Raw genomic sequence first — 72089 nt, forward strand, 5'->3', positions numbered from 1 at the left:
CTTGCTCTTTCATTTTATTTTGACCTCAACAGACTGGAATCACCTAAGAAAACCTCTCATCTAGAAGTCCTCCAACTGGGTCTCTCAGATGTTGTCTCTCCATGTTGCAACACCCTGCCAGATGAGCCGCGCTGACTGCCGTGGCCAGCAGCTCCCACTTCTGTGAGAACCAGCTGCACATCAACTCCACCTCATCAACCACAGCCCAGCCCCTTGTCATCCATATAATGATTCACCCTAAAAAAAAAGTGGTAAGATAAGAGACATAAAGAGGGCCAGCCAATTTAGGCAAGTGGACCCATATCCAGCCCTGGCTGGGTGAGTGGTTCATATTCAAAGCACATCAGTGGGACACCAGAGTGACTCTCGGTCACACAAGGATTTGCTTGGCCAGGAAGCAGTAGGACTTGCCCCACTGCCAGGGAACGATGCTCAAGGTGTAGGCTATGCCTTGGAATGGGCACTCTGCCACTGCTGCTTCTCTGGATGTGCCAGCCACTAGCTTGCCTGTTGCAGGATGCACCACGTGCTGAAGAAGCTCCCCCTCAGTCAGCTTTGAGTGAGATCAGCTCCCACCAGAGCACTCAGCTACTTCACCTCAACAAGTTTCTGCAAGTGTAGGCTTTAACCTGAATTTGTCCCAAAATTTCTTGCTGTGCTGGGATGTAGCCTAGTTCATGGGAAGTGTGTACCAGCAAGGCAGCTGGCCCACTCCCTGACAACTTGTGCAGAACAGATGTCAAATATGTAATGGCTGTCTCTACCTTGAGACAGGCTATGCAGCATGCAGGGTTGAATGACACACAGATCCTTGCAGTCACTGCCACACAAACACTGACATCTCGGACACTTTTAGGAATGGAGAAAGAAGCCTGGCCTGGAAGAACCCATCACCCACTAAGAAAGCAAGCAGCTTTTGGAATGTCTGAAGAAAAAGGTGTTACCTTAATACACATAGGCATCTGAACCACGTTGTCACTTTTTTCTCAGCATGTGGCTGCACAGCAGCTAGAGCTAATGCTGCCCACCTCCAGGCCCTTGTCCGGGGGGCATCAGAACGCTGACCCAGGGGTGGAGCTGGCTCTACAGCTCAGCTCACCACATGCCAGCACAGGGTGACAGCACAGGTAGCCCCGACGTGGGCTTGACTTTGCTGCTGCCACAGCTTTTCTCCAAAGGCGTGATACAGAGACGGAGGAATTTTGCAGCAGAAACCAGGCACAGGGAAGATAAGGCAGTCTTTAGCCAGGCTAAAGTCTGTGGGTAGCAGCTGCCATCCTGAACTTGCAGCCCGAGCCAGGCACAGAATCGCTCTCTTCCCTGAGCTCCAGGTTTCGGTTATTGGGCGCAACACTTCCCGAGTGCTTTGATTAGGGACGCTTCTTCCAAAGGAACAGCTGCCGCAGGTGAGGAGGCTCTGACGTGCAGAGCGGCTAGCAGAAGAGTCTGCTCTCCATGACCCATCCCCGGTTAACCCGTTCCCAAGGCTCGGCGCTTGCAGGATATGCAGAAGCCGACACGACCCTCGGGCACCCCCAACACCCGCGGTTCTCTAGCGCCGCGCTTTTCAAACAGCCACCCACGGCAAGGGATGCCCGTTAATGCCAAGGGCACGAAACCACCCTCACGCCCAACTCAAAGCCCTGTCCACCAGTCCCGCGTGTTACTTCCACTTTGCTTTAGCAGGGACGCACAAAGCCACCTCCCTGCGCGAGCCTCACCCAAAAAGGTGAGAAGGGAGGGATTCCGGCCATACCCGCGATGCTGCCGGAGGGAAGAGGAAAGTTCCCCCTCGACGCGGAAACTTCTCGGAGGGAAGAGGAAGGTTCCCCCTCGACGCGGAAACTTCTCGGAGGGAAGAGGAAGGTTCCCCCTCGACGCGGAAACTTCCCGGAGGAAAGAGGAAGAGGCACACCTGCACGGCTGCGAAACCGCCGCCTCACCGGAGAGACCCCATCCCCTAGGGCAGCCCGCCCAAGGGATCAGCTCAGCGCGTTTCCCGGTCACAGCACGGCGGCGTCGCCGTCCTCCGCCCCACACGGCGCGGCCGCGCCACCGCCCGCCCGCCCGCCCGCCAGGCGGCGCACAGCGGAGCAGAGGCGAGCGCCTTCCCCGGGGCACCGAATGTGGTGTGTTTGTGTGAGAGGGGGAGTTCAAGCAAGCGGGCAGTACCCGGTGACAGCGGCCCGGCCGCGCCGAAACAAAGCGCCGCCCTCGGCAGCCACCCGCCGCAGGAGGCGGGACGGGGCGGGAGGTCCCTGCGCCTCTCCTACCTGTTACAGGTCATCCCCGCCGCCGCCGCCGCCGCCACCCCCAGCATCCCGCCGGCGGACCTTGCCCTGCCGCGCCGCACCGCACCGCTGCCCGCCGCTCCCGCCGGGGAGGAGCCACGCTGGGCGGCGGTAATGGCGCTGGGCGGCCGCACCGCCGTCACCCGCCTGCCGCCGCTGCCGCCGGAGGGCGCGCTCCGCCCGCGCCGCCGCTACAGCGGCTGTTGCCGGACCCCGCCCAGCCTCGTCCTGTCCCGTCCCGTCCCGTCCCGTCCCAGCGCGGGCAGTACCCGCCCGCCGGCAATGTTTCAGTGGCTCTCAGGGATGTGCCTGGGTGCCGCTCGGCTCCTTCACCATTCTCGCTATCCCTGCGCGGTAAAGGAATGAACGTCTCTGCCAAATGTCGGGGACCCAGGTCCCAGCGCCCACTCCAGTCACTTACCAGTGGGCCGGTGGAAGGGAGTTAACTCAGCACATATCCATGGGATCAGGGTATTGGCACCTTTCGTCAGCCCCTCTAGAAATGCACACGGCTGGAGAGAGGTGACAACGCCCCCGCAGAGGCGCTGCCCTGCCCTGCCCTGCCCTGCAGTAACTCTGCAGAGTTACTTGGGGTAGATGCCGGAGAGCTGGTTTTTTGCTGGTAGTGGTGTTTTGGGTTTTGGTTTCCTTTGAGTTTGGGTTTGTGTTTTTTGGTTTGGTTTGGTTTTGATGGGGGTTTTGTGGGTTTTGTGTGGTTTTGGTTTGTGTTTGGTTTTTTTTTTTTTCTCCCTTCCCAGAACAGAAAACAGCTGTAAAAACAATTCCAAGTATTTTTAATATTTCTCACGTGTTGCATAGTAGGGTATTATTTCTATCAAGAGGGCTGTCTCCTCACCTTAAGCTGCCAGATCCTTTTAGGTGAGTATTTGCTGGAGCAAAATTCCATTTTTAATCGACATTATTTTAAAATGTAACAGTACTAATGTGCAATCAAGTAGGAAAAGGCTAGCACCTTGCTCAGGTTCAGCTATCTTCTTTGTAAAGTAAATATCAACAAGTGCCTTTCACTACCAGAGCTGCCAAACCCAAAGGCCTTGCCTTATTTGGAGAGAATCAATCTCCCTCCAAATCATGCAGTTTTCAGAGATGTGTGGTCAAGTAAAAAAAGTGTTATAGAAAATATAGGATTATTAAGCTATCTATATCACCACTTATTGCCATCCTCATATCAGAACAAGGAAGTGGTGTGATGAAATGAAAAATGCAAATATTTGTCAGCCAGGCTTAAGGCTGTATGACTCCAAGAAGACAATATGCTCAGGGAATATGCTAAACCCGTGAAAATCAGCACAGGCAGCACAAGTGAACATAATCGGAAAGAGTAATTCAAACTGTATGCACATGGAGTACATCTGCTTCAGGACTATACTTGATGGCTGTGTCAAAAGCACGGTTCTGGACAGAATAAGTGTAAAAACACAGAAAGATCAAACTGTCTGTCAGATTTTTGTTTGTTTGTTTTTTTGCTCCTAGGCAGGGTTCAGCTTTGCTTGCCAAGTTCAGGAATCCAAACACAGCAACATTTTATCATCACAGGGAATATGTTTCTGTACAAAGAGGGAAATAAAGTATATGGTTGGAAAAATGAAGGGGTAGTATGTCAGAAAAGGAGGATGTGATCCTTGCCCTCTGCTCAGCACTGGTGAGGCCACACCTGGAATGCTGGGACTAGGTCTTGCCACCCCACTGAGACACACAGCTATGCAAGTCACGAAAAGCAGAGAAGCGAAAAGAGAAAGAATAGTTTATGCAACTGCTTTTTATCCACATTAGCAAGTGAATGGAATGATATATACCTATCTATGTTATTGTTCTGTGTCTAATGGTAATTTATTTACCCTTTTACTGAAAAATGTCCAGAAAGTTCCTATTCTTTTTGCAGTTAGGAACTAGGCAAAAGTTCTACCTTCAAACCATAACAATGACTAAGGGCCTAAAGCATCTCTTCTATTAGGCTGAGAGAGCTGGTACTGTTCAGCCTGGAGAAGGTTTGTCAGAGTCTTATCAATTAATACAAATACCTGAAAAGGGAGGGTACAAAGAGAATCGAGCCAGCCTCCTTTTAGTGGTGCCCAGTGACAGGACCAGAGGCAATGAGCACAAACTGAAACACAGGACGTTCCCTCTGAGCATGAGGAAACACTTTTTCATGGTGAGGATGAGCCAGCGGTGGCACAGATTTCCTAAGAAGACTGGGGAGCCTGGAGCCTCTGTCCTTGTAGATATTCAAAAGATGTCTGGAATGGTCCTGGGCAACTGGCTCTAGGTGGCCCTGCTTGAGGATGGAAGTGGAACAAGTGACGTTCAAAGGTGCCTGCCAGCCTCAACCACTCTGTAATTCTGTTAAAAAGTTGAACAGATCCCCACTCACAGGAAAAAAAAAAGGGAGGGCAGCAAAATCAAAACATCCACTCATTTTAATGACTCTATCGGCATAGCTTCCGTATATCATTTAAATAAGTGCTCCTTTTGTGCCAGTTGAATGTAACAGTACCCTTTTGGATTTTTCTAATCAACTTTGGGCAGTCAGCCATTACTTGTAGGCAGCTTCGTGAATGCCTCTAATTAACCTCAGTTTGTTTACAAGGATTTCAAGGCCTCTCTTATTCCCTGTCCTCCTGGGGAGCTGTAGGAGGCAGTTGCCTCTGGCTGATGAGCCCCACTGGAGAGCAGCACCTCTGACCAGCACAGCCTGAAGTGAGGGAGGTGGCTGGCCAAACGTGTAGCTACCAGAGCAGCAAACTCCAAAAACAGTAAACTCTGGAAATAATTAATAGGCAGCACCAGCCAATAAGCATACCTGTTATGGTCCTTCCTTTAGAGAGCACATTAACAGATTTAATGGAAAGTGAAATGCACCATGTGCACTTTTCCAGTGCTTTTAAACATAACATCCCAGGAGCCTTGTCCGTTTGCAATATAATCTGAAAGTAGCAAAGGAATTCATGAAGAACATGAGAGCCTCCCCTGGATGTGTACTGGATGCCAAACACAAAGTACTAACAGCTTTTGGAAACACTGTACCAAGAAAAGCCAGGAATTCAGTTTCACCAATTGCTTCCCTAGGCTCAGCATGCTTTGCAGCAAGTTTGCCCCTTGCCTTTGGGGTCTGATTGAAATTTTTGTTCTGTCTTGCTGTACAGCAGAAATAGCAATTCTTAATTGTTACTAATTCCCCGTTACATAGTGTTAGAGCATGCTGGCATTCTAATTAACTTGTAAAATTCAGTCCAGAATATTTAGGCAAATAATTTAATAGGCTTCACGAACACACACCACAAACTCAAAAGAAAATAAGGTCACTCCCTCCAGTTCAGTATTATGAAAAGCTATGACTTTCATTTCTGCTTTTGGTGCACTGTTTGTTTTTTTTTTTTGTAATGGTAATCTGCCTACTTTTTTCTGCTTACAAAGCCATCAGCTGCTACATTCCACTGCTAATGTACTTGGCATCAGGAGAAGAAGTGCCATTATCCCCAGCAGACAAGTGAGGAAATGGACAGAGAAATTAAATTCACAAAGGAAGCATGTGGTGGAGCATGACTTTGGACTCCATGTCTCCAGACCAGCATATTTGTCACAAAATTAATGTTTGTTGGGTTTTTTCCCCTTCCATCTCTCCCTGACAGACTAGAGTACAGAGCAGTTTTAAGTAGACACATGATTTTGATGTTGTTTCCAGAGCACTTTAAGTCTTTCATCCCTGTTGAAATGCCAACATAGAGTAGCTGGCAGCGATAGAAGTGGCAGCACAGAACCTTTACCTATTCAGGGCTACGCATATTGCCAGCTTTACTGACACCCAACAAGACCATTATTGTAGGCCTGGGGCAGAAGAGAAAAAGGAAGGATTACTGGGGAGAAGGCAGCTGCTCGATTGCCTGTCTCCATCACAAATATCAGGATCTTTACAGCAACTTCTTTCTCGTTTTCAGAAAAAGTGATTTACAACATTTCATAGTGTTATGAAAAGACTAAGTAACTCCCAGCTGTGGTATTTGCTCTAGCTTTTGCTTTCTCACAGAACTTTATGCAGCCACAGGTGGTACCTTCTTCCTTGTATTGTTGACTCCAAGTGCTTGTTAACACAGCAGACCCGTGGTTGTTTACCTTAATATCATCAGTGGATTTCAGCTGTAAATTGTGTCAGTGTTCTTCACATCATACCTCCAAATCTCTGGAGATAAAGCAAAAGCAAAGGAAACTTGCACTGGTTAAGCACGAATAATTTTTGAACACAGGATGTCCAGTTAAGCTTTCCTAGCGGAACTGCTAATGAATTCACAAGTAACAAATTAGGTAGGTTTCACGTTATTGCTCAGCATTAAGAAATTTTCATGACAGTTGCAGAAACAAATCTCCATATAAATCTTTGCTGTTTTCAAGAGTGTTACAGATTTTTATCAGAGTACTAAAAGACTTGCTTTAGTGATCATTCTGACATCCTTATAAAGGCCGAGTCAAATTTCCATTTCATGCATTTTATACATGCCTAGTATATTTGGCTTCACCTTTGCATGGGAGGTGGAGAGAGATTGTGCAAGAACAGGGATATAACTTCTACAGATCAGTCTCAAAGCTGTAAAAAATGATCATTGAAACTCCACATTTAGCAGCATAAATTTCTGCTTCATGACAAGGTTGGTAATTGGATGGACACAATAATGGTTAAGGAAAATCTTAATGGCAGAACCACAAAACAGGTACTTTAAAAAATAATGACTTCTAGCAGTCATGGTATTGTGTTCACATTTTTTATTTAAGCTTGTATGCCACTTACATATAGCAGAGGAATATGGAGATTTGTCCATAGCAATGCTTATTACTAGTTATGATTTTAAAAAAAGTTGAGGGTATCTGTTCCAAACTAAAAGCCTAGTTTACATCAAGGCTCGAAGAAGAGTTAATACAGAGTCATCCTTTCTGTTCATCAGGATAGTCTCATTATGCTCCACCTATTGTAAAAAACAAACCACTCCCTGAGCCACCCCAAATTCCTAACCCACCCATCAGAAATGGTTTTTCAGAGTCATCACTGTTCAGCTGCAGAAGGCAGAGAACAAATCCAATGGCAAATCCTGCTGACAAACCCTGTCCTTCGCTACCACATATTGACCATATTTTAGCACAAGCATCTCTGCTTATTGCAAGATCAGTGGGATTGCTACTGGGAGGGGGAGGGTGGGTGGAAATCATCGCTGAATGACAGCGATTTGATGTAACCAGTTATAATGACCTATTTATTATTTTGTGTGATTATTTGGATGACTTTGATAGTGCCAGTATTCTGAGGTCCTCCAGCAAGGGGAAATGTAGCTCCAATCAAGCGGCACCAAAGTCGGTCAAATACCTTGGAATAACTAGAGTGGAAACAAACTAGTTCCAACCCAAATTATTTCAGTATGTCATTTTTCTGTTTGAAGATTTTTGTTGCTGCAATTTCCATCATTCACAGAATGTTACAAAATCTATTATTAGCTTTTCTGTATTATCTGAAAATCATGGAATGGTTCAGGTTTAAAGGGACCTCTAGGGATCATCCAGTCCAACTCCTGTAGGCTAACACAGGTTTGCTTAGGTCAGGTTGCACAGGAACGTGCCCAGGCAGGTTTTGAAAGTCTCCAGAGGAGACTCCACTTCTATGGGCAGCCTGTTCCAGTGCTTTGCCACCCTCACAGTAAAGAAGTGTCTCCTTAAGTTGAAGTGAAAAAATCCCCCTCCTGCAAGAAAAGTATGATATACCCACTATTCCCCAGGGCTCTGCAAACAACCGGTTTAACCAGTTTCCAAGAGAAAGGCTAGTGAGGGCAGGGACAGAAAGCCACTACACCAACAACAGGAACTGTTTTTTATTCCTTTTAGCTGCTTCTCCCTCCACTCTTCCAGAGGCTGTAGCCCTCTGCCCATAGAGGAGGGTGACCAACCATGTGTCCTCCTGAAAAGGCTGTCAGCTTCACCTAGGTTGCTGCAGCTGCAAGTTTAAGTAAATGGCATGACTAGTCATGACAGGAACATTAACGAGGCTGTATAGACATAAACATTTAGATACTAAAAGCCAAAACCACCATGGCTAGCCTTCTCCCTTGGCAAAAGTAATGCTGAGTGTCAGCTTAACTCCACAAGAGGGAAAAAAATGTCAGTAAAACAGTACTTAGGTAAAAGCCTACTTCTGAAGCTCTGTAATGATTTATACGTTTTTTAATTTTGAGATGTTTGACATGCTGCCAGGGGCAAGAGACCCAAGAACTAATACCTGCTTCTGCTCTGGAAATGGTCCGAGTGTTCTCAGAGCAAGCTTCGATTTTCAACCAATTAAGCTTCCAGATAAAACAAAAAACCAAAACCCCTTAAATCCTATACTCATGTGCAGCTGCTATCCAGTATCTATCAATTTAGAACACTTTCAAAGGCCATTATAAGAGGACTGGGACTGTGTCCATGCCCAGAATAACACATTTTTACACTGACTACCTTTACCTTGGATTCTTAAGAAGCCTACAGGCATTCAGCTGACAACAAAAAGATTGAATTATTCTCTAATACCAAAGCAGATGGAATTGTTTGAACAATAACTGATGTGCATTTTCTCACTTTGTTTTACTATCCTTGGTCTTCGTTTTTCAGTCCAGCCTTGATTCTCAGGATAAGCCTGAACACAGGAGAGGAAGGAAGCTCTGGAACTCAAGATGCACCTTCTCATGCTTGTAAGACAATATGGCTAGTACTTAAAATTAAAATATGAAGTGAAATCCTTCTAAGAAGCACAGAATTGCGCAATGCATCAAGTTGGAAGGGATCCTTGAAGATCATCTTGTCCAACCCCCTTGTATTAAACAGTGACATCTCCAACTAGATTAGGTTGCTCAGAGCCTCGAATTGACCATGAATGTTCAAGCTTGACCTTGAATGTAAAGCACATTTAATACCTTCTGCATCACTTCTTCATGTCAGATATGGGCAGATTTTGGTGACAAGCTAGTAACACATTTGAAGTAATTGAATGAGCTAATGAGCTTATTTGGGGTTTGTGGGTTTGGTTTTGTTTTTTTTTGTGTGTGTGTTTTGAAATAAAAAAATCATAACAAACTAGTTTCTTTTCCACTCATCCAGAAGTATCTATCACCATTACTGTGTTCCAAAGTAAGAACTGTGGCTACTATACGAGATCCATAAAATCTTCTCTTTCATACTACAGTAAACATCCCCTTGTTTTCTGCCTTACAGCTGAATGGCATTTTCTCAGGTAAGAACAGGCATTCAGGGAAAAACAGAAAGGTACTCTATTGGGTAAAGGTGAATTTTATTGATGTGATGGCCACAGGAAAAGGCCAAAGACATTTTTCCAACCAAAACACTTAGCAGTTATGAAATTACTACAAACAAATATACTTTTATATCTTCATACATTTGGTTTCTCAGCCTGTGAGTAGTAACGGCTATATGCAAGGCTCCTAAGGGAGATATTTTCACAGTACCAATAATAGTGAAACTAGCAAGTAGTTGAAGAAGTATTGGTGCACTGGGTGAAACCATGGCATAAGCCAAACAAAACACAGGTGGTTAAGCTACCTTCAAAACCACTTAGTACAAACTAAAGAAAGTTTTTAAGTGTTCCTCCAGTTTCAGGATATTTTTTGTTATCAAAGTTGTTGGGCAATAGCCAAAGGAAGAACGAAGTTTAGAAAATAGCCTAACCATGTATTCTCTCAATTATACTTTGGAGAAGGGTCATGAAAGAAAAGCAGTTCTACTCCCCCATCTATCACCTCTAACGTGAGTTCTCTGTGGCCATCCTAAACCCTAAATCCATCTGGCCACATCAACAGCATGGCCTGACAAACTTTGGCTTTCCAGTCTTTCAACTGGAACACATCTCACTTGCACAGATGAGTCCCCTTTCTGTGTAAATGGAACATAAAAGACACATAACCCATTTTTAACTCAGCAATATAGTTCAAACTTCAGCCACAGTGCACACACAGGGCTGGGAACTCTGAATCACTCCCATTTTTGGTTTTTAATTAATATATACTCTGCATACGGACAGTAGAGTTTTTTTTGGTTTTCTTTAATTATGCCCTCCTTAGGCTTAGGCTGAAGGCCGACTCTTCTATAGAAGAGTAAAAACTGGTCCTAAGCTCATAAACTCTTCGGGCAGGAGTTACATTTTCTGGGAAACATCCTAAAAAATATGGCAAATATGTAAAGAAAACAAACAAACAAAGACCCAGAAAGCAAAGTCAGCACACTGCTCTTCCAGAAAAGAGCACCACAGCATATCCAGAAGCAGTACTAGTTAAAACATTAAATTGCTTTTTGAAAGCAAATCACAGCTACAATGCTGTACATTACAAATGCAAATATATGACATATAAAAAGCTTTCTATACAAAATTATCCTGCTTTCCACATTCTTCTATGCCATTTTCTGCAAGTGTATATTGAACTTTGATGTATTTGCTGACAGTTTATTGCCACAAAAGTAAGTTCTGGCAATCTTAGCAACAAAACACAGTTTAGTTATTATTAAAATATTTCTACATTAATTAAGATCTTAATCTTCCATTGGAAAAAAAAAAAAAAAGAAAAAAAGTGATGCAAGTGGTCTATTATGTTCCTAAGTATGATACTTGAGCTTTACTAAAACCAGTGAACATGCAACTCTAGACCTGAAAAAAGTCAGTAAGCAACTGGTATTTAATACAGCCAGTAATAGATGTTACTTGCATACATTTATTCACAGTTTACAATGTTAAGTAATCAACAGTTCTGAAATATGTGCATTTTAAGAAAGGAGCCTGTCACAGCTCTTTAGAGATAGAAGAGCAGACATCATGCAGAAGAGACTATATCAAGTCAGCTGCAAACCAAGTTTGAACCAAGTAAGACAAAAGTTGCACGTTTCTACTCGAGCTTCCATTGTTAAAAATCACAGCAGGAGAATGACTTGCACTTATTTTTATGCATATATCAAATCTCTCCTGTCGCTCTGTTCCGACATTGTTTCAGTGCCATTAACCAAATGCAGCTGTGAACAAGATCTGAGATCTGTAGCAAATTGTGAATATTGAAGCTACAGCCATCATAGCAAGCAAGCCTAAGCATAGCCTTGTGTTTCTAATCTATGTTTCCCAGCTACAGATGCCTAGAGACTCATCCCCATACTGCTACTTACCAGTCTGTGATCTGAAAGTTCACAGAGAATATTTTCACTGGTAGCACAAACCATAAAGGTTCCAGTTTAAACACATATTGGAGAGGGGGAAGACAAAACAAAAAAAAAAAAAAAAAAAAAGAAAAAAGAAAAAAAATAGGTGCTTAAGATTGCAAAAATGAATTAAAATATATAAATAAAACCTGTGGCTTTGTTGATTTTAGACTAATACACATGTGAGAAATAAAAAATTAAACCAAAAGCAATCAAATCGAACAATTTATTCTCAATGAGTGCTACCTTTCTGCTGTTATGCCCAGATTCACCTCAGCCCCAAATAAGGCAGTATTAAAGGAATCAGTATCATCTCCTCAGGGCCTCAACTATGACAGATAGGAAAGGAAGTGTACTGCTTGGTATTGGGATGTACATATCAGGGAAGAAGTCTCTGTAAAACAGCACAGAGAACATGAGAATGAGTGAAAAAGACAGAAATACCCCGGTTGAAAGGTAAGCAGGTTTTAAAAACATACATGTGCATTTTAATAAATTACAAATAAATTAAAAGATGGTGAAAGGCCACATGGATTATAAAAGAAAAAAAAAGACTGAAGCTAAACAACAACAAAAAAAGTGCTGTGTTGATAACAGAACTAGTAATTCTGTAACAGAGATCTATTTGTCTTGAAGAAACCCAAACATTCTGTCGATTACCTTGGAACAGAGATTATCTCATCTGTGCACAAGATTTGTGCAAATGATGTATGCAAACACAGAGAATTGAAAGAAGGGTGTCACATCTTGGTTCATTAGAATATTTAAAAGATGCATCTATAGACTAAAGCTCTGTCCTTTTCTCTCAGAAGCTGTTAAGAGCCTGACCTATGAACTCAAGAGTATTCCTTTAGTGTCTTCAGCATGACTAAGTCAGTATGAGTAGTCTTTTTGTGAAAGTACAGTAATGAAACTTTTCTCCCTTGTCTGGAACAAAAACTTCCAAACGCAGGGAAAAATATCATAGCTCAATCCCTTTCTCCCTAAGCTTCAGCTCACTTTATGACCTCTGATTCTTGGTATACTATCCAAAGACTTCCATAGGGACCATTAATCTCTACTGCAATATCATGCCCCACATGTGCCAGGTGTTGTATTTCTTATAGTGTTAAGCACCCTCTACACTATGTGGACTGTTGCCATCATATTTTCAAACCAGCTGTTGGGAAAACAAAACAAAAAAACCAAGACTAATAATTTAGTGAATTAAATCAGAAAAATGCCATTTGTTTCTGAATGATCTCACATTCTGTAAGCATTGACAGAGAGGAAACAACTGAATTTTAATTTCTTCAATCTGCAGAGAATAACACTAACCATATAGATTAGCAGGCTGACAACAATACGTGAAAGAAACCGTAAACACTTTAAAATGCTTTAAAGATTGGTTATTCCAGTTACTCTGTTAGATCAAATTTTTAAATCTCCATCAAAAGAGCCACCACAGGTTTGTCAAATCCTGTTTCCAAGCAACTTGCAGTTAGTCACTTCTCATTATACTTCTGATCATCATCTTCAACAATTACGAGATGAATATACTGTCACAGCATAAAATAGGACAGTCACTCAGAGCTACTGAGGGCTTCTTTCTTAGAAGACCCTAAAAAGCTGAAATAACACACAGAAATAAAAACCTGTAGTTCAGTGCTACAACACCAATAGATTGCTATTCTACATTAAGATGTCTCTTTTTGCAACCATGGAATGTTTAAAGATTCAGCATTTCCACTGTCTCAGCGAAGTCCCGACCAGCTGTGCAGATACGAAGCCCACCCAGAGGGCCGTGAGGTATTCTCTTCCTCACCTGAAAGAGAAAAAAACCCATATTTTATTATGTTAGACACTGCATAATTTGGCTACAAGACCTTGTTTCTTTCCCTGCCTCTGCCCTTTTTCAAATGCTGTCTCTGTAAACTTGTTGAGAAGATAACATTTAATACGCACCCTTGGGCTGCCACAGGTACATGAATGGATTTTATTGCCAAATTCACTTTACTTTGGGTACTTAAGGACATTTTAAAGAGGCCATTTATCACTTTTCTTCAGGAAAGTCCAACCTGTGTTCATCACAGTGCCAGAACACTAAAATGTTATGGAGTTGATTTACATCTCATCTTTTCAAACGCAAAGCCTATCAGGGAATGCAGCATTATACCACCACCCTTATTCAGGTGCTTTTCTCCATGAGTTAAGTGCTACACACATGGTATTTACTCCTTATATTAATTTTTAAACGCAGTATAGGTCAGTTGCTAGTGAAGTATAAGAAGTGTCTTAGTTTAGAGCAAGACAGATTGCTCTCTTACCTATTCCAAAAGGGGCAAAAAAATCCCCCAAAACCACTCACACAAAGAATTGGATATGATTGGAAAGTTTAAATGGGAATGCTATTCATAACTACATAAAACAAAATACACAAAAATCCATAGTCTGGGTTTAACACAGAACCCCATTAAGCCAAAGCTTCACACAAAACCTCCCTTTAAATCAGGCCAACAAACCCAAACCTTCATACCCCCTCCCTGTCGAGCCTCTCTACCCTCCATAACCACACCATTGTGTTGCAGCAAAAATTCAGCTTGGCAGCTCCGGGCCCCAGTTAGAGTGCTCCAGGCCTAGCCGGCAGCATCGCCAAGGCCGACACCAGGCCTCCCCTCCCATAGATAACAACCTGCGAGTCCTTTTTGGACTTGAGGATTGCTGAGGTCTTTTCCAACCTGGCTGATTCTGCGATTCCTTCCCAGAAGGACAGAGAAAGAGAAAAGGGAAGAAAACTGATTCTGCAGCTGGTTCTATAGGGATGCAGGACTTATGGGAAGGAAATACACCTCCTGGTCCACCTCCTGGGCCTCTCTAGACTTGGAAGTCTTTGTGGTTCTTAAAGACACCTAGCCTCTAAACCATCACAAGAAGATATACTGACAATACCTTAAGAAGAGCTTTTAAGAGGACAAACTTTCACAGTATTTGAAGTAGAGCCATTTATTATTATATATATATATATATTAGCATTATACAGTCAGCTCTTGGGCTAACTTCTTGCAGAGGCTTAACTCTTTTTCTTTCCTTCCCTGGATGCTTTATTTCTTAAACAAAAAGCATATTTTCTTCAAAGAAATTTTTAAAGTTCATTTATTGAAACTAGTGTTAGATCTGTAGGTCCTCTGCCTTGAGAGGACCACTTTAATTATCTTTTCAGAACATCTGCCAAGAAAGTAATTTATATTAGCCTGTATTATTATGTCAGTTTGACAGAAATCTTTTCACTCTGCTTAAAACATTAACATACTGAATTTTTACAGCTTACTACTGTCTTCATAATCATGTGAGTTTAAAAAGAAATTACATTTTGTTGTAATTTTATTTATCTTTGTGGACATTTGTCCTGTTTTCTGAAAACTAAGTAGTAACTTCCCAACAGAGCAAGGTGGTTTTATTGCTAGCTCACTGGCGTTACGCTACTATGTTTTCCTTCAAAAGTCTGCATAAAAGAAAGCACAGAACTTCAGCTGCCTTTGCTTCCACTCTTCCTTTTTTTGCAACAATGGTTGAACACCACCTACCTTGGGCAATTGCAACTAGCTTCCCCTTCTCTTCAGGGCTGAGCTGCAACATTGTGTCTATTACTGGGAGCAGCCTTTCTTTCTCACTTCCCGATTTTAGAAATATAAACTGCAATAGAACGTTCTTCAAGTATTCTAGATTAGCCACAGACTTTTCTCTCTCTTGATTCCTTTCCAATCTTCTTATTTCATTCTTAAGAAGCTGCAGATGAGGAAAAAATTACACAATATTGTTTGCTTTACATAATGACCAATAGAACAAAGGTCTTTTGAAAAGATAAAAAGTTAATTGTGCAGCTTGCTTCAAAAACGAAGGCGTGCAAAGCAACATATTCTGGACAGAAATTCAGAGGAAATTGAGCATGTGATAATGTTGTCCAGGAGTAACATTCCATTGATCAAAAAACCAACTTTTTTGATTAAATCAATGCAGTAGTTACAATGATTATATGGCATTAACTATTCGATCTCAGTGATAAAGAGTTGAACTGTAAAATAAGCAATGTGGATCAAATATTTAACAATATTATAACTGATTAAGAAACATTTTATAAAAGAATGCTCAGTATGTCTAGAGAAGATGTGAATTTCAAAAATATGTTCAGAATACTCAGGGAAGTACAATCAAACCAAACCAACTCTGTTAGCACATGTGTCTCTAAACGCACATCTTCTTTTAAATTAAGACATGTAAGAGGGGCTAGAGGAAGAGAAACCAGACACTGCTTCCCTTGGGATTTACTGCTTTTATCTGAGTGAAAATAAAGGCACTTCACTAAACATCCAAACTTTAAGAGATTTGTTTGGTTTGGGGGTGTGTGGTTTGTGGGTTTTTTGAGGGTTTGGTGGGGAGTTTTTTTGGTAGCAATTTTTACTTTTCCCCCACCCCAGCTAGAAACAGTATGGAAGGAAAAGAAAAACAACCAAAACTGAAGTTAAATCTGGTATCACTTAATTAGTCCTGTGAAATAAAAGCCTTTCCAAAATGAAGGTTTGCATCATGAAAATTTTATAGAATGGGATTTTCTGAAACATGTTTGCTGTTGAACATCTGGTCTAAGAAGAAGACCAGAGAAATGAGACCTGTCTCCACATTCCCTGCATATCTGCTAACCTTTATTTGTTCCATTAGGATGGCATTGGTTGCTTCTGATTCACGAAGTAATTCATTCAAGTGATCAGCACTCTTCGCTGTTGTGTTTAGTTTCTGAATGAGTTCATCCTTTGTAATTTCTGCTTGCCATTGAGGTGGTTCTGCAATTAATTGGGAAAGAAAACTCAGAGAAGGAGAAAGCACCTGCATCTGCTTTACACTAACCTGACATTAGGATTTGATTAATGTAATTTCTTAGAAACAAAATCCATGCGAAGTCAGACTGCAAAATTACCAGGCATCATCGCTACTGCATGCTTGTTTTGTGATCTGTTTTTGTGTATCTAAGTCTATTAGGACATTGGCAAATCCAATGTTCCAAGTATGTCAGGATAAATGGTTTTAATTTACCTCGTTTCCTACCCATAGTTGGACATTTTGAACAATTCTACACATAATGTTCGGTAGAGTTTTAAAACATGATTAGATGCTACCACATATTTTTTCTACTTTTTTGAGGGCTTGTAGAGCATTATTCTTCATGCTGGCTTTCCTTTTCCTAGAAAAAAAAAGGCCTATAAATAAGTATCTTTTCTAATAAGCCACACTAAGATGAACAGACACTTTTATCCTTTTATAAATAAGACTTAAACCAGCACTTGTCTGACATATAAACTAGTCTAGAATACAAGAAGTTCTGTAACTATGACTTGCTCATCCATTCTTTTCCCTTTAGAAAGTCACAAATATGACATCTTTAAATCACTAGAACCTTTGGCAACGTTTTATTGTTAGTCCTTACTCAAGGACAAAATTCCTACAGAAATTGACAGTGTAAACTCAGTGGTACTTAAGCAGACTTGTGTCCTGAACCGAAACACATGAAAACACAATGTCCTCAGGTATTTTGAAGGCACAAACTTCTGCAACTTACAGAGGCAAGTGCTTCGAAAAGTTGCATTCTACCTACCCAGTTTTTCTTCTGGGGAGTTCAGAAGTTGTTCCAAGGATGGTACATAGGTGCTGGCTGAAGAGACAGACTCTGTGTCTGTTGTTTCCATACCTTCTCCCTCTTCCCTAGCTACAGTGTGCACATCAAGGACAGGAAGGTCAGTGTTCCGCCGTTCTCTTAAGTTCTTTGTTGCTGGATTTGAAACAGCTGGACCTGAAAGATATTAACTAATGTCTGTCATCAGAATGAAATTGGTAGGGCTACTTCGTAGGTGTGATTTTCAGATTGAAGAGTAATATATAGAAAGCGGAGGAAAGCTGAGGAAAAAGGGAGAAAGCCAGATACACACAACTTCTATAGTAGAAAATATAGACTTTCACCTCCAAATGACCATTCCTATCAAAGTCTGTTTCTAAATCCAAACTTGACAGTCTCTGAAATAAAAATTGCCATTGAAATCTTAATGCAACTCTCCCTGAAGATGTAGCTATGATGAGCATCAACTGTTTTTAATGCACAATAGAATTAGATTTTCTTTTAACCAGTCCTGTAGGAGGTGTACATTGTTCTAATACCCATGTGGACCACGCTGCTGCTTCAGTAACATATGGAAAAAGTAACTTCTTAAACTCTTACTGCTGTTGGACAAATGTCCAACAACATCCTAATTAGTAAGTTCAGATATAAAACCAGCACTTCAGCTTGAACACAGTAAGATCTTAAATTAGAAGAGGGATCAAATAGCAAGTATACCAATTACAAACATTGTTAGGACAGCTTTCAGTACACTTTTCCTTAGCTTTACCCCTCCTAGTGTAGACAGGTGGCCAGTATGCTACAAAATCTGAGACAAACTGATAGGAAAAACAACAAATATTTACAGAGTAATTTCCCTCCCTCTGCATGACAAGGCAGATACTACAGAAGAGGTAACAGTGGTGCAGATTCTAGAACAGAATGGAATACTTCAAGCTGAAAGAGATTTACAACACTCATCTAGTCCAACTGCCTGATCACTTCAGGGCTGGCCAGAAAGTCAAAGCACGCTGCTAAGAGCATTGTCCAAATGCCTCTTAAACACCGACAGGCTTGGGGCATTGAGGACCTCATTAGGAAGCCTGCTCCAGGGTGTGACCACCCTCTTGGTAAAGAATTGCTTCCTAATGCCTAGTCTGAAACTCCCTTGGTACATCTTTGAGCCATTACAATGTGTCCTAACACTGGATCCCAGGGAGAACAGATTGGCACCTCCTTCTCCACTTCCCCATCTCAGGAAAATGTAAGAGAAAAACGAGGTCGCACCTCAGCCTCCTTTTCTCCAAACTAGACATGCACAAAGTCTTTAGCCACCTGTCACAGGAGATTCCTTCCACCAGCGTTGTTGCCTACCTCTGGATGCATTCAAGCACTTTCAAGATTCTGAAGGTGCAGTAACAACAAACATTCCTTATTTGCTATCAGTGGATTGGTACAACATGCTCCAGAAAAGATTTCTGGTGTATTACAGAAGCACACACTATAACCACGTATTAGATTCAGACTCAGGTATGCAAAAATTTTATCAAACCCAAGAAAACCTGACACTAGGACTGAAAGTTACCTCTAGTGCTTGGTTCACTCTTGAGTTGGAAGAGCTGAGCTTCTACTCTAGACAGTTGCTGCTGAAGTGTCTCTACTGTCTTCCTGTGCTCTTCTTGCAGGTTCCTGACTTGATCTCTGAAATTGTTCCGGAGAGCTTCATTCTGGGCTGTCAGCTGACTCAAAGTCTGGGCATGCTCTGTTTTCATGACCATGTTCTCAGACTGTATTGTGCAGAGCCTGCAAACAGCAAATACACAAACTGTAAGAGATGGACAACAAGACACTGTTGTTTATACTTTTCAAAATTTGTTATTTCAAATAGTTTTTAATTTTCATGGGTATGATTACCTAAGAACAACCATGCAATTTTTTTCCACTTAAATTCTTCTTTCTACAGGGAAAATCTAAGACTGAAAAACTTGTACCTACCACATGAATTCAGTCTATATAAACCCTTGATTTTTATTTCAGAACCCAAAATTCAGACGTTTTTGAGAAAAAAATTAAAGTACTGGAGACAATGCCATCCAAACATTCTTAAATTCTAAAACTGCAACATGAGTGTTTATAGTGTCATACATGGCATGTCACTTACCTTATACTCCCTCAAACAGTTATTTACCAAACACACAGGACTTTAAAAAACATGCTTGGAAGAAGCCAAGTTTAATGTTTTCTAAGCTTCAACTTCCAGCACAAAAGAGAGCAGAAGAATGGAGTTGTTAGCAAGAAAATTACCAGTAATGCATCAATTGTACTTGGTTTGGAGATAGTCCAGAAGCACACCAAAATTGTCACAAGCAGTGAAACAAGTGCATGTATGGAAAGTTTAAGCATAGGACTTGCCCTTATAATTGCACACACTTAGATGTAACCAGAGTAGCAAAGAGCTAGACCCTCTCTGGGTATGAAGGGAACCAACTGAGATATGGGCTGTTTCCAGAAAAATGCAAGACACAATTTCATTGATTACAATGAATCATCATGTGGCTATTGGTAACAGACCAAACAGTATGAAGACAGTGACAGCAAGTAAATGGTTCCTAACACGAAGCTGCAATTTCTAATGATTATTTCATGTGAATGTCTTGGTACCCTAAACAGAAGAAAAGGAAAGATCATTTTTTAATAGCTCAAGTATTAGGTACTTGTGATTTTTAAAGAAGTGACACATATTAAACAGATCCTTTAATTCTGAAAGAAATGGCAAATTAAGATTGTGTCAAGCACAGACTTAAACCCCAGTACTTTCTGTAAGGAAGGCCCTTGGTGGATATTTTGTCAGTGAAATCACTTGCACAGGATTTAACTACCCTATTTTTTTAATAGAAAACATCCATAAAATTTAGTTAAGCAGTTGAACACTTACACAGCATTGAGCATTGGATGTAAAAACAGTCAAAAGTGCTTGAAAATGCTAATTTCAGAATCTGACAGATAAGAGGTAGAAAGCTTGCAGAAGTCTCACATTCCCTATCAGCTACATTTTCATTGCTGAAACTTGTGAAGGCTTATAAAAACCAGCAAAACACTCCTTTTGCAAATTCCTTTACGTTTCTCAACAATAATGCCCTTTCTTTGGGGAGTAAAGTTATAGGCTATTATGCACCCAATCCCTGAAGTTCACACAAAATAAAATATCTAACATTTATTCATCATCAGACCATACTTTTCACGGAGTTCAGCCTCTTTTGCAACAGTCTCTTGCAGCATCTTATTGTGTCTTTCCAGCAAGGTGTCATGTTCAGACTGTAGCGCTTGGAGCTCAGATGCATTCATCTGTGAATCATGCTGAGCATCTTGCAGCTTAACTTTAAGCTGATCTATCATCATTTCCAACTGTTCTCTACAAGGGGGACAAAAAAGAAACAAGCAACATACAATCATTATTTCAGAACCTATATGACATCCACAACGTATGGGACAGCTGATCCAACACAGCACCATGACCAAAATAATCCTAGAATGTGACTGCAGAAGAAGCAACTTAGAGAAGTTCTGATCCCGTTGCAGTATAGCTACAAAGAGGTTTATTTGATCCCATCTGAACTGCTGGGAATGTAACTATTGTGATAACCAGTCACACTTTTTATCACTTTCTACTTCAACCTGGTTTGGAGGAAGAAGACAAGGAGGTAATATGTGGGATGCAGATGGAAGAAAATTTCTTCTTCAAAGTGGTGCAGGGGTTTTTTGTTTATTTAGTAAACACACATCAGTTCAATGAGACTGAATCTAGGAGAGAAATGATTGGAGATTATTTTATTTATCAGACTAGAGAGCAGTATCAGTTAACAAAACCAGATAAAGTCTGTTGGTCAGAAATATATCAAAATCAGATACAGTAGAAAGAAAAAAATCGTAAGTCACACACATTCTTGTTTTATGCTTTCTGTATTGTAGACATCTTCATTATATCATGAACTGTATATCTCATTAATCCTTGAAGATGATACTTTTAAACCATTTATTTGAAACCTATTTGTCATCTCTTTATTGCTTGATCACTTGCCCACTTGGTTTCCCAGGTGACCCTCTTTCACCAAAACCTAATGTCAGAACTTGTTAAAATTCTGCAAAAAGGAGAGACAAAGAAATGCAACTATCGCTGTTTCCTTGCTTCAAAGAAAAGATGAGGCAGCAGATGTACTTAAAACCCAAAACAACCGTAGAACTGGTCCTCTAACAAAGCACAAGTCTCCCTCTGGTGGACTTTCAGCCGCAATTGCATGCAGTTTTAAGATATTCTTAAGAAATGGACATCTGACTGATAAACACCAAGGACAGCTATCAGTAACTTACAAAAATAACCTACAGAAACTGATCTACTTCTGCAGTGTGTTCAGACATTTTCTGAAGTAAAAATTAATTTACCTGGCATACAACTATATTTAAACGACTTTCAGGGAACTTTTGTCAGTGTTAACTTTTTTCCAATTCTTTACTCAAGTAACAGCTGATGAGACAACAGCATTTCATAAATTTGCTGGAACTGATGACTTAACTGACAGCCAGAGCTTTACCACACTAAGCCATTCCTTCCTGAGAAAGTTTGAAGTGAACTCAGACAGACTGCTCTTTTCTTCTTAGCTGGAAAAGGCCCTCTGCTATAAATACTTCATGTCAAGAGAACACAATGTGTCAAGTCTACACAGAATAATGCTGGCTAATTTCTGCTCTTAAGAATCACACAAATCTTCCTAACATCTGACAGCTCCCTCTGACTGCACAACAGGCAATTTACACAAAAACAAATGTTAAAATCAAGAAATCAAGGAATTAGATACTGACATAGCACCATCATGGTACAAATTGATGAACTTTATTCTGCTCCAATAGGCAGCCACAGTTAGGTAACAGATCAGATAAAGTTTATGGAAATAAAGAGGTCTCTGTGTGTGTGTTTGTTAGAAAAAAAAAAAAACAACAATAGAACAACAAAGTAACTACAAAGGCAAATAGTCTCCCTTTTGATATTTTCCATATTGAAGCAAAGAGTTAAATAGTGGAACTCCCTTGTAGGTCAGCAGTTAGCAAAGGCAAGCTTAATAACTTGAGTATCAGTATTTCTCTGTATGCTTATAAAATTTCAGTTTTACCTTTCTTGTTTGGCTCCCTCAGATTCTGTCTGAGAAGCAGATTTATTCTTTTGCTGTTTTAGAACATTATGAACACGGACTTTGTAGCTCTCAAATTCAGATGTAACAGATGCTTGTTCAGCCTATCACAGAGAAAACAAATCCTTAGTAAGTTATACTATTAATTACTTCTTCCTTATTTCTCTAAAATTAAATGCATCTTGCACTGAAACAAACAAACAAAGAATTAACCACTGCATTTTTTTTTCTTTTAAATAGATAATAGTGACTACCATAACAGATCACGTTTCTTTGGATTTGAATTGAGTATCATAGAATGTGAAACTTAACGCAGAGACACTGATTTTCAACATACCAGTATTAAAAAAAAGGAAATACATTAACACTGATTCACAAGCAAGTGGTTCTATTCCTTAAATGAAGATAAAGGTGAAGGAAAATAAAGGGATAATTCTGTTTTCCTCTCTATCCTACCCATGTGAGAAAAATCTAATGTGCCTTAATGTCATGCACAATTTTGAAGTTAAGTCTGTCTTGTAATAGCACACAGCACAAGACACAATGTTCTAGTTGATTGTAAGGGCAGTTTCATCTATCTTATCTTCTAAATTCAGCTGACAGGCAAGTTTCTGTGGACATACAGTAAATTACCTCACAACACAGTAGCAATTACATCCTTCATATACTCATGTTGGAATATTCCTTTAAGAAAACACAGAGGCAGGTTTTCACTCTTGGATCTTAGGAAAACCTCATGGATTCATTAGTCATCCTTGTGATGACTAAAATGCTCTCATTTCCAAGAGAATTTTGGAAAGTTTCTCTTCAGCTGAACTGGTGAGTGAACTTAGCCATTGTGTCACCTTTTCTGGAGTCCCTAAGATTTGTGGGCATTTTCTTCAAATTAATCATTTTCTTTTCTTCCTGTAAGGCTATGTGAGGTAGAATATTCCAAAGTTCTCAGACATGCAGTCTTAAACATCAGCATGACTTGTGCCTTCTACTAGCTTCTACAAGCTGTGTTGGTGTCCATCTTTATGTTTCCTTCCAGAAAAATTCTTTTGTTAATATTATTGTAGTAATATCTATTTTCTTAAGCACCTAAAGAAGGCTAATCTTCCAACAGCTTCAAAAACACACCAGCGCGGAAAATCTACACCCTTAATGGTTTCACAACATCAAGGAGCAAGCCACCATGGAAAGGTACCAGTTAGGAAGAAAGGATCTGTAAAACTGTTATCAACCAGTACAACTCAAGCAAGTCTCCTGTAGCAGCAACCATTTGTCCATTTCAGTTCATCTTTTTTAAAATGCAGAAGTTTGAGAGGCTGCAGGCTGCACACCTATCATATGAAAGGAGCCAGCGTGGTGCAGTAATGTCTGTAAAGACAGTTTGAACATAACAATTCTACTGTATCCTGAACCTGTCTGTCTTCAACGTGTACACTAGATTCCACCAACACCTAACAGTGGACAAAAGCCTCACCAATAGAGTTAGTTTCACATCTAGGTCAGCTGCCATACTGCAGCTATCAAAAGGTGTTTGCAAAACATCTTTCACAAGCTTTTTTTTTTTTAACAGAATATCTCTGCTAACTGGTTTTATATAGAACAAATAAATATTCCTTTCTTGGGTTTTCATCTCTTTTCTTTAAAAACTTCTCTTTTCTTTGCAGCGTATACATGCTGGTCATTTTAAATAAACTCTTGACTGCCAAATACCATCACAAGGTTTTCCATACTGGAAATTTAAGAGAACAGTCTGGATGTTCCAGGACGGAGTCGGGCTTGTCCTCTATACCACTACTCAGATACATTAAGTACTGATGTAATTTCCAATTCTTGACAGACAAAAAGAGAGGAGTGAAATATCTGCAAAATATTTCTTCAGAAGCAGACAAGAGAGTGTAGTAAATCTCCCTTCTAAAGTCTCTAACAGTTATTACTTCTTCCACTAGATTACCTGGGCTGCTCTGCACTCTTCTTGCAAGGTTGCAATTTTTTGCTGGTAAGCACTCAATGTACGCTGGTGTTGCTCTGAAGACGTTCGCAGGTGTTCCTGAACTTTATGCTTTTCTGATGTTAGTACAGACACTTGTATCTGAAAAAGTCAGTAGAAAACTTCACTATGACATGTTTTTTCGTTCCCCCTCCAAAGGGATGTGCAACAAAGAACACAGCATTCTACTACATTAATTCCTGTACAGATCTAGTGAATATAAAATTAGAATCCAATTAAAACAGAATAGTAATAAAAAATAGGCAAGGGTTTACATGTAATTAAAAAAAGATGTTGTTTAAAGACAGAATTGAAGATAAAAATATAATAGTGGTGTGGCAGCATTTATAAAGCCAACCTCTCTCCCTTCTCTTCCCTCTTACCTTTCATTACATTCAATTCCTATTCTGCCCAACCAAATTTATACAGATGGACAACACCTAAGATTTTTGCTGACAATATTACATTCTTTTGCTTCTAAACTGAAACAACTTCCATTTTTAAAGAAACTATTTTAAAACATATCCTAGTTACAAGCTTCAAACAACACAGTCTTCTCTTTTGGTAGAAAGGAAAGAGGAACAAGAAAGGTTAAACCTGTTTAAAGAATATCATATGGGAAATAAGTATTTGGGGAAAACAGCAAACAGACAAAACTTATTTAGAAAAATGAACGAGTAACAGTATTAAAATGACACCTTTTCATTCTTCTGCCTACTACAAATTACTACTGAAATAATAAACCTTATACTAAGATATAAATGAAGTTTCTTGCCTTATAGGCTTCCACTTGCTGTTGACTGGCTTCCAGTTCCCCTTTTAATGATGCCTGCAACATTAGATGGTCATTTTCCTGCATGGTAAAGTTATCTGGTTATTAAAATAAACCAAACCTCAGCAAATTAAGAGCTAGCAGCTCATATTTTAAAAGTTAGTTTAAAAATTGAATACATAGTCATTAACATCTGGACTTACAGCTTGTTTTGAGTCAGCCAGTTCTTTTTTGGTCTTCACCAGAAGTTGTTTTATCTTGGCATTTCTTTCCTCATCCTGTTGCATACTCGACTGAAGTGACTCTAACACAGAAAACAGCAATTACATGAAAAAGAAACTTCCCCTCCTTAAAAACACTGGAAATGTATTTAAGCAAATTCTGAGATTTCTTAAGCACTGCAAACAAGTAGCTTACAGTAAGTTCACAGTATTATTATTTCCAAGTATCACAAAGATCTTCAAATAAATGAAATTGTTTTAAGACTTGCACTTCAGGATTTTAAACCACATGCTAACTAGTAAAGTTTTGTGAGTGTAGTATATCAGAATGACAACTCCTGTCAGTCACTGACTTTCGGAACTTAACCAGGTAGGAACTGCAATTTGTCAGGCAGGCAATCTGGCTTTAATTTGCTCAATACTAGATCAAATGACTGATAACCTAGTAAAGTTTTCTTTACTGAAAAGTAATTTTGATTATGTAGCTGTTTAGTATTCCCTGCAAAGTCTGATCAACTCAAGAGGTTGTTTCTGAATTGTGGTACCATTACTAACTATACCACAGGTATAGTTTACTTACTTATTTCTTCCTGTAGAGTCTCTTGCTTTTGTTTCTGAATTCCTGTCTCTTGCTCAAGATCTTCTATTCTGCTGTCTTTATCAGTAATCTTCTGATTAAGTTCTTTCACTAGCCTCTCATAATCAGCTATTTCCATATCCATAAGTGTACTCTTCTGAGCATCCTGTAAGTGACATATAATAAAATCACAGCTTACAATCTGCCTTGACTGCTAAGAAATTAGTGTTTTTCAAAAATTACATTAGAAAACTATACTGCCCATCTAACAAAAAACTTTAAAACTATAGAATCATAGAATAGAATCATATAATCAACCAGGATGGAAGAAACCTCCAAGATCATCCAGTCCAACCTATCACCCAGCCCTATCCAATCCACTAGACCATGGCACTAAGTGCCTCATCCAGTCTTTTCTTGAACATCTCTGGGAATAGCACCTACACCACCCCCCTAGGCAGCCCATTCCAATGGCAAATCACTCTCTCTGTGAAGAACTTCCTCCTAACATCCAGCCTATACCTCCCCTGGCACAACTTGAGACTATTCATACCTACAAGCGACACCCATCTATCAGGTTTCCATATCCTCAGTAAATAATCTGTTTTCAAACAAGAACCAGAAGCTTTGGAAAACAGGTTGCTACTTTTAAGTTTTACCAGTGGGTATTTGCAGATAATTAGTTTCTGTCATCTTCATGTCCTTACAAGGGCAGCTTCTGAATAGCGCACCGTGCTAGTACTCCAGACATCTGAGTTCTATTACTGTTTCTACTCAGGACAGGTCACATAACCAAAGCTAAAACAAAACAAACCAAACAAAACCCCAAAACAAAACAACCACAAACAAAACCAACAACAACAAACCCCAAAAAGGCAACAAATCACCAAAGTACACATCAGCTCTCCAAACACAAAAACAGGGGTCAAAGCCCTCAAGTTTTCCTTTTTGCAAGCCCCGGCCTTTAAAATCCTCAGACTAGAAAGAGGGATTCAACATGGCAAGATGGACCCAACTCTTTGATAGTCCATTAAGCACTAACATGAACCATAACTCTACCTTTCTTGCCAGATCTAGTTCTTGCATAGTTTTCTGCAGATGTTTCTTTTCTTTCTGAAGCTGCACCTGAAGTTCCTCTACTTCTCGGAGAGCACCACTGTGTTCCTGAAATTTAAATACTTCTCAGTTATGCAGTGCAATTTCAAAACACATGTCAGCATTTATGTACACTTACACAAACACTTAGGTTGAACAAAAATAACTGATTCCTCTTTTAGAAAAAAAAAAAGTGAAATAAATAAACCCAGAAAATTTTTAAGTGCTTTTCCCATTCTGTAACAATCCTCAATCTATTCTAAGTGACAGCCATGCACAATTCTTTCAATGAAGAGACAAGGCCTTCAAAAAAGACTGAATCAAGTAACAAGAAAAGTATGGACTTTGCTCTATAAAAACATAGTTTACAAAGATCTAACAGAAGTCACATCCAGTGGAAGTAATGTTTCAGCCCATTCACCATCTCTACAGAGCATTACCTTTGCTTTCTGCTCTTTCAGAAGCCTTTCAGCTTCTAGATCTTTGTCAGCCTTTGCCTTTGCTCTTTGTATCTCCAGTAGCTGAGTTTCCAGCAGCTTAGCATTACATTGCAGTGTTTCAACACGAGCCAGGAGGTCTTCATTAGCAGAGTGTAACTGATCATGCTGAAATGATCACAGTGGAAAGATAAAAATGTAAGCTAAATTTTTATGAGACTTTGAGAGAGAAGATGTTGTCTATGTTTAAAAAACAAACGCTGATTGCTATCCAACTTCCTTACAAACAGCATTCCTACAAATGAGTCTGGTCCATGATTTAAACCAGAATAAGAAATAGGCTAAATTAAAATCACTAGTACAATTTGATTGTTTTGTTCAGAGTTCATTTTCCCAGTTTTCTTGTAAGATGGCTAGAGTTGTAAGAAATAAGAAAAAAAAAATTCCCAATGTTTATGCTTTCTGTAAGAATCACCTTCCTCCCACAATGACATACAACATTTGAGTACTACCACTTCAACTACAGCTGATGTATTTATAAATAAAACATTCACACTATGAATTCCTAAAGACTTAACTGCAGCACCACTAAGTCTTCAATGAGATTGTATTGGTACATAGTAAGAACACCTGTATCTGGGCTATTTTTGCTATGATTTTAACAGATCAGACATCTTCAGTGTTCTATCTTGGTCATCATTATGCTGGTTAAGAATAAAGTGAAAAACGCCAACAACAACCCAAACTGTTTTTATTTACAAAATACCTCATAACAAACTTGAAAAAAATCAACACCTGCATAATCAGCAGAATATATGCTGCGGCTGTAAGGAAACGGTGGGCTAGATGGATCTGCAGTGTAATTATGAATCGGGCCTGGGTATTTAACTCCTAAATCCCAAACAAATTGCAACTAGCTCTGCAAAAAATATTATATCACAGCTTCTTAAGTACCATCTTAGACTCTTCTGAATATCACAGTATATTAGAGGTTGGAAGGGACCTCAAGAGATCATCAGGTCCAACCCCCCTGCCAAAGCAGGATCACTTAGGGTAGTCTGCACAGGAATGAATCCAGGTAGGTTTTGAAAGTCTCCAGAGAAAGAGACTCCACAACCTCCCTGGGCGGCCTGTTCCAGTGCTCCGTCACCCTCACTGTAGAGAAGTTTCTCCTCATGTTGAGGTGAAATCTTCTATCAAGTTTGAACCTGTTGTTCCTTGTCTTGTTACTGTGCACCACCAAAAAGAGCCTGGCCTCATCCGCTCGACACCTACCCCTCAGATATTTATACACATTGATGAGATCCCCTCTCAGTCTTCTCTTCTCAAGACTAAACATCCCCAGGTCTCTCAGTCTCTCTTCATAGGGAAGATGCTCAAGTCCCCTAATCATCCTCATGGCTCGCTGTTGGATTCTCTCCAGCAGTTCTCTGTCTTTCTTGAACTAGGGAGCCCAAAACTCAAAGCAGTATTCCAGGTGTGGTCTCACCACGGCAGAGCAGAGAGGTAGAAGAACTTCCCTAAACCTGCTGGACACACCCTTCTTGATGCACCCCAGGATACCATTTGGCTTTCTTGGCCACAAGGGCACATTGTTGTTCCATGGAAAACTTGCTGTCCACCAGCACTCTAAGGTCTTTTTCTGTGGAGCTGCTTTCCAGCAGGGCAGACCCTAACCAGTACTGGTACCTGTTGTTACTCCTTCCCAGATGTATGACCCTGCACTTGTCCTATAGCACTACAGTACTCTACAATGCAGTCTCATCCTTGTGAAAGATGCAAAAACCTGTAGTTAAATTTGGTATGTTTAAACATTGATTAAATACAAAACAAAACAAACAAAAAAAAATCACCAGAGGTGATCACCTGGTCTTTTCTCTGAGTTGGTCTGTGGAAAATCAAGCCCCTTCTATTGAAAATGCCAGATGTTCTAGATGTATTTACCTTTGTCACAGCCCAGGTAAAAGAACAGCCCTCTAAACCTGAATTCCAAGTCACTATATAGTGACAAGCACAAGACTGAAACTTACACTCAGTAATTAAAATAATTTACTGTAATTATCATTAGATCAGGCATATACAGAACTGACCTGTTGGGATGATACCTGGAGCTGTCTTGTGAGGTCATCTATCTGACGTTCAAGATTATTTGCTCTTCCTTTTTCAGAATCCAGTTGCTCTCCTTGCTTATCATATTCTATCAAAAGATTCTTAATACATACAAACATAAAACTGTATTTCTTTAACATACAGATTACATAAGCATATTCCATATCTCTAACACTTAGCTTGCTAGTATTTCATCATATGAGTTCTCTTAATGCAACATGAGAAATATCAGAAAGAAATTACCGTTCTATTACAAGCTCTGGAAGAAATCCTTTTCAGTTCATGAAATTGCAGAGCAATTCAGCTTGGAAAAGACCTCAGGTGGTCTACATTCAACCTTCTGCTTACCGCAGGTCAGCAGTGAGATCAGACCAGTTCACTCAGAGCTTTGTTCAGTCAGGTCTTTTCAAGAACATGCCTCCAAGGACAGAGATGGCATTACACCTCTGGGAAACCCATTCTGAAGTTCAACCATCCTCACAGGGTAAAAATGTTTATCTACATACTTACTTGGAATCTCTCATTTCAGTTTTGGACTACTGTCTCTCATCTTCCATTTCCATTAATAACCTGTCTCTGTTTCCTTAATAGCATCTTTGCAGGTACTGGAAGGCTGCTATTAGCTCAACTTGAAGTCTTCTCCAGGGTGAGAAATTTCTCAGCCTTGTACCTCACTTATTCCAGTCCCTTGACCATCCAGGTCACCCTCCACCAAAATGACTATTAATTTCTTTCTTGTATTTGGAGGGAGGAGGAGAGACAAGATTGTTGCAGTACTGTCATGTGATGTCATGGAATTATTTAGATCTCAAAAGTCCATTGAGTCCAGCTGTAAATCTAATACTGCCAAGCCCCGTACTAAACCATGTCCCTATGTGTCATGCCTACTTGAAATACTTCCAGGGACAGTGACTTAAAACACTTCCCCAGGCAGACTGTTCCAATGCCTGATAACCCTTTTTGTGAAGAAATTTTTTTTAATATCCAATCTAAACCTCCCCTAGCACAATTTGAGGCTATTTCCTCTTATCTCTTGTCATCTGGGCAAAGAAACCCAAATCCCCCCTTACCACAGCCTCTTTTCAGGTACTTGTAGAAAGCAGTATGGTGTCCCCTCAGCCTCAATTTCTCCAGGCTAAACAACTCCAGTTCCTTTAGCTGGTCCTCATAAGACTCCCTTCATGGGAGTGCTGACCAGAGACAAAACAACTTCCCTTGACCTACTTATTAGCTGTACTCATGTTCTTACAGACTAGGATTCTGCTGCTACCTTTTGTACCAGAACAGAGTTTTCTCATTCTCGGTGCCTACCAAACCTTGACAATCTTTTCTGCAGCCACAGAGTTCCCAGCCTGTATCAAGGAGATCCTCTTTCCCACATGAAGAACTCTGCATCTGCCTTCAATTAGCTTCAAAAGGTTTCTGTTCCATTTTTCAAGCCTGTCTATATCTCTCAGAATGGAAGCCCTACCCTCTGAATTGACTGTTCTCAATTAGGAATAATCCGAGTATGTTCTCCATCATCTTCTCCAGATCACTGTTAAACAGGACAGATCTCAGCACAGACCTCTTTGGTACTCTATTTGTTATTGGCCATTACTTGATACTCTCTGAACCAAGCATAAAACTACTTTTTTTGTTTTGTTTTCTAGGGTAGGCTTCAAAAGCAAAGTATTTTCTGACATAACTGTTTTCTGTAAAAATACTACTACTCTTACCTTATAGCTTTCAGCTCCTTGAATGACATCTTTCATTGAAGCTGACAACTGATCTTTCTCTGATCGAACCAAATCCAATTCCTCCCTTAGAGCCTGTGTCTTATTAAAAAGAAATGTGCATCATTAAACCAGAACCCACATGCAGAATGTTCTTCATATTAACCAGCAGTCAGGATACCTCTTTTCGGCTGGCATCTAACTCTTTCTTTGCTTTCACAGCAACAACCTTGATTTTATTTAGTTTCTCTCCTTTTTCTGCAGATTCTTTTTCCAGCCTTCCTAAAATACATAAATAAAACGTGTAAAAATATGCCTCCCCTCTTCCTCCGCCCCCCCAAAAAATTAAATTCAACTAGAACATAATTCATGACTTTGAAACAAAACAAGATATAAAGCAAGGGGAGAAGTTCCAATATTTCATTCAGTTAAGAATTTAAATTTAATTTTAAGCTAGAACATCCAGCCTCACAGGCAGCTTAGCGGCAATCTTTCTGCCTTTCAGAGGCATCCATCATAGTTAAAAGCCCTACTCCTGTCTACTTCCACATACAATTCTAACAACTCTGGACTGTTTTCTTTCTAATGTGTTGGGGTAACTGTAATGAGGCAACAGTAGTTTTGGAAAATAGTTGCTTTTGTGTCATCTTGGCAGCATTATGGTATATTATTGGCACAACTATTTCCCAAATTTTAAAAAATAAAGATGAAATATGCTATATTGTTTATAGCCCAATGTACACAAGAAGAAAACCCCCCAAAACTTAGGAATTATCAAATTATAACTGACTTAAGATTGCTAACAATATTTCAAATCCCAAATGGAAGGAATATTGTAGGAAGCTGCATCGATATCTACTTCCCCACCTTCCTTGACTTGTATGAAATAGGAAATAGGGGACAATTTTGCAGAGAATAAAAAACTAACCCTCCAAAACCCCCCAAACCTTAAATAAAAGAGAACAGTGAGAAAGATACCAATTTTTTCTTGAAGCTCTGCTACTGAAGACTGTTGATCAGTTTTCTCAGTCAGTGTCTCCATTAAATTCTGTATTATAAAGAAAGACACTTGTATTACAAACATCTATCTGTGCTAACTGGTTTGCCCCTAACAAGCCACCATAGGTTTCAGCTATAGCTGGACTTGTGCCTACATTCTTACTACCATGAAAGTCTTTATGAGCAATTTCCTATCAGCTTGGTAACTGAAAAATATATTTATGTTGAAAGGAAAACATTCCAACCTTCTAAAAGCTGCTTTCCATCCTGTCCAAGGACAAAAAATGGGAGACCATTAATTCTGCAGCTGTCAGGTTTATCAGTTCCCAAGACCTGAAGTTAGCAGCAGCTAACTAAGGCAGAGTAAACACTAGTTTTGTCTGAGATGGAGATCACAGAAAATTAGAGGTGAAAGATTAAGAGGTTGGTTAATGCATCTAGAAAATGATGACTTTGAGGGGTACTGATAGGAAGAGAGGTTCAAGTAAAAACAACTTTTGCCTGGTTCAGTTGTTGGGGTTTTCTGGGGTCTTTTGTTTGTTTTTCTGGGGGGAGGGAGGGGATTCTGAGGTGCTAGGAAACTCAGAAATTGGCTTTCTAGAAGGGAAACTCACTTTCAGGCCAAGGGAAAAAAAAAAAAGGAAAAAGAGAGATAATTGAAAGTATTTTTTGAACCTTAATTCTGAAGACTTTAGAGGTTTAGTCTGTATACTTCAATAACAAAATATAACCTTTAGAGAACTCAGTTCGTCTTTCACATTTCTAAGTTCAGTTTCCTTTTGTTCCAGAATGAAATTTAAGTCGTCTTGTTTTTCTGATCCTTTTTGCTGTTCTTGTATTTGAGTTTCATAAAAAGCAAGTTTTTGAGCAATCTGTTCAATATTAGCTCTAAGATCTTGATTTTCAATCCTTGTTTTTTCACTAGCACTTGTAAGCTCCTGGATATCACACTGAAGTGCTTCTTTTTCAGACCACGCTCCTTTCAACTCTTCTCTCAAGTGAGTCTTTTCTTTTTCAAAATCCTGAATGAGGGACCTATGATCTCTATATTGAGCTGCATTTTCTTCCTCTAGTCTCTCAACTTCCCGTTGCAAATGAAGAACTTTCTCCTCATTCTGCAGTGCAAGGCAATGCTCTTCTTTGATTTTTGCCAAGGATTCATTTGCAATTTGTAACAAGCTAAGAGAATCATACTCATCAGAATCTGAAACACTGAACTCCATTTGCTCAAGTAAGTGGTACAGCTGAGTTTTTACGAGTGACCTGTGCTCTTGTTCACTTTCAAGTAATGTTGATATATGGTCTTTTTCTGCAGTTGTCATTTGTAGTTTCTTTTCTAAACTTTCAGAGTGCTCTTTCAACACTAACCAACCATCTTTTTCAGACATAACCTTTTCCAGCTTTTCACTTAATTCGTCTTTTTCCTGAATTATTTTCTTGTTTTCCTCATGAAGATGACATGCTTCAGATGAAAGGTTCTCTTTTTCACGCACCAGAGATTCGATCTGGTTTTCCAGTTGCTCTAGCATTTGAGTGTTTTCAGTCTTCCTAGTCACAGCTTCATTCAGCCTCTCTGTTAATTCCTCCACCTTTTTTTTCAGGTCACTATTGTATTGGTTAGCAACACCTACTTCTTCCTGAAGTTCCTGAACTCTTTCTTGTTCTTGCTTGCACCTCTCCTGAAGGGTTTCTCTCTCCTCACCCAAGCATTTGACTTCATTTAAAATACTCTTATTTTGATCGGTTAGAACAATTATTTTCTCTTCCAGATCTTTTATAGTAGTCTCTTTTAGTTTGATGGAGCTTGTTATTGTGTTATTCTCCTCCTGAAGACTAACAATTTTACATTTAAGTTCTTCTGTCTCTAGCTGATTAGACAACAATTTTTCTCTTTCTTCCTGGAGGTGGTTCACAGTTTCAAGAAGAGCATCTTTTTCATTGAAAGCAGCTCGGAGTTTCTGCTGCAGCTCACTGACGTCAGAAGCTTGCTGCTGTTTCATCGATTCAAGCTCCTGGCTGATCTTTCCAGCAGATTCCCCTAGCTCAGTCTGTAGAGTTTCCATTGTTTCTCTCAGGCTATTGTAATTGGACACTGCTTCTTCTTTATCCTGAGTTAGCTTTTCAAGTTTTTCTCTAAGTTCCTGCATTTCAAATACTAATCCCATCTTTTCTTTTTCAGAACCAGACAATAAAGTTTCATTTAGTTCAGAAATTTCTCTCTTATGTTGCTCTTTCATAGTCTGAATCTCTAACTTATGCTCTTTTACAATGGTTTCACAGCACTCCCTTGCTGCTTGAAGCTCTGATTTTAGTTTTTCAATTACACAACAGTAATCTTCTTTACTAAGCTGCAGTTCATTTATCTTAAAGTCTAAGTCTTCCCGCTCATGAAAGTACTCATCCTTTATGCGATGGATTTCCTCTTCCAGTTTTACTTTAACATTACTCATGTAAGTTAACTCATCTTTTAATATACTATGTTGGGACTGGAGCTCCTCTAACGTATGCTCCAGGTGCCTAACTTTTTCTTCCATTTTCACTTCTATAGCACATTCTTCTTGTGTGTATACAACATCCATCTTGTTTTCTACATTTTTATTTAAGACTTCTCTTAGCTGTTCCAAGTCATATTCATGCTGGTCACTATGAGCACACATTTCATCCTTCATATTTTTCTCTTGTATTAAGCTCTCCTCTGCCAAACTGTGCTGCAACTGGTTAATCTGATTTTGCTTTTCTTCATTTTCTTTAGATGATATTTCAATCTGGTGCATCAATTCTGACACTTCTTCCTGATGAGCAGTTTTTAATTTTTTAAGCTCTTCATTCAGACTTTTTATTTCATTATGGTAACACTGAGAGTTGCTTTTAATGGTTTCTTGCAGATTTGTCACTTCTTTGGTTTTGTCTTCATTCACAGTTTCCAACTGCTTGCTCAGACACAAAATTTGCTCCTCATAAGTAGATTTAATTCTTTGGACTTCATCTTGTAATCTTTCAACTTCTTTCTGGCTATCACTATGACATTCAACCTGTTCCACCAGCACCATCTGTTTCTTCATTTGTTCCTCTAATTCCATTTTCAGCTTTGTTAAGTCCTCATTGTGTTTGCATTGTGCATTTGCTAATTCACTCTTCAGAGCTTTTATTTCTTTCAGAAAGTCAATACTTGATTGCTCCAGTTGCTTCTGCAGTTCTTCTGTCTTAGCCACTGCAGCCTAAACAAGCATGAAAATTAGTAAATACTGGTAATTTAGCAATTTCCAAATAAACTGTTTACAATAATGAATTAGAAGACTCAACAGTCCTTAGTATTAGATATAATACACTGTGGCAATTTTTATCTATATTAGGATGACTCAATTCAGAAGACACTGCAGAAATTACAGAAACATTTTCAGAATGAGAAAGGAAAATTAGTTCTTAAATCCTGTTTACCAGCATAATTTCACAAAATGGTCATGACAGACTTCAGCTTTAACAACTATCCTGATACTGTATTTAAGGCAAAATTACTTTTAGTGCATCAAATTCAAGTATCTACAATGTAACAATGGTCGTCCATTGGAAGCAAATCACCCTTCACTTTATTATTAATTGATATTACTGACATAATATAGACGCCTTGGCTGAGAGGCTACTTCCTATGAATATTTGAATGCAAACTTATTTGCAATGGAAAGGCAAAGCCCATTGATTGAATCCATCACATATGTAGGCTACTAACACGCAGACTGAGTTCTTTTTTGAATAGCCAGTGCGTATAATATTAAATTTATTGTTAGTCCTAAAACAAACAAAATAGGGGGTACGGAGAAAATGTTTCAATATATGAATATTTTTTTATGTTTCAAGATATGAAGATCTTTTTTTAAGGTAAATAGAACACAGGTAAGTGAAGAAAAATATTAAAATTAAATAAACAACAAGCAAAACTAGAAAATAAATGTAATTTGCAAGTATTCTAGTAATCTTCTATTGCTTGTTTCAATACCTCTGCTTCTTGCTTTCTTTGAGTATTTTCCTTTTTCAGAGTCATGCACTGCTGCTGACTTTCAGCTTTCTCCAGAAGTACAACATCCAGCCTTTCTGTGAGAGCCTAATTTTAAGGGAGAAATGTTACTGAAGGAACAGTTTCTTAATAATGCAAGTCTGAACGATTTGTGTAAACCATAGGACCTCACATATTGAGGTCATGACATTCTGTTGTCAATTAAACAGATCAGTCTGATTTTAAAAGTTACTATCAGCCCAAATATGACAGATACAGAATATATAGACTAAAACAACAGTGTTGAGTCCTATTCTGAAGTTTAAAAAAAGGTCCTGTTCAAAATAAAATTTCTGATGAGCTAATTATTTATTACCAGGTGCAGGGAGGGAAAGGTCTACTTCTGTAGAAGACAAATCTCCATCCAAATTATTAAAACCAATTTTTCCATTGATAGATTCCTCTGAGCTATCAATCTTCACTTTCATATGCTAACACTCTTAGTTTGAGAAAGACAGATGTCCTTGATACTTAAAAAAAAAATCCGGTTACTACCCAAAAACTATTTCTTGTGACACACAACTGTAATTGTGTTTCTGAGCTCTTCAAATGACTGCTTTGTAGGTTTTCTAAATGGCTGAAGTCCTCCTGCAGTGGTCATTCTAAAATAAACAACAGCCTGTCTAAGCAGCAACATCACAAAAAACCTTGCTGAAGAAACTGTACTATGCTGTACTATTCCTCACAGAGCTGATAGTGTTTTCTGAGGAGTAAGTTGGGAATTCAGCTGAATTCCTGAATATTTCTTAACTTTGACCTGAGTAAGAGTTTTTAAGCTTATTTCCAAATAATTTCTGCAGATGTATTTCAGTCAACATTATGTAATACATTAGAACTCCATTACATATTCCTACCTGAATAATATCATCAGCTCCTCCAGTAGCTGCTTTGGATCGGAGGTCTTCAATCTCTTTCTCTAGTTCTTAAAAAAAGTACAGAAATTTCACAATATGCATTGATGTTCCATCACAGTAGTAAATTACTAGTAAATCTAGTGCCTAACAACACTCCTGTTCACATCAGAGATGTCTTTTACTTAATCTTTCTTTGTTACAGAGTGGTAGAAAGGGCAAATGGAAAACAGAACAAACTTTTAGTATTTTTTCTCCAGTCCTGACATTTAGCATGGTTTCCTGAGGAAGCAAAGTTTCCTTGTTAGGGTAGAAGGACAGCAGATAGAAATTCTTTCAATGATTGTCTTACCTTCTATGTCATGGTCAATTTAAGTGAGAGAAAAGATACTCAGTTCCTAGTGGTTTTCTAAAAACAGGCAGCAAGTAGAAGAACAAGATCTTATGAATAGCCCCATTGAGGAAAAGCCTAGCAAGCCCATCCCTTTACTTAATGTTTTTCTGGGCAGCTACCAGCAGTCAGCATAAGAATAAGACTGTAAACACAGGGAAATGACACCAGTCCAATCCATGGGCCACTGCAGGGAAAGGAATAGCAGACAGGAGAGGGACAGCATGAGAGCAGTTTTACTCAGGTTACTTTTAGGCGATCAACACAAAACTTTGTTTGGTGTATTTCGCAACTTCTTGTTAAAGCAGCAAACAATCAAATATAAAGTAGCTAACCATTTCAAAGAAGCCACTGTACTCTACAGCAGTACTAATTTTTTTAATGCAAAAAACCTACCAGAGACATTCCCATTCCTACCTGCTTCCTGAAAAGCAACAGGTTTCCCTGTAACTGCTCAGGGAAACAGCCAACAAGTCCCACCTTAAGAATTGCACAAGCTACATTGTTCCATCATACCATACCGCCAGATCAAAATTAATTTAATACCTGAGAAAAGAAATGCTTCTTTTCCTTCCCTTCCTTGCTCTAAGGACTTCAACCCTTATCCTTCCACAAAAAATAGCCAAATTGCAGAAAATAAAATCTAGGATATTTGCCTAGAATTTAGATCTACCTAGCAAAAACATGCAGTGTTAATTAGGAAAGGGCAGATAGCACCAAGCATTAAGGCAGAAATTTTTTTCTTTATAGTAAGGTACCTGTACATCTTGACTTCACTTTCTGTATAAGCATCACCTGCTTTTTTGCAAACTTGATGAGATCTTCTTTAGGCAATGTGTCAAGCTGTACAAAAAATACAGATTAGAGAAACTAGCTTCCTTTAACGCAAAGGCAAACAGAAAACAGGGTATTTTAACATCAGATTTCCAACAAGTTAAACCTTTGGACACGAAACTGTCTTACCACACACTTGCAAGAACACTAGCAGTCCAAGTTACTGCTCTTCTGTTATCCAAATCTGGTATTTTGAGTGCAGTAGCAGAAACTATGTTTAATTCTGTGCTTTTCCAAAATCATTCTAGAGCACACAGCTGAGCAGCATCAGTTAAACAGGAAAACACAGTTGGGAGGGGTTAGAATTCACCAGCATAATCTGATCAATGTTTTGAAAATAGCATGCTGATCTAATATCGACATTGCTTAAATTTACTTCCAACAAGTAAGTCTGTATACGTTATGAAGCATGCCACTGCCAAAACTGGATGCTACTAATATTTGATAAAATATTGTAACAGGAAATGAAAGTATCAGTTAAGAAGTTTTTTCTCACAGATTTCCCAAACACCTTAGCCTAGTGTTTATAAATCAAATTTTCAAGAAGTGCAGAACACAGGAAGTTGATAAAAAACACCCTTATGTCTTCCTATTAGAACTTGCATGCTAAGTTGTAACCCCTTCAACAACCGATACACAAATAAATTAGATTTGCGAGGACTAACTAACCTTTGATTTGCCTGATCCTGGTGTGCCAGAAGATGCCACCATTTCTTGCCCAGGATCTTGAACCTACAAAAAAATAAAGCACAATCTGTGGTAACTGAACCTTTTAATGTAAGACTGTTGCTGGAACTAGCTGCAAGTCTGCAAACACTGAGAATAAACAAATACAGGGACAGCTCAATAAAAGTATTTGTAGGATGAGTCTGAAGAATAATGGAAAAAAAAATTATAATCTATTGTCATTAGTATAACACAACAGCAGAACAGAAAATTACTGATTCCCAAACCACTATGATCTTGTAATTCCATTACTCAATTGAGATCTAGAGCTGATACGCTTCTGAGAAATTATTTTATTTACAAGAGTTAAAGGCTTGACTTAGTATTTTGTTCTTAAAAGGCTCACTTTAAAAAAAGCATGAATGAAAAAAAAATGTAGATGAGTAGCAGTTAAACCAAAGTTTGGGAACTTTTGAACCACATATACTGCTCAACGTTTTTTCCTTTCTTAAACATACTGGGTATTGCTGAAACTGTTGGCCCAACAAATATATTTGAAAAGACAGCAAAGCCAAGACTCTTGAACAAAACAGAACCCTCTCTCCCTGCTCCACCACACCCCCACCTTTATTTCTTTATTTTTAAACACACCACTTAGCACTAGAAGTGCTGGCCTGACACAATACAGTTGAACAGACTCTGCAAATTCTGGGCTCCCTATTTCTAACATACATGCACAAAGCCTTCAACTGTAAACTTCCACAGATCTAATCAGGAAGACTCCATGTTACTATACAGTGGTTTATATGACATATGCTTACCTATACTTGGGAATACGAAGAAACATACATTACTAAGATAGGGCAAAGCAAAAATGGAGCAGATACTTCCAATATATCAAGGGTAGTGTTTCCAAGGTTTGACCTTTACCACGCTTTTGTGCATAAAAGTGAAGGGGTGTGTTATAGAAATACTTGTATTTTTAGATATCTCAGTGATTGTGTGCAGGTATGTACACATATCTTCACTTTTCTTTGGTATTCTCTTTATTCTGACAAAAACCCCCATCCTTATAACAGACTAAGGAAAAAGCCAAACTGAATCTAAACACTATTTAGAATGCAGAATCACTAACAATTTAGACAGAACAACTGATACAGATAATATGAAAGGCCACAATTAGAAATATAAGTTCAAGTACAGACCAAGGACAAAGGCAGTTAGTTATCTCTGTTTCACGTGGGCTAGTGCTTTTATGAGATTACAAAAGCAAACATTAGAAAACAATGTGCCCATTAAACATAAATATTGCTTTTCTGGTTTTTGGTTTTTTTAAACTATGAAGTACGAGTTTCAGGTTTTTCTTGGCATGCAAAACTTTGTTAACATTTACATTCTTAATATCTCAGCACTGCAAGTATAAAACCACTGTCACTACAAGCAGCATATATGTTTAATACAGTACAATTAAGTACAATAAATTGTATGTACAGTTTAGAAAATGATAGCACGTGTCTCTCCACACTACAGTTAAAGTCAGGTGAACCTATACATTATTTTTACTCTCTTTTGAGCTAATACACAGAGAGGCAGAACCACATACCATGCAATACAACACATCCAGTTTTCCTGTTCTGGAAAAAGAAACCAGAAGCAGTTTGTGTAGAGAGCTTCATCCATTTGAATTAGAAGAACAATGAGGAAGATGAATTACTAATGAACACTAAGCTTTTCATTGATTAGGTACATCTGAGCTGTAAGCCATGAAGCACACTAAGTACAACACTGAATCCTGCAAGGATTCTCAATTCTTTTATTTCACCATTCTGAAACCACAGTATACATCCATGCTTTACTGAGATATAGATAGTTTGGGGTATTTTATTAATTTAAAGCCTACTTTATCTACGCAAAGGTGTTTGCAAGCCACAATTTAGCATCTTCTGTGTATTTTAATTGCTATCTATGCCTTACTTTTGCAATTGCTAAACACACTCTGAAAAAGCCTAACAAATATGTAAGTGCAATGTATTAAACTTTGACATGATGATCTGATCAGTGTGTAACTTTCAGGCATCACTAACCCAAACCATACCAAGTCACTGTGAAACATACTTTGAGATGTGATCACTCTGCAGAGACATAGAATGTGCACAGCTCAGAATTTACCAGGAGGATTCATGTCATACATAAATTTTGAAGTCTTTAACACCGCCTTTGAATTTGCCTTGGTGGTTATGAAAGCTACACTGAATACACATACTTCGGCGATTTTATTCGCTTGGGTTGGCCGGCGTTTCAGTTGGTATACTATCAACACATCAGGTCATCTCAGCAGAACAGGAATGCTTACTCGCTCGTGGCTACTTTTAAAGAGCAACAACTCAACACATTCGCTGTCATCTGTGTGTTACTTCCCTTTAGTCAGCACAAACAGGATGGCATCCCCACCTTCAAGCCTGGCAGGCAGTATGCAACCCCTCGAACCCTCACCGACGCGCGCACTGCGCAGGACAGGACTTCAGCACCCACCTCCAGCCCAGGCAGGAGCGCGGTGGGCCGCGCATTACTCCCCCTAGTAGGGCTGCACTACCCACGGCGGCGGGCAAGGAGGCAACGAAGGGGCGCGCAGCAGCCCGCGGGCTACCCTGTTCGCCGCGCTGGCCCCAGGCAGAAGCCGGCGACGGGCCCCGAGGCGAGCGACGCACCTCGCAGCCGCCAACGCCCGCCGACAACCAGAGGCGACGCGCGGAGCGTACTGCGGGCGATCCACAGCTGGGCCCAGGGGGCTGTCGGAGACCTCCCCCTGCCCCGCCCCCTCCCGCGTGCTCCAGCCCAAGGTCACGCGCCCCCCGCCCCTGGCAAAGGATCCCCTCCCCCAACGTTCCCCACCGGCTCCGCGCCTCTCTAGCCTAGCGACGCTGTCGCCCCCCCGTTACCTCCATGTCGGGGCCGGCTCACTGCAGGGGCGGGGAGAGCGCGGCACCGCAGAAGCTGTTAGCCCCGCTACCTTTCCCTCATCCCACTTCCGCCTCCGTCATCCCCGCACGCCGGTAGCGCGAGACCTCCCCTTTCCCGAGCCGACAGAGGCTCCGTCACCTGAGTCCCGCCCCCTCGGAACCAGGTCCCACCCCCCTCGCTCGGGCGGAGGTAACGCGGAAGCTGCGCGGGGCGGTGCGGCTCAGCTGAGGTGACGGTGCTTGGCGGCATTACAGCTGTGGGCGGGCTGCTTCGACGGCAAAACTGACCTGAGTGGAGGCTTCAAGCGGTAGCCGTTGTAGCTGTGTGCCTTCCCCTATGCCGTTTTTATTAGAGCACGGGGCGGCGGGGGCGATACGGCTGCAACACCCCACCGTTGCCGGTTTCTGAAGGGCTTGTTAGGGGTTCGCACTACTGCGAGTTCACCTCAGGGTACGGAAAGCCGGTTTCTAGGCAAATCTGTCACTGTCACCGTGAGGAGAACGAGATGAACAGCTCTATGATCAAACAGGAGCTTAAGGATTTAGGATCTCGTTTTTAATATTTCAGTGGAAGCACAGAGTGAGTAAGTTACCAAACATCGGATATGAAGGGTTATAGCAGAGCAAATAGCAGAAGCCAGGTGTTAAGGTGTGTAGTTCTGTTTTTCTGATAGCCATTTTTACAGCTATTTGGGTAGGTGTTTGAGGGGAGCAATACCTACTGTGAAGTGCACACGGTTTTTTATTGTAATCATGGATGCACTTCAGTAGGGCCTGGATTATTGACATCTGTGATAAATAATTTATTTTTAATGAGGAGTTGCCTGGGAGAAACAATTTAGGTGTATTCTATTTACATTTCACCTGACAATACAGAATATCACTGAATTAATTACAGTGTCATGAGAGAATATAATTTTAATAAAATAAGACAGTCGTGTTAGTCAAAGTGTTGCCCTCAGAAGAATAATCTGCATTTTACTAAGTTTGCTTGTCATTCTTTTAAAATTCAAATTACAATTAGTGACAGAAGGCAGAAGTGTTCTTCACATATATGTCACAAATTATTTCCTTTTTTTTTTCTTTTTTTCCTCCTGATGCATTCACTGTATGTTATAATATGTGCAAGTGCACAACTGCAGCATGAACATGTCTCCATGCTCTCACAGAGGTTGCTGGCAAGGAACAGATCTCACTGAACCACATGAAGTTGTTTTTCCATTACTTCTACTCTGAATACTTTTTAGAAGCCACACAGGGCACTAAACAACTTATATTTTCCCTGTCCGTTTTGGAAGACTCTAAGTACCTATGTCTGGACTGCTGTGGTCTAACATGGGTGGTTCACATGTCAAGAAGAGCCTTTATAGATAAAGTCCTTCCAAAACAATCCTGTGACAAGAAATGTTGACCCTAAATTATGCCGCATGCACTGCTTTGTCTTTCCAGATCTGCAATTGGACGTCTGGATAGAATGCTGGTTGAAAGCTTACCTTCTCTTTTGGAAAACTCCAGGGAAAACAATGTTTCATATAAATTTGTTCCTTCTTTGTCCTCAGAAAATAGGTATTATGATCCAATTCTTGGGTCATTTCATGACTTTGCCTATGAGGAAACTGGTTTTAGAAATCATCCAAGGCGGACACACAAAAGGTTTTTCATGTGTTTGTACTGAAGACAATGAGTGACTGGCTCACCCATCACAGGCTTCCTGGCTAGGGAGCTCCCTGCTCCTGTGAGTATAGGTATTGGATAGAGACAGGCCAGTTTTTCCCTCCCAACCCCCTCCATTTTATGCAAAAGAGTTTGGGTATATTCTACAATTGAGATTGTCTTGAATGTCTTTCATTCTGGACCCAGACTTCAACAGCAATTGCAAAAGATCCTTGTTGGGATGAATTCTTTGTAGTTAGAAGAATGAAAAAGTTTCTAGAATAACTAGAAGGAAAAAGATCAAGGATTTTGACTGTTGATGGTTTCAGTTTGTTACAGTAAAGTATAAGTTGATCCATCTTTTGTGGGGGAAAATGTTGATTTGGAGCTGCAATAGTCTTACATAGTTTTCTTGATCTGTTTATGAACTGTATGTCTTACCTGTGCAGAAGGAACCAGTGAGTCGGTATATATATCATACAGATAATTTGAGACAAGTCAGAAAAACAATTTTTTTTGGTGCTGTATATGTTCTATCATTTTATTATCTTTGTAAAAGATAATTAGTTCACCTCTTTGAATAGCATTGTTTATGTAAAACGAGATTGCTAGGAGGTTTATGAGATGTGTTGGGGCAAAGCATAACAAAATTTAAATTTTGTTTTCATTGAGAAGTCAAGTCCTACAGGGCTGTGATTAACCCTTACATCAAGGCAGGTTACAAATGCTTGCTGACTGTTACGGGAATTATTAGACCTGCAAAAATTTTCTGAAGAGGACAGAATGAGAAAATTACTGTTATTTTCCAACTGCAGAATGCATTTCCAGCATTCAGGAGCTGGTGCTTTAAATACTCGCCACTGCAGGATCTGCCTTTCCAACAGGTTCTGCAGATCATAAATGCTTTGGCTTGTGTACCATGCCAGGCTAGTCAGCATTCTTGCTTTGAGCTACTTGAATGGCTTTTCTACATGCCAGATTAGTAAAAAGAAAGACAGGGTATGAATTTAAGGCATGTTAACTATTCTTCTTTGGAAACTTAAAGTATTCTTCCCACTCTGTGCAACTGAACCATAAATTCTTTGGCTATGACCATTTTGTTGGACTGCATTTAGGTTAGTAGGTTCCCTCTGGAGTGGAATGGTAGAGGCTGCAGGTGCAGTGAAAACGTTAAAAAAGTGGAAAAGGGGAGGTGAATCTGAATGTTTGTATAGAATCATGGAATTGTTTTGATTCAAAAAGTTCGCTAAGAGCATCAAGTCCAATCATCGACCTAACACCACCATGACCACATCCCAAAGTGCTATGTCCTCAGGTTTCTGGAACACCTCCATGGACAGTGATCTTCCTAGACACCTTCCTAGGCAACCTACTCCAGTGCCTGCCCACTCTTTCCAAAAGAATTTTTTTCCTAATATCCAACCTAAACCTTCCTCTTTTCCATTACCTGATACAGAGAGAAGAGACTGACCCCATCTCACTACAACTACCTTTCAGGTAGTTGTAGAGGAATGAGGTCTTCCCTTGGCTTCCTTTTTTCCAGGACAAACAATCCCAGTTCCCCATGTCATTTCTCATAAGACCTGTTCTCTGGATCCTTTACCAGCTTTGTTGTCCTTCTCTGGACATGCTCCAGTAATTCAATGCTCTTCCTGTGCGCGGGGTGCAAAACTGAACACGGTATTCAAGGTGCAGCCTTACCAGTGCCAAGTACAGGGGCACAATCACTTCCCTACTCCTGCTGGTCATGCTGTTCCTCATACAGGCCAGGATGCTGCTGGCCTTCTTGGCCACCGGAGCACATTGCTGGCTCATGTTCAGACAGCTGTCAACCAACACTCCCAGGTCTTCTTCTACTGAGCTGCTTTCCAACTCTCTGCCCCAAGCCTGTAGTGTTGCCTGAGGTAGGCAGACCCAGGTGCAGGACTGGGCACGTGGCTTTGTTAAACCTCATAGGACTGACCTTGGCCCGTAGATCCAGCCTGTCCAGATATGTGTAAGATGTAAGGGCACTGCCATCCTTTTTATTTACCTCAAAACTATCTTCTGTGTGGAAGGATTTGGTTAGGTATTAAAACCCAAAAATGTATGTAATTGTGATCTTGAATTGCAATAAAACCCTGAAAGGTAAGGAGTTTGGTATTCTATTACTCATCTGCAAAGTTCACTAATTTTGTTGAAAGATGAGTGTGAAACTGAAACAAGGAAGCTGACATTTTGTTTGAGCTAGGGTTAGGTCTCGCTACAAAAGACTGTTTTGTTGTTAACAGAACGTGAACTCCCTTTGAACTACACACAGAGATAGCAGCAAATATAGACTGACGGTTATTGGTACAATAACAAATTGCTGTAAATCAAGACACCAAATTTTAACAATTAAAAAAAAAATCAATTACCTTCATTTTTAGGTGTCTAAATGGAGACTTTAACTATACTTGTATTGCCTGTAGCAGAGCAGGATCCAGTGTGGCTCGCTTTTGACGTAATCATTCTGTCTCCATGATCATGGTAGATGGCTATAATTCAGCCGTGATCCTTCACATAGTCCTCAAGGCAGACTGAGCTCATGCTGCTGATAAATACCAATTGCCCTTGCAGCAGGCTATCCTGAAGCTCTTCTGCAAAATAATCCATGAGTAATTTGCTTCTTCAGCATTAACCATGGGGCACTGCTGCATGACAACATTCCCGGTCCACCTACACAGTGCCTAAGTCTGTGCTTGGTCTGGAGGGCAGGCACAGTCTTGTTATCCACCCTAAGCCTATGGCTTTAGGTCTGGAAGCACATTTTGATTGAATTTGATGAGTAGGAAGGGCTTAACTTTCCCTCTCAGTATGCTTCTAGATTGACCTACAGCCTACACTGAAACAAGGTTTGCATCCTTCATCCAAGACATGAAGGAAATGGAAGCTTCAGTTCAAGTTTAATGCACCTCTGGAAAATTCCAGAATTAATAAGTAACCTTGTGGTAAAGATAAGACTCTGGGAACATATTGTCATAAGCCATTATAAAAACATATGATGTCTATATTATATGGTAGGATATCTATATCCTGTATAGGTAGGACAAAAGAAATAAAAACTAACTCCTGTTCCTGGTCTGTTTCCTAATTGGAGAAAGACTGACTTTCAATCCAAGCATGAAACAATCATCTACAGTAACCTTCCTGGAAAGGAAAGCAGTGTCCCTCTGTCTTTGAATGCTGTCTAAGAAGATAGAACAGCTCCCTTCTCTGTTTCTTTCTTTAATTTTTTGAAGCTTGGTGCTCCTTCCATTCTATTTTGCAAATGGTTGCATTCCACGTGGAAGTAAAATGGCTATTCTAGTTAGTATTGAAAGTCAAGCTAGAGGGTGATCGTGACTACTCTAGAATTAATACAGCAGTTTCTGTTAAAAAGTCTGTATCAAAGCAGGAATTTTCAGTCATTTCCATGGGAGGATTTGTTTTGGTAATTTTTAGTGCAGAGCTACAAAACAGAACTGTGTGAGTGATTACCATGTATTAATCAACACCAATTTTCAAATATTTGTTAGAGATCACAGAATCACAGAATTAACTAGGTTGGAAAAGACCTCTGAGCTCAAGTCCAACCTGTTACCTAACACCATCTAATCAACTAAATCATAGCACTAAGTACCACATCCAATCTTTTCTTTAAACACTTCCAGGGATGGTGACTCCACCACCTCCCTGAGCAGCCCATACCAATGGGCAATCACTCTGTGAAGAATGTTTTCCTAACATGCAGCCTAAACATTCCTTGGTGCAGCTTGAGACTATGTCCTCTCATTCTGTCACTGGTTTCCTGGGACAAGAGACCAACCCCCACCTGGCTACAACCTCCTTTCAGGTAGTTGTAGAGAGCAATAAGGTCCTCCCTGAGCCTCCTCTTCTCCAGGCTAAACAACCCCAGCTCCCTCAGCCTCTCCTCATAGGGTTTGTGTTCCAGATCCCTCACCAGCCTTGTTGCCCTTCTCTGGACATGTTCAAGCATCTCAACATCTTTCCTGAATTGAGGGGCCCAGAACTGGACACAGTACTCAAGGTGTGGCCTAACCAGTGCTGAGCACAGGGGCAGAATGACTTCCCTGCTCCTGCTGGCCACACTATTCCTGATGCAGGCCAGGTTGCCATAGTCCTTCTTTGCTACCTGGGCACATTGCTGGCTTGTGTTCAGCCTACTGTCAACCAGTACCCCCAGGTCCCTTTCTGCCTGGCTGCTCTCCAGCCACTCTGTCCCTAGCCTGTAGTGCTGCAAGAAGTTGTTGTGGCCAATGCGTAGAACCCAGCACTCAGACTTGTAGATGAAGGTGAAGACTTAGATGAAGAACAAAGATTCTCAGGTATCAAAACTCTGCAGGTACACTTTCTTGTAACAGACAAGACATGCAGTATTTACGATGTTGCTGTGGGATTGCATTAGCTAAACTGTTACAAGTCCTTGTTAAACTGACATAGAAGAATTTGCACCTGTGTAAGAAGGTTAGCAAAGTCATGCATCTAGAAAATTGGACGAAAATAAAGTATAGGTGTATTTTCCAGACATGTGTCTAATAGAGCTTTGTACAGAGTTCCATTACTATAGTAAAAAGTCACTTATTTGCACCAGAAGCTTGAAAATAGCTTAAATCAATTTGAAATAATTTAGCTGAACCTCCTTCAGTCTCCTGCAGGTGCTCACTGTTCTGTAGTATCATATGTAACAACAACAACAAAACCTTCTTTCCAAGTTATGTTGGTATTTAGTAAGCAACCTCTGTATTCAAATGCATCATTTAAAGCTCTTCTGTACATAGCAGCTGACAAACAAAGATATATAAGTTAAAGATGCTCTAGATGCAGGCACTCTCAGTTGTCTACCCAGAAGCTCAGGTACAACTCTATTGACACACTGTCATAATAGACACCAAAGCACAGCACCTGGAGACCCAGGCCTATTAAACCCTTTCCCAAACTTTCCCAGAAACTACAGATCCAATAATTTTCACTGGTAATAGTTCACTGTTCACTAGTATAATTAATAACATTTTGCAAATTATAACTGAATCCACAGGTTGACCTCTCTCAGCTGTGATGGCTTGAGAGGATGTAAAAAGCAGAAACATTCCACTTTTCTATCCCCTGCCTCCTAAATTTTGTCCTAATGGTTAACATTTCTGTCTTTTAATATATTTGAGGACAGTATCAATAGAATAATAAAAGCCAATTTTTATGTAACTACACATCCAGTGTTTGTTTACTCCATTTCCTCTCTCTAGGACTGCACTCTGACCTGTGTTACTTTTTATCTCTTTTTCAGAGAAGCTGCTGAGAGAAGAGTTACTCAAGGAAGTGAGAGCAAAGGTGACTTTCCCAATGTGATGCAAGCCCCTTATTATATGGTGCCCCTGTCCTTGCAGTGGCTGTGCAACTCCCTTTCAGACCAGACTTCAGCCTCTGTCAGCATTTTGCACTTCTGATAGATTCAGAGATTTCAAAGGACGAGCAAACAGGTCATCTGTGTGACCTTTTGTACGGCACCACTCATAAAATGTCACCAAGCTACTGAGTTAAGGATATTTTCCGTTTACTGATGGCTCTTACGACACTGAGTGAGGATTAGATTGACAAACTGAGCTGACTCATGTAGTTTCATGGAGCAACCCCAGAGGATAGGAATTATGCCAGAAAGCAGGCAACTCCTCTTCCTCATACTGGCAGTACTAAGCAAGTCAAGTTAATCATAAGCAGAAACCAAGCAAGTAACAGAAAGCTGCCCAGGCTGGTATTTAGCCTTGCTGTGATAACATCAGCATCTCTGCCAGATGATTTTTTTTCCACAAGATAGTCAGTTTACTGAGACATCCTTTGAGGGCAGGAATCTCTGTTAACCTGAAATCCTTCAATTGCCTAGGTTTTCACTAATCTAGCAAGTGTATGCTTCTGATTTCTGTGTTTCCTGCATTTTGGGGGGAAACTGGGTAGGCCAAGAACTGATATTGTAACTTTTACATTTAATAGGAAACTTATAATTTGTTTTCAAACTCCATGCAAGGTATTCATGCCCGTTAAAGAACTACACTCATTTTAGATATTTGAATTAAATCTGTTACCTGAAATGGATATGCAGTTTGACAGCTGCTCCTCTTACTAAATCCTTGAAAACCTCCACAGGCCAAAGAGAAAATACCCTTGGCCAAACGTTTTCAGTGTTAAACTTGTCTAAACTAGACTAAAGGAGACTAAGACCATATTTTCTCTAGCAGCTTTCCCTCGGACATCCAAAGTACAAATCCAGTTAAGAGGGAACTCTTTAGGGCCTTTGTGTGCCAAGCTCAATGGTAGCACTTTAAAACCAAAAGTGGATTGGTAACAGTTGTCTGTAAGTAAATGGGCTACAAATCATTTTAGTGTAATTCCCAAAAGCTCAAAGTATGGCTATAGTGGTGGTACTAATGCTAAAGCAGAACTGGTCTTCACAACCAGGTCCTATTGCAAATAAGAGACCCCAACAGGGTGTTTATATGTCTGATTAACAAGAGTGAAGAAAAGGAGGAGGTAATAACAAGATGTGTATGATGAACACGTTTACAATGGGGGAGAAGACAGTATATGCAGTACTGACTCTTGTCCTAGTTCATACTAACTTTCAGAATTCTCCAAATGTTAACAGAAAATTATGCTACCAATTTCCAAAGGCAAGCTGGTCTTGATGCAGTAGGGGTTACTGCCTCGCCTCCACGTCTGGATTGTAGATAAATGCCTCTATGTAGCCTTTAACAGGTTTTATCAGAGGAAGCAATGGGTGTTCAATGTTTTGGAAAAGTTGTTTCATCTCAATTGCATTTATGATGTCCAGCTTAAAACAACAGAAAAAGAAAATTATTCTACTGTGTGTACTTCTGTTGCTCTGTTTATACTTTAAATCTGTTTACTGTTATTTACTGATTGTTTTTAAAATGTGAGAATAAAATGTAATGCCCATATCTGTTGCACTTTTTTAACACCTTTTTTTTTCCTGTTACTTCATAGTTCTTATTAGAGGTTGATTTGAAAATGCTATCAATAACAATTGCATTTTTACAAAGACAAAACCTCAAAGCATTTCTGAGGTATTTTTGTTAATGCTGAAAGTTACTGTGGGAGAGATGAATGAGAAGTATCCAGGGGATCATTTTCCTCAGGGAGACCGACATCAACTTCTATATAATTTGTACACTCTTGCAATAATGATAAATCAGTGGTGTGTCAAAAAGAGATATTGAAATCTTAGGAGCACAGGCATTTTGTGAAGAAAAAGCAAAGCATATAAAATGGAAATGGCTGAAGATCATAGAGAATGATTCCCACTACTAATAATCACAATTCTGTGCGAAAAACAAGAGAGGAGTCAGACATTTTCTTCTTATAATCTTCATCAAATTTCTTATTCTGTGCCACAGTGAAATAATTCTTCCAGTCCCCAACAGCCCCTAAGAAACAACAAAGCAGAAAAAGAATATTAGGCTACCTGCATTTCCCAAAGCCCATTAGCCATGCCTGATTAGATACTTGTACTTCCAGGCTTATTTCAAAACCAAATGACAACTAGGAATACAGACTTAATGCCAGTAACAAAATTCAGTACCTTTTCTCATGAATGGGGAAATGGAGTGATCCATTACTCCTTGAAACTCCTTAGTGTAGTTTGCCATGGGATTTTCCTTCATTACCTCAAACGAGGTGTTATGGAGTATCTTGTTTAGAACCTCCTGATTCAGATCCTTCTCCAGGAATTTCATAATCTTCTGAATTTCTTTCTTTGGGTTCTGCAGAGAGAGAAACATGGGATAGGATACAGAACTAGGAAAAGCAAAGAAATCAAACAGAGTGTTAATGCCACAATTGTTGTCAGGGTGAAATGATCAAATTATCTGAAGATTTACTGATACAGCTGCCATTATAATAGAAAAGTGATTATAGGTAGTATCTATTGGACTTTAAGATTTCAGAGCTCTGTAGACATACATTCAGCCTTTTACCTCCTTCATATCTTCATAGAAGAGGTAAAGAATACGGTGCTTATCTTTTGCCTTCCACCATCCTTTTACATGGTCATGCCAGGAACCCCAGAGCACTGAAAAAGGAGCAATGTCAGCAGCAGCTATGAATGGCAAAATCATCTTTAGCTGTCTGTGGCGCTCATATTTCTCTCATAACCAGTGTTTGGACATGTCCCAGCTGGTTTTGAAACACCACGGCCATGACTGCTGCACTCTGTGTGCATCACAGCATTCATGCCCATGGATGCTCAGGTAGGATCCATGTGTACCTTTAGGTGGTAACAAATGCAGATACTTACTAGTGAATGAAAAATCCAGCCTGTCTATATGGTTTATGTAGAGAAACAGACATTTCCAGAGTTATTCATCTGATCTGCTGGACAAGACTGATTTTAGCTGGCCGTGCTTTGAGCAGGGTATTGAACGAGATGAACAACAGAAAGTCTCTTATGACTTTCAGTTTGCCGTAATTCTGTTTTAAATACTTGTTATACTCTCAGAACTGCCTGTTTCTTTCCAGCAAGTATCAAGATGACTGGCTTGGTAGCTAGGTAGCTAGGTTCTAGATGTCTGTGCTGAGACGGATGGCTCCCATGCCAAGACAAACACAATACACAAGGTCTCCTTTAGACATGAGACTTTCATGCTAGTCCAGAAAGTGGGTGTTTCTAGGTGTACATGGTGGCAAAAATATTAAGGTCCTGTGGAACTTTGCTGACCAAAACTGCAGACTGCCATCCACCTGAACAGGTTTAAGACAAGAATCAGCTTCTGGGCTTGACTGCGTTTAGCTAGATGACTGTCTTTATTCAGATACCTGATTTTTACGCAGAAGAATTTAGATAAAAAGACTCCCTTAACTCAAATTGCTCACCAGACATTTCTGCACCAAATTATACCTTGATTTCTTGCATACCAGGCTAGAGTAAACCCAGTGGATCATCTGTTCTTTCCCAGTTGGCTTCCAAGCAAGTTTCTCTTAATCTCAGAGAAAAGAGATTAAGCTTGAAAATGATAATAAAATAAGGAGTAGCTTTTTTTTCTCTCTCTCTCTTTTTTTTTTTTTAATAGAAGTGTAAAGATAGAATTAATTTTTTAGGTCCTAATAAAAATCCATGAATGAATATAAATTAGTACTGAAACACCTTCAATAGATACCTTTTTGTAAAGTGTCAGCACTGGATTTCAAACCATAGCTGAAATATATAAATCAACCCTGCTTACTTCAGGAGGGTGGACTAGATAACCTCTAGAGGTCCCTTCCAACCCAGTGTACTCTATGATTCTATGTCATGCATTCTTTAAATGAACAAAATCTCTTATACAACTGGTTGCAGTTCATCACCTTTTCCAGTCATGAATTTCTCCATGAACTCCTCCCAGGTTCCTGGCTCTGGAAATCCTTTATTCATTCTGTGGAAATGGTAGTATGACACCAAGTTGTCTTTTGCGTTTCTCGCCACATAGATTATCTTTATTGATATCAAAAGAGAGAGAGAGAGAAAATTAACTTAAAGAAGCTTATAAAGATACTTAGCATCTCCTAGAGTTTTCTCCTGGTGCCTGATGATAGAGGCTTAAAAGAGATATTGCTTTGAAGCTGCCATTTTCTGAAACGTGATGAAGGTAACTTAGTCTTCAGTTTCACACAAGTTTTGCACATTAAGGAGAAAATATCTGGACAGACCATTAGGTTTCACAAAGATCCTGGAAACCATATTCAGTCCTGGTTTATGATGCTTTCCAGGTGAAGTAGAATTGAGTCCTACCTCTTCAGCCTTACCTTACAGTTTTGTTCCCAGAAGGAGGGAGGCACCAGCTGCACAGGAAGATGAGTTTTTATTGTTCTTGGAGAAGGCATAGCTTCAGCTAACTCCAGGCCTGTGGGATGTTTCATTATAAGATGTGACTTTTCTCTAAATTGACTAGCACTTTTTTGCTGTTCTCATATGTGGGGTTTTGATTGACTGAAGTTTACCTTGGAACAACCATTCACCTCCAAAGCAATTAAGGAATGGTGTAACATACAAAATTATATAAGTGTCCTTAGTGTTTCTACAGAAATGTTTGCCTATGTATTCAAGGATAAAAAGTGAAACACTGATTCATATCTTACTGTTTTATTAGGCCCATGCCTAACCCGTGCATTCCAAGTGCTAATGATGAATACTGATTTTTATTTACCCAATCAAAGTTTTTCCTTTGTGATATTTAATTATCTTTCTTTCTAGGTCATGAGAAGAACAGACTGACTGACTAAACTGTCTAGACAGTATGCAAAGAGAAACTAGGGGAATGATGGGCAGTGGATTTTGAGTAGGTACATATATATATGGGAATACTTGGGAACATCTGGTGATATGTGGAGATGGGTTATCACCTTCTCCCCTTCTTTTTACACATCTATCATGACTTCTGTAATTTTTCCTTTCATATCATTGGCTATCATCCTCTGTCATCCTCTGTTATTTTTTGCCTCTCTGTGTGTCAGCACAGTCTAGCTTAGGAGAAAAAAAATAGCACTTGTGCTGCAGAGTTAGTCAAGCTCTTTAGCTTCAAATATGAAGAGAATCTGGCTTAAAGATTTGTGTGGAATGGGAGCACTTGCTGGAGGAAGAGTGTTGCAGAAAACTGGCTTTGCAAAACAGTCAGGCCTGCCAGTTGCCTGAATGCCCTGTAACTTGTTTAGATGCTTAGACTCTAGAATTTAACAGCAGTTTCTCAAAACAGTAGCAAAACATTATCCACCTTTTGGGAATACATCCATAACATAGGTTTCTTTTCCATAGAGACCCATATCAGAAAATGGGATTCAGCTGACCCCATGTTGTCATTTTATGCATATCTGCTGCTGGTTTAGGTATTGTGGAGCATTAAACAGTTTTCAGTAGCGTCTGGATCATATCTGCATTAGCTCGTTTATGTTAAAGCAAATTAATTGATCCGTAATACCAAACATGGTGCAGAGTTCAGTGACAAAGCAAGAGGGACCTCTCCCAGGAAACCTGTAGCGTCAGCGCTGGGTGTTTGTTTTGTTTCAAACACAATTTTTTTGTATAATATTCACCTGAGTAACGCAGAGCTGGAGGCTGTGGGAGAGACCACTCAAGGAAAGGATGGCGTCTGTAAGTAGTGGCACGTCTACACTTCTCAACATCTCCACTTTGTTGGATCATATCCACTATCTCCTGTGTCCATGTGGTACCTGAAAATGTCAGAGTTTAGACATTTCCTTCAGGGATAGCCAAGAGTCTCTTTTGCTAGGGAACTGAAAGCTGGAAGGATTAATTCCATATTAAAAGAGGAAGGAGCAGCACAGAAGATGATGGACAAAGTGGAAAGAGAGAATAATGAATTAAAAGCTTTCTGGTTTTGCAATAATAATGTTAGTGGTTTTGTTTGTTTGTTTGTTTGTTTTTAATGCTGAAAAAAAATCCTGCTAATTCACGTAATTATATTTCAATGATTATAAAATGTTGCTAAATCTGATCCTGAATCCCCTAGACTGTACATGTTTTTAGTCATCCAAGAATAATAGTGATTGTAATTAATCTTTTTTTCCTTTGTACTAAGTACAAAAGGTCTGATCAAGAGGAGAAATAATAATGAGCTAAGTGGCTAATCACTGAATAAAATACCAGATAGCCAGTATTAATGGTGGGTATTTTATTTCATTGGCTGACATTATTAAGTGAATTTTGTTATTTCCTTAAAATAATTAGCCCATTTCCAGAAATCAGTACAGATTTACACACAAGTCATTCCCCTAATACACAATAAAATCCATAGTTTTTCAGCCAGTTTCTATTATTTCTTACTGATGATGACTTTTTTGCTAGGTTTTGTTAAATCATCACCTATTGGTGGAAAACTATTTTTGCCATTAATATATACGTATACAATCTAAACCAAAGCATAGGTAATTAAACTATGATCATTTGAACTTTTATAATAATAGATGGTTGTTACTTCTGCCAAAGAAGTCAGAAGTTACCAGGCACTTAAGAACATGACTGATTTGGGATTAAACAAATATTAGTCACAACAGAAAATCATAATTTTAAATTCCAACAATAAACCCTATCCCAACTTTTCTGTTGTGTTTCCTACACACACCAACCTGCTTTTGCATAGGTTGCGATGAGCAGATCATCAGGTCTGGCCTTGAACTTGCACAGTTGGTCCAGTGTGCTGTATATTGGTTTTGTGAGGGGAACACCTTCAAATTCAACTATCTCAGCTCGAGGCACTGTCACTTCCGAACTCATGTTTTCCATTTTATCCAGGGCGATTGAGCACTGCATGAAGAAAGGAAGGTTTAAAACCATGGCTTTACATGATTAATCTGAAAAAAAAAAAATCTAAATTTACTCATTCATTGTTGAAGTCTCTTCTATTGACTGAATTCCATGCCTTCTAATTTCTTAGGCTATCATTTGGCTTATCTGCATCGATATAGACAGGCTCCTTAAACCTGGATCTAATTTTCAGAAGTGCTTGGTATATAGCTATTGGTGGTTCTCAGCATCTCTAAAAATCACTGTTTACTCAGATACAAAAAGAGAAAAAAAGCCATTATTCCCGTCTTTAGACATAGTTACATAAATTCCTGACTCTAAGTAATTATGCGACCTTTGAAAGTTACCAAAAAGCAATCTGAGGTGTGCCTGAAAAGAAGGCAAAGCATAACAGCTCTCACTGAAGTCAGCATACAGAACCTAACCCTTCCTTCTTAAAGAAAATAAATAGACACATCTGCTAACACCCATTGAGCTTCATACAAAAATATTCTCAGAGCTTTTCTGTGTTTCGTTCCTGGAGCTTTTTGCTCTTAGAGCTCTTTGCTGTATACAGACATTTGTTGCAGCTAGATAATCTGGATTAGATAGATCATTAACTGATAGTTGCTAGATTTTATTTAAATAGTGAAGTCTGCTGCAGATTGTATAGTTTTACAGTAACTAATTATTAATCTCTGGATTTCTTTCAAGGAGGTCTCATCTTAGTGATAACCTTCAGAGCTTCAGATCTGGTCAGAGAAAAGTTCTGCCTAAGAGGCTACAGAAACAATCTCAATTAAAAATATCATCCAGAAAACAGAAAAGACATTTAAGTTGCAAATGCAAGCACTGCAAAAAATATTTCCTTTCATTTCGTTATTTACTCACATCTGATTTCACACAGATTCAGTTGAGCAGAGCAAGAGGTTGAGTTGGTGGCTGGGCAGTGACCCAAGAAATTTTAAAAAAGAAGGAAAAAGAAACTTGCTATATGATTTCTCCTGCTCGAATGTCTTCAGTCCTTGACTGTATTGATGTCTGTGCACCAACTGAGATCTTCAGGCAGAAGTAGAATGAAAGTTTGGGTGGAGCTTCTGTTCCTCCTATGAGTGTGAGGAGAGCAAAGGAGGAGGTGTAGCAGCAGCCAACAGCGAACAGTTTTTCTGGCTTGGTTTGTGAACTACTTTTTAATCCTGTGAAGGTAAAAACCCCTTCAAATTCTCATCTAAAAAGTGATTATTTACAGGCAACAACATTAAATATCAGTCAGTAGCTCCAGCAGGATTATTTTAACTTGCGTCTCTCATTGTCAACAGTTTTGGAATAACTTATTTTCTTAGCAATATCTAATCTAAATTGCAAAATAGTGTGTTATTTGTTAACACCTAAGATCAATAAGAATAAATTTGAAGTAACTTGGTTCTCCTTTTACTATGTACTGCACCATGCTCATTTAATAGATGTCTGAGGGTTCTTTTCATCAATGGCGCCAGCCATTTATGTTTAATAACACTTTCTAGACAAGCTCCTGTCTTAACTATCTTGGCATTACAGGATTAGGGATCACTACATGTTCAGTAACATCTTTTTAAGTCCCTGTATACCCTGTGTATCTTTAAGTATGTATGAGATACTGGGAAAGATACAAGCCCCAGACTAATCACAAACAGCATGGTAACATTGGCTGCCAAAATTATGCCAATGACACAGTTATATCTAATTTCCAGCTGTTGTAATCATCCTGAAATGTTTGACTTCATCAGAAAAACCTGTCTTCAGTAAAAGGTAGGTCACTGCAGCTGAACTCAGGCAAGTTTGAATGGTTGTGTTCCCAAAGGAAAATGATTTTGAAACAATATAGCTATCAGGTATTGCTTCTGTCCTTGGTTGAAGACATGCAACCTGTTCTAGTGCCTTACCACTCTCACTGTAAAGAATTTCTTCTTCATCTCCAGTCTAAATCTGCCCTCCTCAAGCTTCAATCCATTCCCTCCCATCCTAGTACAACAAGCTCTTGTAAGAAGTCCCTCCCCAGCTTTCTTGTAGGCCCCTTTCAGGCACTGGAAAGCTGCTATAAGGTCTCTCTAGAGCCTTCTTTTCTCCAGGCTGAACAGCCCCAGCTCTTGCAGCCTTTGCCCACAGGGGAGATGCTCCAGCCCCCTGATCATCTTTGTAGTCTTCCTCTGGACCCACTCCAGCAGTTCGATGTCCTTACTGGGGGTACCAGGACTGGACACAGGTACAGGTGGGGTCTCACAAGAGCAGAGTAGAGGGAATCTCCTTCCTTGCACTGCTGGTCACACTTTTGATGAAGTGTAGGACCTTCTGGACTGCAAATGCACATTGCTGGCTTATGTTGAGTTTTTAATCAACTGACACCCCTAAGTCCTTCTCCTTCAGACTGCTCTTGAGCCACTCCTTGCCCAGCCTGTATTTGTGCTTAGGATATCCTAGACCCAGGTGTAGGACCTTGCACTTCATGAGGTTGGCTTGGTCCACCTCTCAAACCTGTTCAAGTCCTTCTGGAGTGCAGCATCCCTTCCCTCCAGCATGTCAACTGGACCACACAGCTTGATGTCTTGTGCAGACTTGCTGAGGGTGCACTCAATTCCACTGTCCATATTGCTGATAAAGGTGTTAAACAGCACTGGGCCCACTACCAACCCCTGAGGGACTTCACTTGTCACTGGTCTCCATTTGGACATTTTGCTGTTGACCACAATTCTCTGAGTGCAGCTGTCCAGCCAATTCCTTATCCAGCAAGTGGTCCACCCCACAAGTCTGTTCTTTTCCAATCAGTGTCCAGGATGTCACGTGAGACAGTATCAAATGCTTTACACAAGTCTAGGTAGATGACATCAGTTCTTCTTCCCTTATCCACCTATGCTGTAACTCCATCATAGAAAGCCACCAAGTTCATCAGACATGATTTACTCTTGGTGAACCCATGTTGGTTACCACAAATCACCTCTTCATTTTCTGTATGCCTTAGCAAAGCCTTTAGGAGGATCTGCTCCACGATCTAGCCAGTCACAGAGGTGAGACTGACTGGCCTATCATTTCCAGAGTCTTCCTTTTTTCATGTTGCACCTTTTCCAGTCAGCAGGGACTTGACTAAGTTGCCACGGCTTTTCAGATATGGTTTGGCAACTTCATCTGCCAATTCCCTCAGGACCCATGGGTAAATCTTGTCAGGCCCCATTCACTGTCCCTGGAAGTGTTTAAAATAAGACTGGATGAGGCACTTAGTGCCATGGTTTAGTTGATGAGATGGTGTTGGGTGATAGGTTGGACATGATGATCTCAAAGGTCTTTTCCAACCTGGTTAATTCTGTGAATCTGTGATGATTCTGTGATTTGTGTACCTTCAGGTTCTTTAGATTGTCTCAAACCTAATTTTCACTTTTAGTGGGAGGATCTTTCTTTTCCCACTCCCTACCTTTGTTTTCTGGAGCTTGAACAGTACATCTAGAGCCCTTGCTGGTGAACATTGAGGCAAAGTAGTCACTGAGCACCTCAGCCTTCTCCATATCCCTTGTGTCCAGGTCTCCAGTTTACTTTCCGATGGGCCCTACATCTTCCCTGACCTTCTTTTTGTCACTGATGTACCTGAAGAAATTCTTATTTCCTTTTATGTCCCTAGCCAATTTTAATTCTATCTGTGCTTTTGATTTCCTAACACAATCCCTGGCTGCTCAGACAACTTCTTTGTAGTCCTCCCATGTGGCCCATTCTTGCTTCCATTGCTTACAGGCTCTCCTTTTATCCCAAGTGAGTCCAGGAGCACCTTGTTCGTTCATGCCAGCCTCCTGGCATTCTTTCCTGCTTCTTCCTTCTTGGGATGTACTGCTCCTGGGCTTGGAGGAGATGGTCCTTGAATATTGATCATCTTTTTTGGGCCCCTCTTTCCTCCAGGGCTTCATCCCATGACACTGCCAAGCAGATCCCTGAAACGGATAAAATCCAGAGTAGTGACCTTGTTTTGCACCCACTTTTATGCCTTGAGGATCTTAAACTCTACAATTTCATGGCCACTGCAGCCAGGGCTGCCCTTAAGTTTTGCATTGCTCAATAGCCCCTCGTTGGTGATGACAAGGTCCAGCATAGCACCTTTTCTTGTGGGAGAATATTATCATCAATACACTCCAGGAACCTCTTAGATTACTGGTGCCCTGCTGTACTGTCCTTCCAACAAATATCTAGGTGGTTGAATTCTCTCACGAGGACCACAGCTTGTGAATGTGAAGCTGCTCCTATGTGTTTATAGAGGGCCTCATCCACTCTTTGTTAGCAGTCTGATTTGAGTTTTGTTCTGGCTATACTGTAACCTGTGGCTTTACCAATACTCTACACCACTCTAACTGTAGTTATTTCAAAGTAGTTTCACAAAATCACAGAATTAACCAGGTTGGAAAAGACCTTTGACATCATCAAGTCCAACCTATCACCCAACACCATCTAATCAACTAAACCATGGCACTAAGTGCCTCATCCAGTCTTACTTTAAACACCTCCAGGGATGGTGACTCCACCACCTCCCTGGGCAGCCCATTCCAATGGTCAATCACTCTTTCTGTGAAGAATTTCTTCCTAACATCCAGCCTAAACCTCCCCTGGTGCAGCCTGAGACTATCTCAGACCCATTGATCATTTGGCCTGTAGCAGACCCCCACTATGATGTAACTTTCCATTGCCTTCCCTTTAACCCTCACCCATAAGCTCTCTGACACCTCTTCATCTATCCACAGGTGGAGCTACATGGTCTCCAGCTGGTCTTTGATGCAGAGGGCAACACCTCCTTCTCTTCTCCCCTGCCTGCCTTACTTGAAGAGCTTACTCCCATCTATTCCTATGCTCCAGTCATGAGAGCCAATCCACTATGTCTCAGTAATGCAAATGACATCATAGATCTGCAGACGTGTAGGTAGCAAGTAAATTAGATGTGTCTTTAGATGGTGGGAACCTTGCAGCATCACATGGAGCCCAGGTGGATATTTCCCAGGGCACTCTGAGGCCCTGTCTATAGAGAGAAGCTCCTCCTTTTCAGCCATACAAGCTGTTATATAATTTTCTTACAGGAAAACAAGTCTATTTGTGAAGGACATTCACAAGAGAACTTGTTGTCCTTTTAGAGAAAGGCAAGGCCAGGCAGGAGGCGTGATCGCTGCTATCAACTGGGAGCTGCCGTTAGGTTCCTATTACGCTAAGCTGTGCAGTGGATCAATCTGTACAGTGCAGCACAGGCTGCACCTACTCAGATTAATGCTGATGTGGATCTCTGACTCCTCAATGTACAATGGTCTCCTGGTTGGGATCACTACCCTCTGCCCTTTGGTCCATCACATACAGGTGATGACCTCTCTCGCACAACTCACAGCATAGAGGCAGTGGGTCCCCATTGAGGGGCAGTGGGAGTCACTGAATTGGTTCAGTGTTCCCTGTACAATTTCAGGAAAAGATTTTAAAAAATCATTAAAAAAACAAGAAAACTGCTTTTCTCCTTTTCTCTTGCACTCAGATTTTCTTCTGAAGGCTGGCAACACCAGAACTAACAAATAACACTGAATAAGTAGCGAATATGTGGTTATGGTATAATATTTCTTCTTCTGTTTGTGTTTTTTTTAATGGGTCCATTACTTTCAAGGTCTATCATGAGAGAATTTGCTGATTTCCTCCCTGTGTTAAGCCTGCTCTGATTCTGTTTGGTCTTCTCAGACTTGCACCTGGCAGTTCATTTGCTGGCTTGAAACAGCATTCATCCCCTTTTCAGTTGTGCAACCAATCTGATAATGCAGCAACCCCCCAAACACATCAGCTGGTGTTTCTGAACAAAGAAAAACCCAAGAGCTGCTTATCAAGTGGTTTTCTTTTATTGCAGCTGTGAATCTGAATAGTCTATGAACAGTGCACTGTGCCAGATAAGCTGGAGTGAGGTCAAAAAACACTGCCTGCAGCTTAGAAAATGCTTTCAAAGCAGGTAACGGGTGATGGACTCATTGACTTTTTCCTGAGCCCAAACTGCTGGCAAGTGTTTCCTCATGTAAATCACACTGAGTTTTGTTTCTTTCCTTTTCTTTCATTTTTTCTTTTCTCTTTTCTTTTTTCTTTTCTTTTCTCTTCTTTTCTTTTCTTTTTTCTTTTCTTTTCTTTTCTTTACTTTTCTTTTCTTTTCTTTTCTAATTTTGTGGTTTTTTGTTATTTTACATTTTGTTATGTATTTTTGTTATTTGTGTTTTTTGTTATAAAACTCTTCAATCTTTGCCTGGAATGGAAAACTACAGGCCACTCAACAGAGATAATGCTGGGAAGAGACTACTGGGTGCTCACAGCATGCAGTAAAGAAACCACAAATCAAGAATATGTTTTTCTGTCTTTGGAAGTATCCTTTCTGTATAGCATTGTGAGTTAGGGTAGTCAGTGTTGAGTTTCATAGTCACTATGATTTCTGAAATCTGCATCTGATTTGCAAAGGCAGGAGAAAAGAAGAGTAGAGGTACCTTCATCTTACTGTTGTCCTCTCACACTCTTAAATCTACACATGGTAAGCCAAGAAATTTCCGTTTATTGTTTAGTTCTAGGTAAAATTTCCTTTTCAGCACAAATCAGTTTATAATAGTGACACAGAAGTTCAGGAATACTATTGCACAAGGTAACCAAGTTGCTGGGATGGCTGCTCAGGGCTGGCTTGTACTGCCTTCTCTTCTGGTGCATGTCAGGATAGCTTCTCCTCAGCACAGTGTCATGAGGGTAGTTTTGGGGATAATGGCATGTTTGCACTATTTCCTTACATACTTCCATACAAAGGAATAAGTTTATTACCATTTCTGCTAATTTTTCCTCAGTTGGAGTTGAAAGCATAAGTATACATCCTGGGGACTCTTGGCATATTTGGTGGAGGCAAGACCTCATTAATAAATGCTGTTGCTATGCTTCATGACTATCCATGCCCACACCATGCTATTCTTGACATTAATATGACTACCTATATGAACAGAGTTATTAAAGTACTACTGACTAGAACATCTGAAGAGAGTTAAGCAAAGATAAGCAGCACTACAGTGGAGTCAAAACCAGAAGAAAGCAGACAAATAAAGAGACATTTCTCTTCTGTAAGGCTTCCAGACTTTGGAACTGGATCTATGTTTTTTTTTGCTGTTCTTCAAGTGAGATTTTCTTTAAAATATCTTCTTTTATTCCTGTTAAATGTATCAGTTTTAGGTTTTTCTGGTTTCTAAAAAAAAAATGGAAAGAAATAATCTAAGAGTAAAATATGTTTCCAATTACTATCTGAAACTTTTATTTAAAAAAAAAATCCTTAGTAGAACATTTCTTATTGAAGATAATTCTGCAGTGATATCTCTGGTAAAAGGTTCTGGTTTATTAACTAATCAAAATCCCTAACATTTCTATGTTAGCTCTTTTTACTTTCACTGCAATGTGTGCTTCAGGGATCATTTGTCTATAGAGAAAGAACGTCTGAGAGGATGAGTAACTTGAAAACTCCCTGAATATATTACCTCAGGTTTTAAAAGCATCTGATAGAAATGTGTCTTGGAAAAGAAATCTGTCTCGGACAAGAAATCTGTCTCAGGCTAGTGGATATGAATAATAAATAATTTAAAGGCAGAGAAGACTGCTTTTGTTCTAATTTTTATGCTGGATTTGAATATTTTTGCATTTAAAATTTAATCAAGAATCACAGTAGGACTTTCAAATTATGTTAGAATAAGTGTGGGGCTTCTGTTATTTGCACAGGATCAAGTTTGAAGTGGGATGAAGTCTACAAATCTTACATCAGTATCAAGCACTACAATATGGTTTAAGTTTTCATCAGATTTTGCCTAAATTTAGGTGTCTACATGATCTAGGCACTATGTCTTATAAATTAAAATCTATAGCTGATACGTTTGAGTTGAATTTTTTTTCCTTGTTATACTCAGTGTTTGTATTACATTTCTCTAAAACTCCAGTCTCACTCTGTTGGATTAAACACCAACTTTATTCCAAAAGCTGTTAAAATCTTTTATATTTAACATTATATTTGAAAGCTAATGAAATCCTTAGATCCTAATCTGTACTCCTCATTCAGAATAATGCATACTTTGGAGACATGAAAGAGCATTCTGGACAGACCAAGGTCTCCCTTTCAGACTTCTTGAATTTTCAAGATGGTTACCAGCATTCAGCTCTTTGTGACTGAGTTAAACTGACCTGACTATCAGTTGGTGAGCAGCTTTAGGCAATGACATTGTGGAACACATCTAGAGTTAATCACAAATGTGTCCATATGTTGTCAAGAATAATCCTACAGGTATCTGTATAATAGGAACAGTACTACCAATGTTGTGATGGTTATTAAATAAATGTCTGCGTTTTAGCCAAATACAGCTGAGATAATCATCATAGATAGCAAAATAGATACTAAGGGAAACGTTAAGCATAAACATGGAATAAAAAGTCCTAGGTCTTTAATTCATCAATACATTTAAATACAATACCTTAGTGCAGTCCCTATCAGTAAAGCACTTATGTTCCATTACCACCACATTCCAGAAATTTATTTGCTTTCTCCTTTCTCCAGCAGTGTTTCCTGCTGGAGAAAGTGTTGTAGCCCACAATGTGTATAACTGACCAGCTCTGCATGTGTTGGGGTCATGGCCATATTAATATATACAATCTTGTTATTGTGGGCATGCATCATCAGGTGATAAAGTTTAATTGGACTCCTGCAGCTTTTTTTCATATACTTTTCCCAAGAAAATATGCATATTAAAAGCTGCATTGTCACGCTGTCAGTGGCACTACATGCTTCTGGAAACTACTTTGCAGAAACAAAAGGTCAGGTATTCACTATATGAAGTAGCACATTGCCACTTGTAAATGAGATTTGGTTTAGAGCCACAGGGAGAAACCAGAAAATTGTAATAAACAGTTACAGAGTTTGGTGCCCCTTATATACATAAAATGATGGAATTTACTTATAAACATCACTTAGCATGTTAATACATGATTCACAGTTGGCTGCACTTCGCTGGCAAGCTCAGTGTGGGCAATGTTGATGCAGGCAGCATTGCTTCATATAGACCAGATAGAAACAGTTCACGTATCACAGGCTTAAACTTAAACATGGGTGTAGCAAAAGTCTACCTGACACAGCGCCAACGGAAGCCCCAGAATTTGTGTCAGGTGCACCAAGACCCCAGTTTGTGCTGTGAAGAGCAACCAAAGGTGAAGATACGGCTCGAGAGCAAATGTAACTAAAGAGCCTATGGATTGTAGGCAAAGAATATGTCCAAACTTCCAGGCAGCAGACATGCATGGCTTGATGACCAAGTGACACTTATGATCCTTTTCCTCGGAGCAGTGCTAAGTGGAGAAGTAATTTATTATCTCCATCCTTTCCTGTCAACCCTCTCTGCAACTGCCAAATTATAGCAGGAAATAAATGCTTTCTAAGGTATGCATTCCAAAAAAAAAAAAAAAAAAGAAAAAAGAAAAAAGAACCAAAATTTCTTGATTCCTTTGTATTAACAGATGAAGTTCACTCTTAAAGCTGGATCCATGATTCCAGTTCTCCTAAACAGAGGAATCTGCCACGTGACAGGTTGGACTTTGATGATCCTTGAGGTCTTTTCCAACCTTATTGATTCTGTGATTCTGTGATTCTGTGTTGTATTTATGGATCCAAATACAAGTTTTGTGTCATAGCAACATCAGGGATTCTGCTAGCGACTGTCTTGATGAAGTGATTTGAAAATATTACCATTCAAGCCAACCATCTACTTCATAGCACAGTTTCTTGTGAATCCCTTTACTTGGATTAAGCAAAATTATTCAACAAGCTCTTTGCTTTATTGAGCCTTCTTTGCCTTCTTTATGGGTGTAGGCAAACCTTTGAAGAGGACTTTGTGAACTGACATAATTTCATATCTGTCCTCTTTCAACTGGCATTTCTTTATGAGGCCTCAGTTTGACCATTTATTGAGTGTTTGTATCACATCGGTGGAACAACAGCAAAAAAAAAAAAGCCTGCAAGCCAGGGAAAAGGTGTGTGCTCCTGAACGCCTGTATACACCTATATATTTTCTATATCCCTCTACAGAGGGTGTGATGGAGACAAAATATGTTCACTGCTTTGGATTCACTAGTGTGTGTGAATCCCCTGGGGCTACTGGCAACTGCAGCCTCCCCATGAGTCTGTGTGAAACTAGGAAGTTAGGTCAGAGCAAAACACAATCAGACTTGTGCAATTACTTTCAGTTATTTCCTGAGAAGAAACATGCATTATAGTTGAAGACTGGAGACTGAAAATTTAATTCTTGGCTTTACTGGTGTTATAATAGGATGCTCAAGTGCTACCCAGTGCTACTTCAGGCACTAAAACATCTTGACCTTTCATCTGGAACAATTAAATGGAGTTTTGCTTAAATGGCACATCTGCTATTCAAGCTGGGACTTTGTTGCATGAAGACTGCCTTTCCCAGTTCAGAAGACATTTGCTTATCCAACCAAATTATAACTCCAGTTTCCTTTTTACAAACATCTGTTTGGAGACAGGAAAATCTCCCTGGACGTGAAGCTTCAGAAAGTAGTTCCATAAATTTTCACGAAGTCTTGAACTTGTGATCATTAGCCAAATTCCTCCCTGAAATTCTGCAAGCCTGACAACAATATTTCTTCAGTCTAATGCTGCTTGGTTCTAAGAAATTCTTAGATGACTGTTTCATAACATAAAGAAAAAAACAGAGATGCTACAAATAAGCAAAATTCCCCCATATATGCTATATTTTTTTTTCAGTACAGACATGAGTCATGATTCTTATTAGGTAGCAGAAAGAACGTTATAAGTAAAGCACCTGAGCAATAAGAAACTCCTGCTAATAAAGGCTTACAAGAATGTCTCTCTTGGAGGTGGCTGTCTTTATGCATGGTTGTAAAAAGGCCTTACTTATTTAAACACAGTGCTGTGAGGGAACACAAAGCTGTGAAAATTATTAGTAAGTTTTCTTGTGAATATAAAAAATAAATTATTACCAGCAATATTTTGTCAGGAACATTCATTAACAGCATAAAATCTGATACTCTTCAGGAGTAAAAAAGTCTGTGTTTCGCTTGCTGTGAGTGAGTTCTGATACAGGAAACCAGCTTTAATTTACAATGTGGCTCCTTAATGGTAGACACATTTAAGACATTTTATGTATTTATTCTGAAAAGGGTGTTCACATTTTCAGTCACAAAGATGTTTTCAGTAGCTGGAAATTCCTCCAGCTTCAATTGAAACAGATTGAAATCTGCACCTCTTCCCAGTCCTATAACAAAAGAGCGTTTTAACAGCTGGACAAGTACTAGGATGAAGTTACCTGTTGGTAGCAACAGCTAGTGTCCAGGAGCCTCACTGTCCTACCAAGGTGGCCTGTTGTGATGTTAGTGGAACTGATGTGGATGGGAATATTAAAGAGGGAAATTTGTCTTCTCCCTTTTCAAATATTCTTTTACTTTTTTTATCTTTTCAATAAAAATCTACTCCTTGTTTAGTGGACGTTGTTTATCCTTTCATTTGGGCACTCTTCTGGGGACTATACCATTCACATCAATGGAATTGCAGTGGCATATAACTAGGAGGAGAGGAATTGATCAAGGATTCATAAAGTCTGTTGATGCTGTCATGCATTTTTCTTCCTATAGCCCAATAAATCAGTTAACCAGCTTCCTTCAGGCAGCTGGCATAAAAACAAATAGCAGTGTTCACATTTCTGGGGAATCAATGACCCATGCTTCAATGTTATGTTGGAGGCTGAGGACTATGCTATTCCTTGTCACAACTTTAAAACGGAAGCAGGTCCCATGCTTTAAGGGATAACTTTTGGGCTTAAAAAGTCTGTTACATTTCCCCCAAAATATAATAGTGACAAACCTGAGGTGTGGAAAGTTGTGTTTATACCACCTGTGGGTACATTTCTTCTGTTCCTGTGTAACACTTGTATAGTGGAAAGACAATTAGAAAAACCTTTTCTGAATAGACAATTTGCCTTAGTCAGGTCTGGCAAATGGTCTTCTTACATCAGGGTGTTACAGATGTGAGACACCTATCAGGGACTAGTATGATTGAGTATCACATAGTTAAAGCATCTATTAAATGACTGAGACATGTTGGGCAGGACTTTCTCCATATTTTAGTAGCAAATGGTTGCTTTGCCAGATGTAAGGTTTTCCTTTGTGTATTTAAACCTGCATGTGATGGTACCAGCAGTCTTAGATGCAGCTGAATTGCCTTGGTGAGTGTTTGCCTTTACTCCCTGATGAGTGGGGCAGGTAAAGTGACTAGACTCCTAACACAGGCAGCTTTTCAAGTTCCTGGAGTTAGGCAAATCAGATCTAGATTCTACTATGATTACCAATTAAATGGGTTCCAAAGTGTAGCTTTTAAGCATCTTTACCCGCAAGTCTGTGTATGAGGAATAGTAACTTATATATAAACAAAGAAAATTCTTTAGTCTAAATCTTTTTTGTCCAACCAAATGTTGAATAGAAGGCCTTAAAAATCCTCTGCATAAATAGCCTTGTTTCTAAAGTGTGTGCCTAATTCTGCTTCCACAAAAATGTATTGTAATGTGTAAGGTTTAAAAAAAAAAATCTTGCAAGCATTTGAAAATTCTGCACTAAAATAGATACTTTTCCCACTCTCCTTAACAACATGTTTCATAGAGGACAATTCTCTTGTCCAGAGATTGTAAAGGAAGCACATAAGGTTCTGATTCTCTGTATACTTTGTGTCGTACTTTCTGTTCCTGTAGCTCCAGTCTTGTTCCCTGGGATGCTAAGGTACACTACCGCACATGTCAATCATTTGCAAGACAGAAGGACAGGATCTTGCTGTCAGTTTTGCCCAAAGAGAAGAGTAGAGTGTATGTCAAAACAGATAGGAAGTAAAAGAGCTATAGGAATAAAAAATGACCAGGTAGGTGTTTTGTGATTTGACCTAAACTGTATGAATGACAAAAAATGTGACAGCATGGTTTCTGCGTTATTAGAAATTTCTTACCTTTTAACAACTTTCATTCTTTACTTTTTTAACTGTCTTGGAAAAAAAGTCTCTTTGGAAGTCACTATTAAACTCACTATTGAAGTCACTATTGAGTGACTTCTCTATTTGGAAGTCACTATTTAATCTCAGGTAAAATCTTTTATGTGTACCTCCAGCACAAAATTAAGAAAATTAAGAAATTATTCTTTTATAATTTTGGATGTGTGTCTTTTCTTATATTGCTTATGTCTGATGTAAAACTCTTTTGGTGAATTTGTTGGGAGTTCACAAACTCTATCCTGTTTATATCTTCCCAAATGTCAGAAAGTTCAGCAAAATATTAATAATCCAAATTATGTGATTTTTCTTTTTCAACAAGAATGATGTAAGACATAAGGAATCCTAATGAAATTAAAGAACAGAAGACTGCAAAATTAAAAGCAAATATCTTACAAAGCAATGTCCTCATAACAACTATGGCTGAATTTGAAGGATTGGGTAATTATGCCCGTTAATACAATAAGTTTCATTTTGCATACTGAGAAAAATTCCTCCTGTCATTATAAGTGACAGTAGTGATACAGGATGAACACACTTGATATTTGTATGCTTAAAAGATAGCTATTTTTCAGTTAATATATGCTGTTCATCAGTGTCATTAAAGTATTAGCATAGTTTTGTACTGTAAAGTCTACTTCTAATTCTGCCCAGGATAAGAGGAGTAGTTTATTTTTGTTTGGTTTAATGAAGATGCTTCTTCTATAGAACATCCAAGAGAGAGAGACCTGCATAAAAGAGATATGTGAATTATTTAAAGATAGTATAACAGATTAGGGAATTTTAATGTCAAAGAAACATTCTTGATGCTTTGTCTGCATTCATCAGACTTGGTTTTGCACGCATTGAGTATGGAAGCTGTCAAAAGTGTTGAAAGTCTGACATATTTTTGAGCTAAGTATTTTATTTTTTGACACAACAGTTTGGCTTCTGAGCCCTGCATCCTTGCTTCACTGAGCAAAGGATGCCGTTATGTTTGGCTTAGTTCATTTTGAAGTCTCCAGTGGTCATAACCCATAAACCAGAGTGACACAGGGCCATCAATCAACATGCAATGACTCTTGTCTAAGCTTTGAATTCTTGAGGCTATCTTTGCACATGACATTCAGAATGCAACTTGTGGAATATCAATAATTTTCATAATGTGGTAGCGGAGCTCTGAGATTGGAGTTCCTGCCCACTTCTCCACATTCTGAATATTTAACTGCTGACCTACCTGACAGCACTTTTTCTTCAGGTGTGGTGTTTTCACGTGTAAGAATGCCTTTATTTTCGAGTTGTGCTTTAGTAATACAGCATTCAGCCAATGAGCCATGACCATTCTTGGGTTTTGGTAGCTGAATGACCATACTCTAAAGGTGATTTTCTTCAAGCTCAACATTAATTTTATCCTTTCTACCACTGTAATAATAGCTAATAGTTACAAGGTGAGTACTGGCTTTTCTGTTAAATTTAAAAATCTGACAAATTAAAATAGTTGTATAATCTGCTTGCTATTTAGATATATCAATGCTTATTTCCATGTTTTATGTAAGACTGACTATTTTGCACCCTTCCTATGTAGCTACAGAGATTTTCTGAGTTCATTGAAGGAAAACAGAATCTCTTAGCTCAAACAAACCATTAAAACCCCCTAACTTAAACTGTGCAGGTAGTACTGTTCTACTCCAAATGCTGGACCTGGAGTTTGTCAAAGTGCTGCACTGTGATTTTATCATACCACTGTGACTTTTAATGAGCACTCAGTTTAGGGATTTCTGCAAATACATATTTTATAAGATGGCCGATTCAAAAAATCTGTTCAGAAATACCAAAAGCAGTTAAAAACTGCTGAGCTTCATATTTTATGATGAAATATAATTGAAATAGGATTCAGTAGAGAAATTAATTATGTGGCTTATTTGAAACACTCTGAAATCTCATTACTTTTTTATTTCACTGATTCTGGAAACTTCAGCATATGGCTGAAGTCAAGCATTTGTGTAAGTGCTTTGCTGATTTTGGGAACAAAAGTCTCAAGGTAAAATGATTTTTTTTCTCTAAAGAAGCTATTTTTTTTTCCTTGCATGAACAGCCCAGCTGTGAGTTCTAATTAATCTTTTGTTGCAAATAGTAGCCTGCTGAACATGACCAATAATCACACGTCTGTTAAAAAATATTCTTATTTTTAAACCACAAAAACATACCTCTACATAACTGCAGCTTTAGACTGATTGTCATCACTTCAATGATTTTCCCACTCTGTTCATAGTGCTATGATGGTCTGGCTCTGCTGTAAACTTTGTTACAGACTGGAAAATTCTGGGACTAATTTACAGGGATTTCCAGTGAATCACTAAGGGTGGCAAGGCTTTTGAAGGTGGTATCTTCTGCTGACTCCAGGGAGTTTTGTGGCTGGTGGTGAAGCTGTGGAGGGGCTGTAAACCACTCAAGTATTCCTAGGGTGTAGGGATGGACTAATCTGGGGCCATCATACCATAAAGGTTATGCGGATGTAGTTGCCTAAGTACAGGAGTCTAATCGCCTTGAACATTCCACTCTGGCCTCCAGTTGCCTCCTCAGAAGGGCAGAAAGCTCCTGTGGGTCGTATCTGTCAGCCATGGGGAGACATCTCAGAAATATGCTAAACTGGCATACGACTCCCATGAAGGACTCTGTGTGTGTGTAACTCAATCGTCTCCTAGTGTGCAAAGACAGTGGATACATCCCAAGGCACGTACGCAATAGCTCTGACAACTATTTGTGACAGTTCTAGATAAAAAAATGTATTTAAACCCTTCCATCATCTTCAAGAGCTGCAGGGAACCGAACTCAAAACTTAGCACCCACAGCTGCTGTCCCAGAACAGCGTGTATTGAAAAGCTGGGCAAATCTAATGCAGAAAGTAAGTTTAGGAAACACTTATACGAGGAGCCCTCTCACACTCATCAGAGGCATGAGCACTTTGAGATACGACCAGTGCAGAAGTGGGGCAGAAATCAAGATTTTTTTTTTTTTGTGCTAACACTCCCTCAAAATTCAAAACAAATGATCTACTCTGTTTAAATGACTGGTATTGGCAGGGCTT

At 39.6% G+C, this 72089-nt stretch overlaps 2 protein-coding genes across 2 annotated transcripts in view; both read right to left on the reverse strand.

The window, feature by feature from the left end:
• Window positions 1–13212: 13212 nt before the first annotated feature.
• On the reverse strand, window positions 13213–42065 carry GCC2 (GRIP and coiled-coil domain containing 2). Its single transcript, XM_054381819.1, is given in 23 exon segments — window positions 13213–13323; window positions 15083–15284; window positions 16197–16336; window positions 17146–17340; window positions 18728–18945; window positions 20378–20554; window positions 22308–22429; window positions 24271–24408; window positions 25082–25159; window positions 25282–25382; window positions 25880–26042; window positions 26936–27040; window positions 27412–27576; window positions 29499–29618; window positions 31236–31334; window positions 31414–31514; window positions 32211–32280; window positions 32963–35449; window positions 36226–36330; window positions 37137–37204; window positions 38283–38367; window positions 39028–39090; window positions 41964–42065. Coding segments are annotated over 23 exon segments (5175 nt in total). The 3' UTR covers window positions 13213–13252.
• An 8913-nt stretch (window positions 42066–50978) lies between these two features.
• Window positions 50979–72089, reverse strand: part of SULT1C4 (sulfotransferase family 1C member 4) — a 24610-nt gene continuing 3499 nt past the window's right edge. The window contains exons 2-9 of the mRNA XM_054382253.1: window positions 56992–57134; window positions 55782–55959; window positions 54729–54866; window positions 53445–53542; window positions 53007–53133; window positions 51641–51735; window positions 51247–51427; window positions 50979–51091 (exon numbers count right to left, since the gene is read on the reverse strand). Coding sequence (XP_054238228.1) covers window positions 50979–51091; window positions 51247–51427; window positions 51641–51735; window positions 53007–53133; window positions 53445–53542; window positions 54729–54866; window positions 55782–55959; window positions 56992–57134 — 1073 coding nt within the window. The remainder of the gene's footprint in view (window positions 51092–51246; window positions 51428–51640; window positions 51736–53006; window positions 53134–53444; window positions 53543–54728; window positions 54867–55781; window positions 55960–56991; window positions 57135–72089) is intronic.

This window comes from Indicator indicator, chromosome 1 (genome assembly GCF_027791375.1).
Source record: "Indicator indicator isolate 239-I01 chromosome 1, UM_Iind_1.1, whole genome shotgun sequence".
Taxonomy (NCBI): Eukaryota; Metazoa; Chordata; class Aves; order Piciformes; family Indicatoridae; genus Indicator; species Indicator indicator.